The sequence below is a fragment of the Triticum urartu genome, chromosome 5A (assembly GCF_056163025.1).
Source record: "Triticum urartu cultivar PI428250 chromosome 5A, HENAU_Tu73, whole genome shotgun sequence".
Classification (NCBI taxonomy): Eukaryota; Viridiplantae; Streptophyta; class Magnoliopsida; order Poales; family Poaceae; genus Triticum; species Triticum urartu.
Window position 1 is genome coordinate 168784710 of NC_141877.1, and position 72089 is coordinate 168856798.

A 72089-nucleotide genomic window follows, 5' to 3' on the forward strand; every position below is an offset into this window, starting at 1 on the left:
ACTAGTATCAAATACTGAAGGGTTGCTATAAACACTAGTAAAGTACACATCAATAACATGTATATCAAATATACTTATGTTCACTTTGCCATCCTTCTTATCTGCCAATCACTTGGGGTAGTTCCGCTTCCAGTGACCAGTCCCTTTGCAGTAGAAGCACTTAGTCTCAGGCTTAGGATCAGACTTGGGCTTCTTCACTTGAGCAGCAACTTGCTTGCTGTTCTTTTTGAAGTTCCCCTTCTTCCCTCTGCCCTTTTCTTGAAACTAGTGATCTTGTCTACCATCAACACCTGATGTTTTTCTCGATTTCTACCTTCATCAATTTCCGCATTACGAAGAGCTTGGGAATCGTTTCCGTTATCCCTTGCATATCATAGTTCATCACGAAGTTCTACTAACTTGGTGATGGTGACTAGAGAATTCTGTCAATCACTATCTTATCTGGAAGATTAACTCCCACTTGATTCAAGCGATTGTAGTACTCAGACAATCTGGGCACATGCTCACTAGTTGAGCGATTCTCCTCCATCTTTTAGCTATAGAACTTGTTGGAGACTTCATATTTCTCAACTCGGGTATTTGCTTGAAATATTAACTTCAACTCCTGGAACATCTCATATGGTCCATGACGTTCAAAACGTCTTTGAAGTCCCGATTCTAAGCCATTAAGCATGGTGCACTAAACTATCAAGTAGTCATCATATTGAGCTAGCCAAACGTTCATAACGTCTGCATCTGCTCCTGCAATAGGCCTGTCACCTAGCGGTGCATCAAGGACATAATTCTTCTGTGCAGCAATGAGGATAAACCTCAGATCACGGACCCAATCCGTATCATTGCTACTAACATCTTTCAACACAATTTTCTCTAGGAACATATCAAAATAAACATAGGGAAGCAACAACGCGAGCTATTGATCTACAACATGATTTGCAAAATACTACTAGGACTAAGTTCATGATAAATTTAAGTTCAATTAATCATATTACTTAAGAACTCCCACTTAGACAGACATCCCTCTAATCCTCTAAGTGATCACGTGATCCAAATCAACTAAACCATGTCCGATCATCACGTGAGATGGAGTAGTTTCAATGGTGAACATCACTATGTTGATCATATCTACTATATGATTCACGCTCGACCTTTCGGTCTCCGTGTTCCGAGGCCATATCTGTATATGCTTGGCTCGTCAAGTATAACCTGAGTATTCCGCGTGTGCAACTGTTTTGCACCCGTTGTATTTGAACGTAGAGCCTATCACACCCGATCATCACGTGGTGTCTCAGCACGAAGAACTTTCACAACGGTGCATACTCAGGGAGAACACTTCTTGATAATTTAGTGAGAGATCATCTTATAATGCTACCGTCAATCAAAGCAAGATAAGATGCATAAAAGATAAACATCATATGCAATCAAAATATGTGACATGATATGGCCATCATCATCTTGCGCCTTTGATCTCCATCTCCAAAGTACTGTTATGATCTCTATCGTCACCGGCATGACACCATGATCTCCATCATCTTGATCTATATCAATGTGTCGTCACACGGTCGTCTCGCCAACTATTGCTCTTGCAACTATTGCTATCGCATAGCGATAAAGTAAAGCAATTATTTGGCGCTTGCATCTTATGCAATAAAGAGACAACCATAAGGCTTTTGCCAGTTGCCGATAACTTTAACAAAACATGATCATCTCATACAACAACTTATATCTCATCACGTTTTGACCATATCACATCACAACATGCCCTGCAAAAACAAGTTAGACGTCCTCTACTTTGTTGTTGCAAGTTTTACGTGGCTGCTACGGGCTTAAGCAAGAACCAATCTTACCTACGCATCAAAACCACAACGATAGTTTGTCAAGTTGGTGCTGTTTTAACCTTCGCAAGGACTAGGCGTAGCCACACTTGGTTCAACTAAAATTGGAGAAACTGTCACCCGCAAGCCACCTATGTGCAAAGCACGTCGTGAGAACCGGTCTCGCGTAAGCGTACGCGTAATGTCGGTCCAGGCCGCTTCATCCAACAATACCGCCGAACCAAAGTATGACATGCTGGTAAGCAGTATGACTTATATCGCCCACAACTCACTTGTGTTCTACTCGTGCATATAACATCAACACATAAAACCTAGGCTCTGATACCACTGTTGGGTTTCGTAGTAATTTCAAAAAAATTCCTATGCTCACGCAAGATCATGGTGATGTATAGCAACGAGAGGGGAGAGTGTGATCTACGTACCCTTGTAGACCGACAGCGGAAGCGTTGTGACAACGCGATTGATGTAGTCGTACGTCTTCACGATCTGACCGATCCAAGCACCGTTACTCCGGCACCTCCGAGTTATTGGCACACGTTCAGCTCGATGACGATCCCTGGGCTCCGATCCAGCAAAGCGTTGGGGAGGAGTTCCGTCAGCACGACGGCGTGGTGACGATTTTGATGTTCTACCGTCGCAGGGCTTCGCCTAAGCACCGCTACAATATGACCGAGGTGGAATATGGTGGAGGGGGGCACCGCACACGGCTAAGGAACGATCACGAAGATCAACTTGTGTGTCTATGGGGTGCCCCCTGCCCCCGTATATAAAGGAGTGGAGGAGGGGAGGGCCGGCCCTCTCTATGGCGCGCCCTAGGGGAGTCCTACTCCCACCGGGAGTAGGATTCCCCTTTTCCTAGTCCAACTAGGAGTCCTTCCATGTAGTAGGAGTAGGAAACAAGGAAGGGGTGCAGCCCCTCCCCCTAGTCCAATTCGGACTAGGCCTTGGGGGGTGCGCGGCCTGCCCTAGGCAGCCCCTCTCTCTTTCCCATATGGCCCAATAAGGCCCAATACTTCTCCCGGCGAATTCTCGTAACTCTCCGGTACTCCGAAAAATACCCGAATCACTTGGAACCTTTCCGAAGTCCGAATATAGTCGTCCAATATATCGATCTTTATGTCTTGACCATTTCGAGACTCCTCGTCATGTCCCCGATCTCATCCGGGACTCCGAACTCCTTCGGTACATCAAAACTCATAATATAACTGTCATCGAAACCTTAAGCGTGCGGACCCTACGGTTCGAGAACAATGTAGACATGACCGAGACACGTCTCCGGTCAATAACCAATAGCGGAACCTGGATGCCCATATTGGCTCCTACATATTCTATGAAGATCTTTATCGGTCAGACCGCATAACAACATACGTTGTTCCCTTTGTCATCGGTATGTTACTTGCCCGAGATTCGATCGTCGGTATCTCAATACCTAGTTCAATCTCGTTACCGACAAGTCTCTTTACTCATTCCGTAATACATCATCTCACAACTAACTCATTAGTTGCAATGCTTGCAAGGCTTAAGTGATGTGCATTACCGAGAGGGCCCAGAGATACCTCTCCGACAATCGGATTGACAAATCCTAATCTCGAAATACGCCAACCCAACATGTACCTTTGGAGACACCTGTAGAGCACCTTTATAATCACCCAGTAACGTTGTGACGTTTGGTAGCACATAAAGTGTTCCTCCGGCAAACGGGAGTTGCATAATCTCATAGTCATAGGAACATGTATAAGTCATGAAGAAAGCAATAGCAACATACTAAACGATCGGGTGCTAAGCTAATGGAATGGGTCATGTCAATCAGATCATTCACCTAATGATGTGATCCCGTTAATCAAATAATAACTCTTTGTCCATGGTTAGGAAACATAACCATCTTTGATTAACGAGCTAGTCAAGTAGAGGCATACTAGTGACACTCTGTTTGTCTATGTATTCACACATGTATTATGTTTCCGGTTAATACAATTCTAGCATGAATAATAAACATTTATCATGAAATAAGGAAATAAATAATAACTTTATTATTGCCTCTAGGGCATATTTCCTTCATATATATCCTCAGTCTTCCTGGGGCTGCCGGCGCTGCTATGGGCTCGCCTGCGTCATGTATGAAATATAATTTTTAGGTTTGATGCCACAATGGAAAGGGTATGACTCAGGTCTAACAAATTTTCATTACACAAACCTCTAATCTCAGCCCTGTTTAGTGTCCTATCCAGTCGCACACTTGGATCCACCGGCTCATCATCGCTGTCGCTACTCGACGAATCTGGATTTTCTTGTACTACCTTTTTTTCCTTTTGAATCCGCGTTGTATACGGGCGTGCTTTGTTCTGATTCGTCGACATAGGCTTCATCTCCAGACCTCTATAATGACGCAGTGTGAAATTGTTGGCTAGCTGCAATTAGCCCCTGAGCTGCTCGTAGCGCGTCCAGTTGCGCTTCTGTTGCACAGAAAACAATTGCTCTCAAGATATATTGATGTTTTCAACATATTCTTGTGCTAGACATGACCCACCCTTTTTTCATTGAATTCCTTCAATCAAGAAGTAAACAGGTCACCATTACCTGTATTTTGCAGGATGCCTCCAGGTTCTCCAACTACATCAATCCATCTATCCTCCCGTGGATCGAAGTGATCATATGGCCTCGTCTGCATGAACATGCTCATTGGTCAATATAATAACTACATGCACAATATTTCAGTTCATTCATTGGCTTGGGAATTAATCATAAAAGGTTGACATGCCCGGATTCAACGACGGTTTTCTCAAATGGCAGGCAGTCTACTTACAGTGAATATGGCCGGGTACTCTCTTGTCAGATATATGAGCCTCCTACATATTTTCCTTGTATAGACGCTGATGCGGGGACTGTGTGCGGCTCGACATTGTGTGGACCATAGTCCATCTAGTCAAAGAACCATGGCTGCAAATATATAACCCCAAACATTAAGCATGATTGAAACAACATTCAGTTGTGAAGCATATGTTTTTAATTTGCACAAAGAAATATTTTATTTTCACAGGAACTTACAATAAGGGCCAAATGGCTGCCACCAACAATAATTGTTCTCACACCGGCCTCCAAATCTTCTTGCATTTTCTTAGCTGCTGCCCTGATGATTTCGAAAGCCCACTCAGCTAGGTCGTACCCTCCTGTACCACCTTATTCTAGCACACATGCCAGTATCGACGTGTACGATTGTCTCGGCCCAACATATGTGTCGGCAGCCAATAGGGAGAAAGCCATCTCAAAGGCTCTTGTTTGACTGCCGTCAAGAATTGAGGACTCCATCCTTTTTATAGCTTCGTTGACAACATGTATGGTTAATCCCTCGTCTCTGGCGTGTGTCCTAGTCTCTATTCCAAGAGTGTCCCTGATTCTTCGTGCATAACTCTGCCTGGTTTTGGGTGATAACTTAGTCAAGTTGACCTGTTTTCCCCCAATTTTTCAGACCTAAGGTCCGAACTATGGATCTGGGAGTAAAATACCTAAACTGGCCATCAGGGAATGTGAACCTCATGTCTTGCCACCTAAACCTACTCAGTAGCAAAGCATAGAACCTCCTATCAGCGTCACCTGACCACGCTGTGGTTAACAAACTAGCCATGCCTGTCCTATGAACTACTGGGTAGTACGGGATTCCGAGCCTAAGGATATGATGGCAACTCCATGTACATTTAATCACCCTACCACGGAGGGTGTTTGTCTCGGATTGAAGCCCCGGTGCCACGAGTGGAAGATCATGAACACCAGGGTGCGGAGATCTGTCAACGAGGATCGGTGTTTTGCGAGATCTATGGTGACTAGTCCCCGCGCAGCTGCTGTCGGCCACCACGTGTTGTTTTCTCTTTCGAGTTGTACTTGGCCGCACTTCACCATCCTCCCAATCACCAACCCGCCATTTTTCAATACATTAGCGGTGATGACTATTTTTATATGTTGACCACTACTTGCACAGAACAGAGGAGCGTTATCAAAGAGGACCGAGCCAAATCGAATCTACTGTTCTGTTCTTTTTGTGATTAGCGTAGTCTTACCGAGGCATTGGATCTAGTGAGCTGCGTTCCCCCTCCTGCAGTAGTATCTAGGTCTAGCTGAGCCCCGTTTTCATCTCCTTCTTCCCACCGACGTCGGACAGACCTTGCTTTTTTGCAGTTTCCATGGGTGTCAATCTCCTCACATGGGAGATTCGTTTTCTTTGGTGGATCCGGTGGCTCCTTGACGCAGGACCTACACACGGCAACCATTGGAACGACTTAGGAAAAGCCACCAACCAGACTGAAGCTTTACAAGACGGAAAAAGGCAGACAAGAAAGCGAGCCCGGCGAGTGCGCTATCTTTTTCTGTCATCAGATCGAGGGAAACTCATCGTCGCAGTTGATTGAGCTGGCCGGAGAGACATAGCCGACGTATCTACACTTTGATACCAGATCTGGGAGGCCGTGAGCAGTGTTTCTGAGGGTAAGAGAATAGTTGGAGAGGATGAAATGAGCTAGTGCACTAGACTAGGGGGAGAAGAAGTACCAGCCCCTGCTCGGACGGTGTGCTACTTTTTTACTAAAAGAGGCAACAAGCTGTCTCACCCCGCGTGCCTATGTGTGTAGTCTTCTCACTATTTACTCCTCACTGGAACCAGCCGTGCAGGAAATTTATTCCTCGCATTCATTACACCAGTTTCGATCCATGGGCAGGCTAATTCCCCCCGTCTCCCTAAGTTGACCGACGCGACAATTTTTGCATTGCTTTGCAATGGCTGCATTCATTTTTCGTAAACGTTTGTAAAATGCAGCATACCGAAAATCTGCACTCGCATGGGAAAATACCATGTCACTGAGAGCAACTGTCCACTTTTTTTTGTTATTGAACAATGCTTTCACATGGCCCATCTGCTCCCTCATCAACTAACTGATCCTAACATATGTACAGAAAATGTCGGCCAGTGACCACTAACAGGCAAATGCGGCTTCCATATGCATCTCATGTTTTCCGCATATCAGGACACGCGCCAGATATCCGTCCGGTCAGAACAGTACTAATGTTCAAGCTGGTCCATGCCAACCATAAGGAATATTGGACAGAGGCCCGCGACAAGCGCGTACCACAACTGCATGCATGAGAGCGCCCACCGACCTCTGCATTTATTATGTGTTTACCTACTTTGACGCCATACGCCCCGTCATTTGGACACCACATGCACACTTAAGCTGAGTGCTTACCGGCCCGGGCAAATCGTCAGTTCATTATTTGAACCATCATCTGGAATGAAGTGTTTTTGCACCATCTATGTAAGATTTGCTTACAGCTGGCATAAAGAATAAAATAATGACAGAGTGGCAACAACACAGATTACCCAGTTATCAGACTCGAGAAAAACTAGATTATTATGTTTGGTGAGGACAGCAGTTCATACGGAGGGATGACACTACACATGGTTAGCCAGGAAACAGTTCAACATGAACTTATGCTGACCGAATGGTAAGTGTTCATCCAACTATAATAGCAGCTTAATTGATCGGTTGAGCTTGAAGCCCATGGCGCACTAGTCTTCTAAGCGTCGACGTTTAGCTGGCAAGCTTGTCACTTCATCTTCATCACCACCCAATCCAGTTGCGCGCGCCTCGGGTTCGTCAGCTCTGTTTTCCAAGCCGCTCTCACTAGAGATTCCTGCCGGATGCGCGGATTCATATGGATCGTACTCACCGAACCCTTCCTCCTCATCAACTTCATTTGTCTGATCCGCCACTTCTTGCTTCAGGTCTCCACGATGGCAGTCAGCTTGCTGGATCACCTCACCCTGGAAGATTTTAAGACGACACATTTTGAACTTTGTTGCTTTCAATGGAAACAAGCTTGCATCAAACAAACAGTCACAACAGGGTTTTTCCTCACCTGTCCCGAACAAGCATGTCTTCTCGCCGGCAGCACCGTTGTACTCCACGCGCTCGCCGCTGAATCCAGGCTTGCTGAAGTTGTCTGCGAGCATATAGATTGGATAGAGTGAGCACTGCCAGCTACAAATCTCATAACAAATTAGAAATAGAGTCATGGTTAAGGGCAAGTGGTCTTCACCTGATATTCTTTCATGATGATTTTCTCACGCCGATCAGAGCAGCAGGTTGTGCCGCTCGCCGTTGATTGCTCCCAAGACATCGCCATTGTGAAGCAGTCTGGACTTTCAAAAAAATTTGAACCTGTGGCAAAGGAGGGAAACTGAAGCAATGTAGCCGAGCAGGCACCCCAGTTGTATCTTATACTGCGTCTGTCTTGCCCCAGGCCTTCGTCTGCATTTACTCTCTCTACTTGATCCTTTTGAATTTTGAATAAAAATGGCGCACAAAAACCACCCCGTTTCGGGTGTTCCTGACTATGCGTGAGGTCCATGTGTCAGCAATACACACATCGATGAAACGCAACAGATAGGAACCCCACAAAAGTAAAACATAGAGCATGTAAATGATCCTCTTGTTTAGGAAAATGCACGTTCTAACAACCTCCCTGATGATCTAACAATAACATCACATATGCAGCTACTCTAATTCCATCCAGGGTGCATGGATTCCACATTAACCTCATCATAGTTCAGTGGCATAAAAACCTTTTGTCCACTCTCACGGTACAACAATAAACAGAGCAGTTTGATGCATGATTGATTTTAGGGATGCAACAGTGCCACATAGGAAACACACTGGAAAATACCCTGGTAATTTTTTTCACAATATACAGTAAAATAGAAAACTCATTGCTCAGCCAAACCAAGCGGCCGCTTGCAAGTGTTCTGCCAGTGTCCTTCGATCCTGCAATTCTTGCATTTTGCTGGTTTTCGTGGTTTCTTTGGTGTATCACCCCTTTCCGGGCACGTGGTCTTCTTATGACCTTCGCACCGACAGATGCTACAGAATCTGGTGCGCTTGCTTAAACCTTCGTACGTGGCTTTGTCCTGACTGTTCGTCGGCCTGCCAGCGCCTCTATGCTTGTTAGGTGCACCAAGCCCTTGAAGTTTGTTTATGCTAGCAGACTGGCCAGCACTCTGGCTATGCCCCGCGTCATGGTCAGCACTTGCAGTTGCTATTTCCTTACCCTTCCTTGCATCTGCCGTTACGGCTAGTTGGTCCTCGAAAGCCAAACCGTCCCTCACCTCTGCTAGTGGTGCCGAACTTAACATCAAAGCATCGAGACCAGCATTGACGTGGTCATAACATGCAGCGCTAGCATCCCCCATGTGCATGACTTCCATTGCCTCCAAATACAAAGTTGCATGCCTATATGTGAACGACAAGCTCAGTGAGTTGTCCTTATTGGACAAGGTGATCTGGCAGTACATCCCTGCCGTCTCTTATCCATCGTTTCAAAATATGATGCTTCAGGATCTCCTCCAGAGGCAAAATCTACATAACCTGCAAGACCATTCAGCGCCCCCCTCCGTTAGTTTGTGAATTGCATTATCATTTCAACCCAGATAGTTAAAGCTTCACAGTAACTCACTCTCAGGACATGGCAGCACAACATCCCAGTGTACTCAAACTGGCCACACTCGCAACTGAATATTGACTTGTCTTCGTTTATGGTCACCTCATATTCAACCTTGCTCCACTTTTCTCTTTTGGCTGCATTGTTGTGTGTTGTCTTGTATCTCTTCAGCCTCTCCACTTCACTTACATTATAGGTTGTTCCTTCAACAATTAGGCAACCAAATTCCTCAAACATATTCCTTGTGTATATTTTGCTTGCATGCCGCTCTATTGCAAGGTTGGTCCTCCTCACAACACCACCCTGTCATTGACATTACAGATAGAAAACACATATCGGTTTCAGGTCTCATTACCCATTAAAATAAACATAATGGAGATGTACAGGATGTACGTCTTTGTCAGACGGGCAAAAAAACCCAAACTTACAATCATGGTCCTCTTTTCCTCATAGCTCTCTTCACGCTCTCTGTCAAACTGCAACCTCATATACTGCCTAACGAGCACATGCATAGGGCTCATGGGGCATGTACATTTTCAGCATGTGGTTTGCGCTCTCACTTCTTTGAGTGCTTGTCATTTTTGCGCAGAACACACCTCTGAAGTACGGCTTCGCCCACTTCCTCCTCATTTCGTAAATTTGTGTCATGTAAGTGTGGCTACGGAGGTTGTATTTGTCCAGCAACATGGCCCATCCTGCTTCAAACTCGTCTTCAGTAAGCACGTGGTTCACAGCCTTGTGAAACTCTGCCTGAAAGTCGCTCTTCTTCGTGTACAGTGGACCCAGTGTATCCTTTGCTTTCTTCCGGACATGCCACTTGCACCATCGGTGTACTGTCTGAGGATGAGTATTCCTTATTGCCACCTCCATGGCCCTGCATTGATCCGCAATGGGAAATGAACTTTTTTTAGTGTCCACACATGATTAGTAATATATGAACTAGCATCACCATAGTATGTCATCTTTGGTACACATTTATCCATGTGATATTCCAACTGAAGCATACCTGTCAATATTGTCTTTGCAGCAGGCCCACCCATCAACCGTAGAAATTCTATGAACACCCACTTGAAGCTCTCTTCTTGTTCATCCTGCATCAACACTCCAGCAAGAATAATACTTTGGTAATGATTGTTAACTCCCACAAATAATCCAAATGGCATGTCACAGAGGTTTGTTCTGTACGTCGTGTCGAAGGTCACCACATCACCAAAGAATTTATACTACATACGACTGCTTCCGTTAGCCCACATGTCGTTCTTCACCTTCCTGGAATTGCCTGCCAGTACCACATAGGTGAAACCTAGGTCGGTGGAACGGATATCCGCAAACACTTCCAATGTTTTCCTCACATCATCGTCTGCTTGTTCACGACTAATCTTGCCGCATATGTTCCTGAGAGTCCTTTTTGTGAACGGTACCTTCTCCACTGACCCAAAGAAGCTCCCAATTATATTGTACACTTTCCCAAGGTTAACATTGTTCTCCCTAAGTTGCCTTATCAAATCCTTTGTGTACACATCAATATGTTTGTGCGAGGGCCAGTATACTTTCTCACCCATGGTAAGTGACATTGAGTGATTGTGGTTCTCACGGTGCTTCGTGATGTACCAGCTGTTGTCCGACGCACGCAACAGCCCGATCAGAGCCGGGCACTCGCATTTGCAAGAACGGTTGTTCTCAGCTAGGTTTCCCCTGCAGAACAAGTAGCAAACACATTGTACATCGGATCAGGAAACCAGCACAACCTCTGTGTTGAAAATACTTGCTTCTTGTATATGTGACAGGACTTACAGAGCAACCACAAACAATTTCCTGCATGCTCTTCGTTCTCTCCGCATTCAGACGGCTCTTCCCGTATCTAATCCCAAAACCAACCTCCCACGAATAAAGATTGTAGAAATCATATGCCTCGCCCAAGGAGTCGAAACTTAGTCCTAGTTCTGGGCGTATCACACTTTTGTCAGGTTGTTCTGCATATTTGCGCATAGAGAGCTCCAATGCGGACATGCGAGATGGGCATGGGGCTCGGTCCGGCGGCGCACTTCCTAGCCTTAACCTACAATTTTTCAAAAAATGCATACATGTTATTAAACCAATTCTGACCGAAGACCCCTTATCAGACTAACTAGTTTTTTTTTATCATTTTCACCCTCTCAGATGTGTGTTTTGTCCACTACCAGGAAATGAAGACCATAGAGTGCTGCAATCATATCTACATGAGCCAGTGTGCACACACAACTCATATAAATCTGAATAATTTTGCGTATTACCTTTTTGTCTAGCCGGGCGCCTCTAGATTTACCCTGTCAGTTGACTGTGCTGACCTTGTCAGCGAGGGAGGACGTCCATGGCGCCCATCGTCTTGTGCGCCATGGTTTCCACCTTGTACAACATACTCACCCATGGCAGACCCATCGCTTGGATCGCAAGCTTCCACACCCCCCCACCCCCATTCTGTATCAGTAAGCGTAGGGCGACCGGATTTGGCTGCTCGAGATTGTCAGCGAACTCCTCTCTGATGGGGAACCTGTGAAATCCGTCGTCGGCGGAGGCGGACAGAACCAATGCTTGTAAGCTCGGAGGCTCACATCGGGGGCTGTACTACATCTCGAAACTAGAATGCATGGATCTATTTGGGACTAACCTGTGGACCGCATCCAGCAGGAACTCCATGTCGTCGGTGTCCATCCCTTCGGTCTTCGGCGGCGTCGCACGCCCGGGTAGGCGCAGCTCTTGTGTCCGCTGTTTTCTCTCCTCTGGTCTGAAGCGGATGCGGCGGCGAGGGTTTCCAGAATGACCGAGGCCATCTGAGAACCGGGAAAAAGTTTTTTTTAATTCATCAACCGCACGGGTGGGAGATGGGGGTGGGGGGGGGGGAGGGGGGGCGTGTTGGATGTTGACCCACTTTCCAACAAACGGCTCAGTCGTTATTTTCTATTTTGGACCCATTACCTGATCTGTGGCCCAGCGAGCACATGTCACATTCTGGGTCACGGCCCACTGTTCTCCATCGTTCACGTCCGTCTAGCGCACCGCTTCGGGCCCACTTCTTCCTTGTTTCCTACGGTATTTCACCCTACCCCCAAATTAGCGCTGCGCGCGCCCAACAGGCCAGCTGGATTTTCGGCCAGCTGGATTTGTTCGCATCCCGAAACAGAATTGAATGAGCGAGATATCGGGTGCAGCTGAGCCTGAGCTCCAAAACGCCGCGTCCAGTTACATGATTTATCTTTAAACTGCAGCTCCTAGTGACGCAAGAATGCAGGGACTTTCTGGAATTTATTTAATCATTACCGCACAGGTATTTTCGCAGAGCAAAGTTTCACTTGTAGCATATTTTCTCCTGAAGGCCTCGAAGATCCACAGTTTCTAGTAGCATAGACAACTGAAATCCACAGGGCATATTAGATGTTACGTTATACACCAACACGCCATCCTGTACCGTAGCCTTCCACTGAAACCAAAAGAGAGAACAGAAGGACGGGAACCGCCGGGAATAAGATCATGAGCTTTATTCTTGCACTATTAAAGCTCTATTGCTACGACACCGATGCACGCAACATCTAAAATTATGAGAAAAAAAATCTTATTCTCTTTTTCTTGCCCTCTATCACTCTATGACTCCAATGTCAAATCTGATGGGAAGAACTTACTCTCCACTCCGCCGCACGAAGAGACAAGCAACTGAAATGCTTCATCTTTAGTTCTGCACCACAGCTATGCATGCTTCAAAGTATCAGATCCCATGCCCTCCATTATTCTGCTAATGGATCATTAATGATGCAGACAAAAATTATATGGGGAAGATGGATCAGGTCATGAGACACCGTACGCGCAAGGATGCCACAGACTGCACAATATCCCGCAGGCAGGCAAACACATATATCTCATGAGAGTGTGTGGCTCGAAATCAGCAAAGGAAGTCTCAACAGATGTATAATCTGCCTGACTCCATCTATCACTGGGGTCCACATGTCGGTTGCTTCTCATGCGTATCAAGGAGTTCAAAATAAGTTCATGGCAGACAAAATCCTTTGCAACCAGACAAGCAGAGATTTTAGCTCGGAAATTCTGTAATTGCTTTTCTTCAAGCTGTGTTCCCATCTCTTCTCCCTACTGGTACAACCAGCACCAGTAGGGCTGTCTCATGATTCTCCAAGTAGATACGGTACTGCCATAGGACAGTACTTGGCCAGATTTGACTTCAGATTCTAGGAGCATCAGTTCTCATGGTGTTTGGTCCAATGGTGTCCAATCAAGCTCAAACCTCTGCTCAAGTAGAAGCCAACGACTATGAATAAAATCGTTCATGATCCTCTGCAGGAGCTTGTCAAATCATTCATATCCTATCAGATGTGCAGTCCGTGTGACCCTGACCATGGTGGCAGAGTTCCAACTAGAAAACTCTAGCTATATATACCAGGGTTGGGGAGAAGAGAGGTACCAACCAAGAGGGAACTGCCATCGGTTGCTTGACCCCAAGGAGGAAAGAACAAACAGTAGCAGATTTTAGTGCCTCCCCAGCCTTTGTTGATGGGCCGCAGTGCAATTGCAAAATCGACTGGTCTTCTCCGGTAAGTAGCCTCTAGCATCCCTCTAAACCTGCAATACTGAAGCTTTCAATTTGGTAGATTCCAGAACGATGACATTCAAGCATTACTGTAGTCCAAAGATTGTTCATATCCTAGTGAAGAGAAACTTGAATTGCTAAATGCAACATCATTATGCTGATATGCTCCATAAAGTAACTGCTTGGATTGCCATATGCAGGGAAGTTAAGAACAGGCAAAGCTCTAACCTTACGAGCCAGGTGCAGCCAACAAAAGCAAGGTCAGCAGAGACAGCACTGTGGGTGCCACACCCAAGGACAGGGATCTACTACCCCAGGGGCTTTGAGTGGGTCATGGAGGATGTCCCAAGCAGCGCAGCAACGTTCCAGCAGACATACTGGCTCAGGAGCGGCGACGCAGACACAGCAAGCTCTCCCACGTCAACCGACGGCACAGCTGCCTTTGATAATCCATTTCTGTGAATGCATAAGAGGCCTCACACTGGAAGAATCACTGATAGCAGCAGTTCTACAAGCCACCACCATTGTTGCCAGGTCGATACATAATATGATAAACCAGCTGCTCAGGTTTCCAGCATGTAGGCACCGCATCCACCGAAAGATCAGTGTTAAACTCTGCATTAATCTTCGCTATTGCATTCTCATTTTCACTGATTTTACTTAAATAAAAGCCACAACTGATTGTAATATTGGGAACATTCTGAGCTAACAGTTTTAACTGTCAACCTTGGTGCAAAAATTATCCTACTAATTATAATCTTCAGAAAAAATAATACAGCCTTCAGTTTTGTTTCGCCTTGTAGGGAAGAAATTATGCAGGGGAGTCAAGAGTTCACAACAGAGCTCAATGTTTGTATGCATTTTCTGTTTCAGCTAGATTGTAATTAACCATATCCAGACATAATGCACTACACACACTAAGTGAACTGCAGGTACTTAACAAGAGTAACAATAAAAACTTGCAGGGTGCACCCAACCAAGAGAATGTTAATGGACAATTTTAGCCAAATATAAAGACCATTATCCGAAACGGAAAAGGTACCATGGATTATCCTCGTTATGTTGCTATGAAAACGTCCAAGTTCATCAAAACATCAAAATGCTTTGAAACAACTTTCCAGGTAGACAATTGACTACAATCAAGCGGACAATGGTAACATTGCCTGTGCCAATTGTATGATCGCAGCTATACTAGCCATAAGGACGAGACTTTTCAACAAGCTTTGGTGCTTCATCTCCTTCAGACTTTTTCTGAAACTCAATGCCCTGAAACTGGACCCTTGAAGATCGATATTGACAACCATAAGCATTTCCAAAGCCCCATCCTAAACCAAGACCAACTCCGCATCCCCCACCTATTCACAAAGAGGAAATTCAATTCAGTACCAATTTACTCTAGATGATGTATATAGTAACTGACAAGCTTCGTACCGATGCCCAAGCCGAATACGTTCAGAGGCATTCCTGTGGTAGAAAAGCAAATTAAAGCATGTTATTTTCTTACAATGAATGTACATAGTCAATAAGGAATAGTTACTGACGTACAATAGGACCATAACTCTTCAAAGAAAGTCTGTTCCGGTAAATTTATCCCCAGACATAAGCCAGTTACAAAACCCTCTATTAGCTGGGTGCGTGGGACTAGTCTATCTACCTGTATTGGCTATGGATCATATTCTTAATTCATATTAAAGTGTAATACTACTATAGAACTGAAGCTTGGATTTTTAGCACGAAATCAGAAGAAGAAAAAAACTAGTTAAATACAACTTTGTAATTGTTGATTTAATTTGTTAGACCAGTGTACAGATTGAATTAAATCTGTGGGCACAAACCTTTTGCATATAACCTTTTGGCTCCCTGGTTAATAGAATATTTTTGTTCCTTCTCATCTTATATTAGGTAGAACTAGGAATGCTGTTGAGGAACCATCCCTGTGATGTTTGGTTTAATAACTATCAACATTTGAAAGATTAGCTAGCAATGGGTGAAAGGCCTGGCTAGGGAGTGATGGGGTTTAAAATAGATGTACCAACAATAAAATCCATCTCAAGAACAATTAAAAAAAAATCGTCTACTCTACGCCTCTAGTTCAGGAGGCCGATGGATCTAACTTCGCTTATGTCTCACATTTCTATAATACTGAATGTTATGTCATAAGCATTTCCATAAGATGCTTCGGAAGCAGGCTTCATATAATATTGGACCAACTTAGATGTTGAGGAACAAGTTCTACAGTACAAAAACATGCTTACATGGAAACCGGCTTCATATAATTTTGAATGTTGAGGCATAAGCATTTCTGTGCGTATGACATATTATCATACAATTTTGGTACGATGGTTGAAATCCAACATCCATTTTATCACGTCTGTGAGCAGTGGAGATCCATCGTCTTAACAAGCTGGATCAGTTTCATCATACGCAAAGCTGTTCTGTTATTTCTTTGTGACTCCATATAACAATTAACTCCATATGGAGGCTTTTGGTAACCAATTCGCATGCATCTTACTGGTTATGAAGCGGGTAAACAGATTCCCATTTGTAGGGAGTGGGACTGCTAAACAGATATATAGGAGTACTAAACAGCGGAATCTATAAGCAAAAATCAGGACTAATTCTCCCGAATATGCTTGAACGAGAAGCGATTCCAAGTTCTCGCCCCTCCCTTAAAACTTGAGCGGTGTAAAAACCTCACAGACAATTTGCGGCGAAAGAAATGAATCATTCCGCACCTCCGAACCCCCATCCGACTCCGAATCCGCAGCCGACGCCGAAGCCTGCGCCGATTTCAACAGACAGAGACAAGATCAAGAAACCTAAAACGAAGCGAGAACCAAATCGCCGCAAGAATGCAAGATCCAATAATTTGAAGAATAAAGGTCAGCCGCTTACCGACCCCAATCCCAGGGCCGCTGAAGGTGGAGACGACCATGGATGGATGCCTTCCCGCTACGCTGGTGGTGCTCCGGGGTTGGATGGGACGATGAGCGAGCCGATGGGAAAGCGGCACTTCGGTGGTCTTGACCGACACGGTGACGTCAGCAATCAGTGGGCCGCGACTGGCCGGGCCAAGTTTTGGGCGGGCCCAAGGATCAGTCCGGTCGCTCTTTTTTTTAAGAAAGCATACCTTCATTACTTAACTGTGGTGAGGCAAATCGCCCACAACACATTCGCCCACATGGGCAGGTACATCGGACTCCCATTCCATAAAGTGGTTTGGTGCACAGTGGCGGCCAGACTTGGCGAGCTCATGAGCTACAGAATTACCACTACGCCTACATACTGAAATAGTAAATTTGAAGAACCATAGTTTCAGTTGGTATTTCATGTCCTCGATAACAGTCGCATAAGCCGAGGAGTCGACTTCCTCATATCCAACTCATCCACCAGAAGCTGTGAATCGGTCTCAAACTCCACCCGGACCATTCCCAGGTCTGCTGCGGTGTTTATGACATGTGACATGGCTACCACTTCAGTAGCGAAAGCATCGGAGATATGCTCCTGTCTTCTAGCGGGCATGCACCAGGCTGCCATCTGTTGTCCTGACCGCGACTCCCCATCCTGCATGCTGCTGCCCAGGTATAAAGAAGCCATCGGTATTAATTTTGTAGTACTCCTCAGCCGGGGGCGCCACTTGTCTGGATTAGGTTTGTCAGCCGACTTGCAGAAAATCTGGTGGTACTCCATTCCACTGCTTCATGTCCTTCGTGCCACTTCCGCGGGTGACAGAGGGATTTCTCCTTGTAGGATCGAAAGTAGGTCTAAGGGGGGGTGATTAGATTACTTGACCAAATAAAAATCTAGCCTTTTCCTAATTTTTAAGTCTTGACAGATTTTAGCAACTTAGCACAAGTCAAACAATCAACCTACACATGCAATTCTAAGAGTGTAGCAGCGGAAAGTAAAACATTGCATATGAAGGTAAAGGGAAGGGTTTGGAGAAGGCAAACACAATGTAGATACGGAGATTTTTGGCGTGGTTCCGATAGGTGGTGCTATCGTACGTCCACGTTGATGGAGACTTCAACCCACGAATGGTAACGGTTGCGCGAGTCCACGGAGGGCTCCATCCATGAAGGGTCCATGAAGAAGCAATCTTGTCTATCCCACCATGGCCATCGCTCACGAAGGACTTGCCTCACTCGGGTAGATCTTCACGAAGTAGGTGATCTCCTTGCCCTTACAAATTCCTTGGATCAACTCCACAATCTTGTCGGAGGCTCCTAAGTGACACCTAACCGATCTAGGAGACACCACTCTCCAAAAGGTACTAGATGGTGTGTTGATGATGAACCCCTTGCTCTTGTGTTTCAAATGATAGTCTCCCCAACATTCAACTCTCTCTCAAAGATTTGGCTATGACGGAAAGACGATTTGAGTGGAAAGCAACTTGGGAAAGGCTAGAGATCAAGATTCTTGTGGTTGGATTGGAATGTCTTGGAAAAAACACATGAGTAGGTAGTTCTCTCTTAGAAAATGAGTAGTGAAAGTGTAGGCACGTTCTGATGGCTCCTTCTTGAATAGAGAAGGGGGTGGAGGGGTACATATAGCCTCCACACACATTTGACCCAACTCGGTCAGACCGAATAGGAGAACTCGGTGCGACCGATTCAGTTCAAATGTGAACGTTAGGAATCTCGGTGGGACCGAGATGATCAACTCGGTGGGACCGATGTGCTAGGGTTAGGACAAAACCTCATCTCGATGTGACCGATTTGCATGAACTCAGTGAGACCGATTTCAGCAATGAGCAAACAGAGAGTTGGTCAGGCAAACTCGGTGGGACCAATCGCTCATTTTGGTAAGACCGAAATGTTATGAAGGGACACAGAGAGTTTGCATTGCGAACTCGATGGGACCGATCACTCATTCTGGTGAGACCGAAACGTTACGAAGGGAAACAGAGAGTTTGCATTGCCATCTCGGTGAGACCAAGATACCTATCGGTGAGATCGAATTGATTAGGGTTTCTGGCAGTGGCTATGTCAAAGAAACTCGGTGGCGCCAGATAGATCAAATCGGTGGGGCCGATTTTGACTTTAGGTTTTGGACATATTTGGATTTGAGAAAGTGTTTGAGGGTTTTGGAGCATATCACTAAGCATATTGAGCAAGTAGACCATTAAGCAACACCTCATCCCCTTTTAATAGTATTGGCTTTTCCTATGGACTCAATGTGATCTTGGATTATTAAAATAGAAATGAAGAGTCTTGAGCTTTTGCCAATCTTTGTCCTTAGCATTTTGAAGGGTCCACATCTCTAGTCCATGCCATGCCAATCATTGAACTTTCTAAAATATTTAACTTGAATGGATATTAGTTCAATGAGCTATATGTTGTTATGAATTACCAAAACCACCCGGGGATTAGTTGCACTTTCAATCTCTCCCTTTTTGCTAATTGATGACAGCATATAGAACAAAGCTTCGACAAATGATAATACGAGTGAAATAAATTGTCGCTTTGAGAAGTATGTGATAAACAAGAGCTTCCCCTAAATTGTGCATTATTTAAAATTTGCTTTTGAATGCAAATGCATAATCGATTAGGATCATGGGTCAACTCTTCGATGTCACATACATCTTAGTGGAGCGCTCAAAATGATAGAATATAAAGAACATGCACTCATCACCAAAGGAAACATGATTGATCATACACAAATATTAAGTTATCATCATTCAAGCGCGCATTAAAGCATAATATGATCAAACACATGATCATAAGAGTATCTCACACACAAGCATAGATAGTAGCAAGAAAATGATCAAACGACAAGTAGCAAGAGAAGCAACAAAAGGCAAAATGCTCTCTCTCTTGAAGCCTAATGATCTATACACTTCCTCCCATTTGGCAACAAGTTACCAAAAAGTTGAAAATGCATAGTGCTATGCGACACTCTAGGCACGATCTCCGAGAGCTCCGGTGTGCGAAGATGGCGTGGAGAGGACAACATCTGCAAACGCTTCCGAACATGTCTGAGGAGCTGGAGGAGTTACAACTGGAGGAATGACTGGGGCAATTGCTGTAGGTGCTGAAGTGGTAGTCCTCGTATCACTAACAACTAGCACAGCTACAGACCTTTATGCCCTTGGCACACGCTGAAAAGTGTTGGTGGTTGGTCTGTCACTCCTGTCCTCAATCTCTTCTTGTAGCTTCTCAACCGTGGTCTGAATCTCGGTGACCTTCACATCTTGATCATGAAGTTTAGTCTCAAAGATCCTTTCAAGGCTCTCTTGATTTCGAGTCAGGGTGGCTAGTCCTTTCTCTATTCTCACTGTTGCCTCAAGCAGATAACTGAGTTGATCTTGCTTGGTCTTGAGATTGACAACTGAAGCATCTGGCATTGTGGAAGTCTTTGCAACCTTTGCTTTCTCTCGCTTCTCCTGAGCCTCTACTGAAGTAGGATGTGATGCATCCATGACAACCACATTGTCCTCAAAGTCTGTCCTCAGGGGAAGATGATCTTTGTCTAGTAGACATGTCCATGGCCCCATCTTGGAGTTGATGAGCATCTCAATGTGGGGGGCATATCCACATGACCTTTTCTCGTCAGCAGCAATTCTATTCACAGTTTCAACGATCAAGCTCATCACCTTGAACTTTTCTGGCACATCAAACATGTGAAGCAGTTTGATTGAGTGACCACAGATCATCCTATGATCTCCTGACTTGGGCAGCAGAGTGACCTCAATATAGTGTTTATTGTGGTCAAACCTGACAGCAGATAGTAGATGGATACAAATTTGTGAGTCTCCAAGGCATCATCATGGATTTCCTTGTACATGTGAGCCATGGAGTTGTGTCCCTTCCTTGGCTTGGCATACACATCTGTGTCATCTTCACCTTCTTCAAGGGCATTGATCAACTTGGCCCACTCAGCAATTGATGATTGATACCTTGTGCCTTCATTCATCCAGACTATCTTGCCATCTGGATAGAAATGGGCAATTGAATAGAATTGCATGACCATTTCATCGTTCCATTTTGTCAGCTCTTGACCAACAAAAGTGTCAACTCCGTTCATTCTGAAACTCTCATGAACTTCTAGGAAGTAATCCTCATTGTCATCAATGAATTCCCAATCAACCCATATCATGTCACTGAAAATGGGCTTCTTGTCCAATAAGACTATCTCATAGCAGTCTTGTTGTTCCTTGGTGTGAAAGCGGTAGTCCACAGCATTCCTTCTCCTTGCAGCACATGGATCAGTCTGTCTCCACAATCTGAGACATGCATCCTTTCTCAACTTCATGTTCTCAGCCACTGGATGATTGTCGTCATGATCTGGAATCTTGAGTTTTATCTTTCTGAGCACTTGATGCTCTTCATCCTCTTGCACTTCAGGCACTGGGGCCTTGTTCTTCCCTGCAGCTAAAATGTTTCTGGTGGATCTCTTGGGTGCAGTTGGCTTTGAAGCTTGAGCTTGAGTTGAGGGCTGTCTTGGGCTTAAATGGAGCAGCCCCAGACTTGATAGCATCCCCCATGTGCTTATGAGATTTTGGCACTGGTTCTTCCTCCTCCTCATCATCTTCATCAGATTCTCTCATCATGGAAGGTTTTCCTATCACTCTGGCAATAGTCTTCTTGACCCTTTCCTTCCTTTTCTTTCCTCCAGCAGCCTCTTCCTCTCCAGGTTTCATAGTTTCTAGAGTGGAGGCTCTGGCTTTAGACATGGGCTTCCTCTGGGTAGGACCCTTCTTGTGCATACTAGGCTTCATGGCAGCAGCAGCATCTTGCTCTTTCTTGAGCACTTTCTTCTTTGAGGTTACTTCCTCACCAGCAACATAGTCCTCATCAATTACAGGATGGCTCTCTCCTCCCACCACCTCCTCCTACCACCACCACCACCCAACCATGGCACCTAAGGATCTAGCTCACCATGGATGGTCTTCTGCATTGGGACTTCTCCCCTGGCCTTGCAGTCGCGGCTCAGGTGCGTCGATGCTTTGGATCTACGGTTCATTTCTCCCCTTCTGGTGGTAGCAATGAATTCTTTCTAGTGGTTAGTTTTTCTTTGGCCTCTTTTACCCTTAATGAAGAATCTGTTGCACTGGCTCTGCAATGCTCCATTGGAGGTCTCCCTTCGGGTTTGCATGTTAAGCATTTGGATGGATGTCATTTTCGTTTCTCGGTGGCCTCTAACCGTGTTGGTCATTCCATCTATTGTCTCAAGGATTGAATCTAGCCGGACTTTGTCTGCCATTTTAGTCTTTATCAACCAGGGGTGCATTCTCATTTGCATAATCCTCTTTATTGGCATTTGGATCAGCCTAACCCTGAGATCAGCTCCAGGTCCCCTATTGCATGCAACTCATCACATCGTTTTACGTCTAAATTGGGTCCTGTGATTGAGGCTTCGTGTAACACCCACAATGCGGCTATATATCCCATGTGTCGGGGCATGACTTAGAGGCATAGCTGCATGGTAGACATGTCGCAATAGGGGTAATCTTTACACATCCCATGTACTGAATAAGAAAGGGATAAAGAGTTGGCTTACAATCGCCACTTCACACAATACATAAATAATCCATACATCATCCAAGGTACAAACAAAGGTCCGACTACGGAACCAAAATAAAGAAAGACAACCCCAAATGCTAGATCCCCGATCGTCCCAATTGGGCTCCTCTACTGATCATCCAGAAAAGAAACATAACAACGGTCCGAATCCTCGTCGAACTCCCACCTGAGTTCGGTAGCGTCCCCTGCACTGGCATCATCGACACCTGCATCTATTTGAAAGTATCTGCGAGTCACGTGGACTCAGCAATCTCACACCCGCGAGATCAAGACTATTTAAGCTTAAGGGTAGGAAAAGGGTAGTGAGGTGGAGCTGCAGCAAAGCACTAAGCATATATGGTAGCTAACTTACGCAAAAGAGAGCAAGAAGAGAAGCAAAGCACGGTCGAGAAGCTAAAAGTGATCAAGAAGTGATCCTGAAACTACTTACGTTCAAGCATAACACAAGACCGTGTTCTCTTCCCGGACTCCGCCGAAAAGAGACCATCATGGCTACACACGCGGTTGATTCTTTTAATTAAGTGTCAAGTTCTCTACAACCGGATATTAACAAATTCCCATCTGCCCATAACCGCGGGCACGACTTGCGAAAGTTCAAAACCTTGCAGGGGTGTTCCAACTTAGCCCATCACAAGCTCTCACGGTCAACGAAGGATATTCCTTCTCCCAAGAAGACCCGATCAAACTCGGAATCCCGGTTACAAGACATTTCGACAAAGGTAAAACAAGACCAGCAAAGCCGCACGAATGTGCCGACAAATCCCGATAGGAGCTGCACATATCTCGTTCTCAGGGCACACCAGATTGTCCAAGCTCCCGGTAGGCCAACCCAGAGTTTCCCCTGGTGGCCATCGGCGGCTGACAAGTTGGACCAATACTCAGAGGAGCACTGACCCGGGGGTTTAAAATAAAGATGACCCTTGAGTCTGCGGAACCAAAGGGAAAAGGCTTAGGTGGCAAATGGTAAAACCAAGGTTGGGCCTTGCTGGAGGAGTTTTATTCAAGGCGAACTATCAAGGGGTTCCCATAACACCCAACCGCGTAAGTAACGCAAAATCAAGGAACATAACACCGGTATGACGGAAACTAGGGAGGCAAGAGTGGAACAAAACACAAGGCATAAGGCCGAGCCTTCCACCCTTTACCAAGTATATAGGTGCATTAAAGTAAATAAAATATAATAATGATATCCCAACAATAACCATGTTCCAACAAGGAACAAACATCATCTTCACCTGTAACTAGCAATGCTATAAGAGGGGCTGAGCAAAGCGGTAACATAGACAAACAACGGTTTGCTAGGAAAGGTGGGTTAGAGGCTTGACATGGCAATATGGGAGGCATGATATAGCAAGTGGTAGGTAGCGTGGCATGGCAATAGAGCAAACAACAAGCAAGCAAAGATAGAAGTGATTTCGAGGGTATGGTCATCTTGCCTGCAAAGTTCTCAAAGTTGACGAAAGCTTGATCCTCGTTAGCGTACTCAACAGGTTCCTTGATCACATACTCGTCTCCCGGCTCTACCCAAAGCGAGAACACAAGCAAAGGAACAACAATCAACCATGGTGCAATGCACAACCAACATGACGCAAACATGGCATGATATGCGAGACATGATATGCAATGCATATGCGTGCTCCGGAAAGGAAAGAATGGTCAAGGCATCAACTTGACAAACCAAGTGTGCGCTGGAAAGATGAGATGATTTCAGTCGAAATCGATATAGAGATCACCGGAAATGGATGCACGGTTTGCAAATGGCAAGCAAAACAAGAATGTCACAATTATGCGATTAACAGCACAATGCCATCTAGAATGCAACAAGAAACTAAGCTACTGTACTCCAACATAGCAACAAAGCATATGGCAGTGATGTACTCAAGATGATTGACAAAACATGAACACTGAGCTACAGCTAAAACACACTAGAACAGGTTCAAACAAGCATGGCAAAAGTGCAAAAGATATCAGACACACTAGAACAGGTTCAAACAAGCATGGCAAAAGTGCAAAAGATATCAGCATCACAGACTTAGTGAAAATACTAACATGCCAGGAATAACATCAGGAAGCAATGTTTAGAGCAAGCAAGAAACATGCTACAGGAACATATTATAGCAAAACAAGGCATGGCATGAATCTACTAAATGCATATATCAAAAGTCCCTTACTGACCATGAGGCAAAAAGGAACAGAAGATATGATGGCACCCATGTAAACATAGCAAGTTTTATTAACAGTTTCAGACTTAGCAGAAAACAGAGCATGGCATAAACAGAATTATGAAGGCATCTTTGCGAGTTCAAATCACTCACCACAAGGCATTGCATGACAAGATAAGCATAGCATCAGCAATATTACATGTTCATGAAGCTAACAAAGGCAAGATCAAGTTCATAGCATGAATGGATCAATAGCAACAACCATGGCGAAATTGATTGACATGTAAGGAATCTGCCAGGAACATTTTTATAGCAAAAGTAGAGCAAGATTAAGATATGCTAGGGCCCTCCATAAATGCAAACATGGGCATGGATGGATAAAGCATAACCACATGTCCAAAACACCCTTACTGAAGATACTCAAAAAAAGCATGGAGCTCACTGTAGCATCATGTTTACATGGAATAAAAATAACAGCAGGCACAAGACTTAGCAAAATCCCAAGTCCCTGAAATCAGCAATATCACGAAGGCTACTTTGCATGCTTGTGCTAGTAATGTAACACCCTCGATGCGGCTATATGTCCCACGTGTCGAAGCACGACTTAGAGGCATAACCGCATTGAAAGCAATGTCGCAAGTGAGGTAATCTTCACACAACACATGTAATACATAAGGGAAAGAGATACATAGTTGGCTTACAATCGCCATTTCACACAATACATGAATAAAGCATTACATCATCCAGATACAATCAAGGTCCGACTACGGAACCAAAATAAAAGAAGACTACCCCAAAAGCTACACAGATCCCCGATCGACCCCAACTGGGCTCCACTACTGATCAACTGGAAACGGAATAACATAAAGGACAAGATCTTCAACGAGCTCCTCCTTGAGCTTGGTTGCGTCATCTGCACGGTTCAACGGCACCTGCAAGCTGGTTTTGGAAGTATCTGTGAGTCACGGGGACTCAGCAATCTCACACCCTTGCGATCAAGACTATTTAAGCTTATAGGTAAGGTAAAAGGTATGAGGTGGAGCTGCAGCAAGCGACTAGCATATATGGTGGCTAACATACGCAAATGAGAGCGAGAAGAGAAGGCAAAAGCACGGTCGAACAACTATGATCAAGAAGTTGTTGACACCTGATTTTGGCAAGATACAGATTGCAATGAAGATGGTCTCGAGTGAACGAGTTTTCAGCATAAAAATATTCACGTCACCGAGTGGAACCACTTTGATGTTTCAGTTATGTTCATTCGACTTTATCTTACGGACCGAAACTATACTCCGAGTGGCATAATTCAATGTTCCGAGTGGTTTTTTGGCTAATCACATCTTCAAGATGACCTCGGATGAAGGAGCACTCTTAAGGAGTTGTCTTCGTCTCGTCGAGGCAATCGATTTTGATATATAAATCATCTCAATCCGAGTTCATATGCAAAAGTTAGAGGCAATATACTGCAGACCGAACCTCAACGGAAATATGGCGCGAGGTGCCAGACACTTGTCTGATAGGTTGCGCGAGTAATTTGGCCATCAATACGACCTTGAATCGAAAAACCTTCAACACGGAAAAGTTTCGTCTCGTCGAGCCGATCGATTTTCATATATAATTCGTCTCAATCCAAGATCGTATGAGGCCTGGAGAGACAAATCAAGATCGGGCTATGTTTTCAGTCGGAAATCCGAGTGAAAAGTTTACCATCCGAGTGAAAGTTTACGGTCGAGTGAAAATTTCCCGGTCGAGTGAAAGTTTGCTGACCGGATGAACTTATTATTATCCAAGTGGAAATATAGTTACCCGAGTGAAAATATGATCATCCGAGTGAAATTGTCGTCCAGGTGAAAATATTCCGAGTGAAAAGATTACCATCGGGACGAAAACTTGCCGATTGAATAAGATGGTGCCTTCCGAGTGGAAATATAGTCATCCGAGTGGAAATATAGTCATCCGAGTGGAAATATAGTCATCCGAGTGAAAGATTGTCTTCCGAGTGAAAAAGGCCAATCGGACGATCCGAGTGAAAGTATCTAATATCCGAGTGGATGAGCTCAAATCCGAGTGAAATTGAACATGTGCTTGAAAGTTTATCAAAATGAACTTGGATGAAGAAGTGTTCAATACAGAAGTTGTGCGTATCATCAAGACGGTAAACTTTGATTTTGGAGTCATCATCATCAGAGATAATATATAGCCTACAAACTCACTACGAGACTCGGATAATCCAGTCTACTGCAAGACCGAGTCCGACTGGAAGATAAAGATGACCTCGAAAAGTATTCAAGATGGCCTTATTTGAAAAAGTGATCAACATGAGAGTTGTTCGTATCGTCGAGGCGCACAAATTTGATATTTGGGTCGTCTCGATCGGAGATCATATGCAAACCCGGCGGCCCGTGCAAGAAGGAAGACAGAGTTTGGGCCAGATTCAGACTGAATCCGGGTTGGAATAGAATTAGGACTCTAGAATGTGAATTGATGTATTTTTTCTTGTAAGGAAAGCCTAGATGAATCCTTTACTTGTACGGGAAGTCCAGCCGCCTCTTATATATGTTGGGGGTGACGGCCGATTGAACAACACACAATCGAACAAATCAATATACTACTTTTTCATCTACGTTTTATCTCTCCACCGTTTTTCTCTCTCGTTCTTTGCTGTTCTTCGTGTTTGAGAGCTGCGAATCCCGAGGCTGTAGGGGCGAGCGAATCGACCTAGGGCAGCCCATAGCCGCCGCACTCCCTGACGGGGTTCCTCCTGGGGGTGTGGGGTTTTCGGGTCTGCAAAAGCGCCCGTCGACTGTCTTGCGTATCGCGCTGTCAGTCGGGTCTCCTTCGACGTGAGCTGCGGTGCATCACCCCCCGCGTCGAGGGTACATGTGAAGTGTTCGTGTGTCAACACACTTTTTGGCGACTCCGCTGGGGACCGAAGATCAATCATCATTATCCACCATGTCCGATCTTCCCAAGCCATCTGAGGTAGACGCCGATAACATCATTAAGCCCAGTCTTGATGAGATATCGGCCGATCATCGTCAAGTCTATGAGGAGTACAAGAAGGCGCGTGAGGAGAAGGACCTGCAGGAGTTCCTTGCAAAATTCAAGAAAGATCGCCAAGGCAACATCACTCCGATTGAAGAAATCAAGTTCCCTCCTCTTCAAGCCGAGCAGGTTAAACCCTCTGTGAGTACTACTTTTTCTCCTGAGCAGTGGGCTGAGATTGAGAGTCGTATTGCTGATGGTAACAATCTAGTCTATCAAACTTTCATAGAAAATACTAATGCTCAGAAGAATATATCTCAATCGGCTAGTGGTAATGACGGTGTAGCTGCTAGTGTGCAAAACCCTAATCTGGCTTTACCTATTTCATCGGCGCCTTCCGTGCCGATGGCTTATTATCCTACCCAAACAAATCAGATTGTGGCTGCACCCATTAATCCTATTATGAGCATGCCAGGTTCGATGGCAACGCCGAACCAAACCCTACCTACAGCTACAACCACTCGACCACTACCAAATTATGGGTCGACATACATGCCACAATTCCTACCCACAACTAGCAACCCTACTCCTTCTATGCCACTGCCACAAGCTGCATCGTCCACTATGGATGATGGTCTAGCTAATCTTAGAGAGGAGATGGCTAAGATGCTTCGAGAAAATTTTGGAGTTGAGTTACCACGGAATCGGATTTACCAAAATCCATACCCCGAGTACTTTGATGCCATCCAGTGCCCTCCGGGATATAAAATTCCAGATTTTGTTAAATTTAATGGAGAAGGCACAAAAACCACATGGGAGCATGTTAGTCAATATTTAGCACAACTAGGTGAAGCAGGCTCACTAAATGAGTTGAACGTGCGTTTGTTTCCTTTATCTTTAACTGGTACTGCATTCTCATGGTTTTCTTCTTTACCACATGGTTCCATTCGGGGTTGGTCACAGCTAGAGCAGAAATTTCATGATCACTTTTATAGCGGCGACAATGAACTCAAGTTATCACATCTAACATCGGTTAAACAGAAGCATGATGAATCGGTCTCCGATTACGCCAAGAGATTCAGAGAAACAAAAAACCGGTGTTTTAGTTTGGTGATAACCGAGAGAGACTTGGCAGACCTAGTGCTGAGTGGTTTGAGAACTCCCATTAGAGAAAAGCTAGAAGGTTATGAGTTCTTAAATATCAACCAAGTCTTACAAAGGGCTTTGGCTCAGGAAAGCCGAAGCAAAGATCTCAAAGAAGTGCATAGATACAAAGCCGATCGTCCAAAGATGAATATGGTGGAATATGATAGTGATCACTTGGACCATGAGGGTGATGTTTTTGCTACTGAATTTGTTTGGCCATCTAAGGCCAAACCCTTTACTTGCAATGATCTGAAACCGATTCATAAGAATCGTGATGAAGAGATGAAGTTTACTTTTAACATTGCTAAGTGTGATAGAATATTTGATGCTTTGCCGCAGGCTAAGATTATTAGAATATCTCATACTTTACCGCCATTTGAAGAGCTAAAACGGCGTGCTTATTGCAAGTATCATAATTCTTTTTCTCATGCTACTAACGATTGCAATGTTTTTCGACGACAGATACAATCGGCCATTAATGACGGACGATTGAACTTTTCTGAGATGCAAGTTGATAAACAGCCTTTTCCAATGAATACCATGGATTTGGAAGGGAAGAAGCTACTCATTCGGCCGGAGGTAGCCGAATCTGCTAATAAAGCTAATGTCATTGTTGGTGAGCCCAGGAAAGACAAGGAGGACAACAAGGTCTTGGGGAGACAGGTTGTGCTTGGTAAGAAACCCGATGGCAAGGAAGTGATCAAAATCACTATCAAGAATCCTACACTCGGGGGGCAACTGCAAGTGCAAGAAATGCTCGTGTGAGATTTGTCAAGCCCAAGAGTCCAGAAATTGGCAAGTGGAAAAGGAATGAAGTTAAAATACAACGCAAGCGGATCAAGCCAACTTTTGATATGTTGCTGTCCAAGTACACCAACCAGTTGGCCGGTTCTAGCTTTAATTGGCCGACTCATCTGAAGCGACCAAGGTCACCATCAGCTGATATGTTCAGTTAGTATGTGAAACCGAGTGGACCGAGGGTGCCGTTTCCAGAAGAGCATACGCAATCTGTTTGGGATCGACTTAACTATTCATATAGAGGCCGACTGAACATCGGTAACTATCGGTCGGCTGGTCAAAACATGCGACCGGATGGAAATTATCCGAGTGTAAGAATGCACCCAGGTGGAAGCTATCCGAGTGAAAAGATGTGGCCGAGTAGATTCCATCCGACTGAATTCCATCCGAGTGATATTCATCCGAGTGGATTCCATCAGAGTAAAAAGGGGCGCCCGAGTGGAAATTTCATGCATCTGGAAAGTCGAAAAGAATGGCGTGTTAAATCACCAACTGTTGCAGCAATTGAGTCGGCAAAAGGCAAGGAGAAAATGGATGCCGACTCACTTATCTTGGGCACCGAAACATTCGCCATACGACAGCTGATTGTGCATAGCAATCCGACTGAGCCGATACTTGCTATCGCGCCAAAGCACTCGGCCAATGACCATGAGGCAAGCACCAGCCAGGTAAAAACGAGAGATCCTAAATACACTCAGCCAAAGTGGTGTCCTCCAGGGCTAACAAAGACACAAAAGAGGAAACTACAGAGATTAAGGAGTCAAGAGATGGCAGAAAAGGAGGCCGAGAAACAAAGGGATAAGTTGTTCAGTGACACTCGACCGATGGTTCCAGCAAAACAAGTGTGGAGGCCTAAACAAATGCAAGATACAATGGCTTCTACATCTATCACATCAACACCTACATCACCAAAGGAGGACGATGCAACAAATATCACATCGTCCGTGACACTTCTTACTTCTCCTTCACTTGGACAAATTTCAGAATCGGTGGATGCACTCGAAGAGGAGGCTGATATGTTGGACTATGAGTCTACGCCGGTTCATGAAGGTATGGATATCAATATGGTGTATTACTTACCTACTGAGTTTCGTGCTGTAGATGAAGAAGGGGAGGTGGCTCAGCTGGATTTTGTCCCTAAAAACGCGATATTCGAGAAGCCAAAAGAACCAGTAACGCATCTGAAACCATTATATCTTAGAGGGCATATCAATGGGTCGCCGCTCACTCGGATGCTTGTTGATGGTGGTGCTGTGGTAAATCTTATGCCCTATTCGGTTTTCAAGAAATTGGGTTTGCCTGATGAAGAATTGATCAAGACCAATATGGTGCTCAACGGATTTGAAGGCAAAGAAAAAACTGAAGCCAAAGGTGTGATGTATGTGGAGCTTACAGTCGGAAGCAAAACTTTGGCTACTGCATTCTTTGTCGCTGAGGTGCAAGGTAACTACAACGTCATACTAGGCCGTGATTGGGTTCATGCAAACCAGTGCGTGCCATCCACTATGCACCAGTTTTTGATTCAGTGGGTTGATGATGAAGTGGAAGTCATTCATGCGGATAACTTGGCCTGTGTTGCTTTGGCCGATGCATCGGTGGATTGGCAACATCCCAATGCTACTTGCTTGACGGGACGTGACTTATCAAAGTTTGATTTTCTCAGCGCGACCAAGAATGGTTTTGTGCCCGTCTCTTTAAAGCCGACTGAATGCAATCGGCTCCAAGGTATGATATGTTTAAATGGATTCTAGCTCCGAGTGGTTACAAAAACGTCTTGTGAAATATCGGTCCAGCGAGAACGGTATGTATGAGTCTATAGAGGAGTTGGATGACATGGATAAACTTGGACAAGGTTTTATGTCGGCCGATCCATTAGAAGAGGTAGATATTGGAGATGGTTCAGTCACTCGACCAACATTTATAAACAAAAATTTGAAAGCCGATTGTAAAGCTAAGTTAATCGAGCTATTGAAAGAATATGTTTGTTGATTTGCATGGGAATATCATGAGATGCCAGGGTTAAGCCGAGAGCTAGTGGAGCATCGGTTACCTATAAAGGCCGGTTTTAGACCATATAAACAGTCGGCCAGAAAGTTTAATCCGAAAACATATGACCGGATCAAGGAAGAGATCGGTCGACTGCTTGAAGCTAATTTCATTCGACCTTGCAGGTATGCCGAGTGGATTTCTAACATTGTCCCAGTGGAGAAGAAGGGATCCGGCAAGTTGAGGGTGTGCATTGACTTCAGAGATTTGAATAGGGCTACACCCAAAGATGAGTATCCCATGACAATAGCCGATATGCTTATTAATGATGCTTCTGGACATAAGGTTATTAGTTTTCTAGATGGTAATGCTGGATACAATCAAATTTTTATGGCCGAAGAGGACATGTACAAGACTTCTTTTCGATGCCATGGTTTCCTTGGTTTATTTGAGTGGACAGTGATGACATTCGGATTAAAAAATGCTGGCACCACATATCAAAGGGCTATGAATTTGATTTTTCATGATTTACTCGGTGTCATACTTGAAGTTTATATTGATGATATTGTTGTCAAATCGGATGCTTTTGAATCTCACTTGGCCGATTTGCGTTTAGCTTTTGAAAGAATGAAAAAGTATGGATTGAAGATGAATCCTTTGAAGTGTGCTTTCGGCGTGTCAGCTGGCAAGTTTTTGGGTTTCATTATTCATGAAGATGGCATAGAGATTGATCCCAAAAAGATAGAGGTCATACAGAAAGTGGAAGCTCCAACATGCAAGAGAGATATGCAAAAGTTCCTTGGCAAGGTCAATTATTTGAGAAGGTTCATAGCTAATCTATCAGGGAAAGTTGATGCATTTACTCCTATCCTTCGGTTGAAGAATGATGCTGATTTCACTTGGGGGGCAAAACAGCAAGAAGCATTTGATATGATCAAAAACTATTTGTGCACTCCTCCGGTGATGAAAGCACCCAAGCATAGAGAACCCTCCAGGCTTTACATTGCAGCAGAGGAAGGAGTTATTGGTTCTGTTTTGACTCAAGAAACCGAGGGAAAAGAGCACACTATTACATATTTGAGCAGGCGCTTATTGGACGCCGAGACAAGGTATACATTTATTGAAAAGTTATGTCTATGCTTATATTATGCTTGCACAAAACTGAGACATTATTTAGTGCCGAGTGCTTGTGTAGTAGCTTGTCAAACTGATGTCATTAAATACATGTTGCATAGGCCAATTCTTAGTGGTAGAATTGGCAAGTGGGCTTATGCTTTGATTGAATATGATTTGGCTTATGAATCTCTAAAATCCATGAAAGGCCAAATTGTTGCTAATTTCATTGTTGAATATCGGATTAATGACAAGAATGATGTTGATATGAACCTTGTTTCATTAGTACCATGGAGATTATACTTTGATGGTTCAGTTTGTAGCAATGGCCAAGGTGTTGGTATTGTTTATATATCTCCTCATGGTGCTGTTTTTGAAGCCTCATGCCGCTTAGAATATTTTTGCACAAACAATCAAGCCGAATATGAAGCATTGTTATTCGGCCTAGAGATGTTACTTGCTATAGGTGTGACACATATTGAGGCTTACGGTGACTCGTTACTAGTAGTGCAGCAAATATCTAAAGTCTTTCAGTGTTTGGACGAATCACTTAATGTTTATCTTGATAGATGTCTAGATATAATTTCTACTTTGGATTGTTTTAGCATTGCACATATATCTAGACATGACAATTGGAAAGCAAATGAGTTGGCACAGCAAGCATCTGGATATCATGTTGATCATGGCATGTTTCATATTTCTCAAAGTCTGATGTCTTGTCTTACCAGTATAGAAGAGGCCGAACCAGAACCCACTGATTTGGTCATTAACAAAAAATCTAGTGCAGATGACAATTCCGACTGGAGGAAGCCCATTGTTGCTTACTTGCGCAATCCGAGTGAAAGGGTGGACAGGGTTGTTCGGCGTATGGCTTTTAAATATATTATGAGGGATGATGACCTTTATCGCCGAACAGTTGATGATGTTCTTTTAAAGTGCTTGGATGAGGACCAAGCAAGAGTTGCTATGGGAGAGGTACATGAGGGCATTTGTGGTACTCACCAGTCGGCTCCCAAGATGAAATGGTTATTACGACGTGCTGGGTTTTATTGGCCGACCATGATTAATGATTGCTACAGATATTATAAAGGGTGCGAAGCTTGTCAAAAATTCGGTGATATTCAATTGGCTCCTGCTGCTATGTTGCATCCTATTATCAAGCCGTGGCCTTTCAGAGGATGGGGTTTAGACTTTATTGGGCAAATTCATCCATCTTCCTCAAAGGGGCATCGGTTCGTGTTGGTGGCAACTGATTATTTCACTAAATGGTCTGAAGCAGTACCTCTCAAGAACATGACACATACGGAAGTAATTCAATTCATAACCGAGCACATTATTCATAGATTCGGTATTCCTCAAATGTTAACTACAGATCAAGGTTCATCTTTTATGTCACGCCAAGTCAGAGAATTTGCCGAATCTTATAATATAAAGTTGCTCAATTCCTCTCCGTATTATGCCCAAGCTAATGGACAAGCCGAGTCTAGCAATAAAATTTTAATCAAACTCATCAAGAAGAAGATTGAGGATAATCCAAGGAAATGGCATTAGTTGTTCTCTGAAGCTTTATGGGCACATAGAATCTCAAGGCATGGTGCTACGAAAGTGACTCCATATGAGCTAGTATATGGTCAGGAGGCTGTTTTACCGGTGGAAGTAAATTTGAATGCTTTGAGAGTAGCCAAACAAAATGATTTATCGGCAATAGACTTCTATAACTTGATGATGGACAACATTGATGAGGTTGCTGATAAACGTTTGGCTGCTTTGAATGCCATAGAGAGAGATAAATTGAGGGTGGCAAAGGCTTACAATAAGAAAGTCAAGTTGAAGAATTTTCAAGTTGGTCATCTCGTTTGGAAAGTGATTCTGCCGATTGGTTCGAAAGATAGAAAATTCGGGAAGTGGTCTCCAAGTTGGGAAAGTCCTTTTAGAATTACAAGAGTTGTTTCCGGAAATTCATATTTGGTGGAATCAATACAAGGGGCATTCTTACCTCGAGCTCTCAATGGCAAATATTTGAAGAAGTACCACCCGAGTGTGTGGCAGGAAGCCTAAGTAGGCAATGGCCGATATGCGATTATCGCCCTTAGCACAAACATGGCCGATACATAATTATCGCCCTGAGAAAAATAAATGTCCGATGGAGTGTTGATATCGTCCTTAGAACAAACACTATGCATATTATTTTTCGGCGTGCAAGCTTAGCCGAAAAACAGGGGGGCATGTGTTGACACCTGATTTTGGCAAGATACAGATTGCAATGAAGATGGTCTCGAGTGAACGAGTTTTCAGCATAAAAATATTCACGTCACCGAGTGGAACCACTTTGATGTTTCGGTTATGTTCATTCGACTTTATCTTACGGACCGAAACTATACTCCGAGTGGCATAATTCAATGTTCCGAGTGGTTTTTTGGCCAATCACATCTTCAAGATGACCTCGGATGAAGGAGCACTCTTAAGGAATTGTCTTCACCTCGTCGAGGCAATCGATTTTGATATGTAAATCATCTCAATCCGAGTTCATATGCAAAAGTTAGAGGCAATATACTGCAGACCGAACCTCAACGGAAATATGGCGCGAGGTGCCAGACACTTGTCTGATAGGTTGCGCGAGTAATTCGGCCATCAAGACGGCCTTGAATCGAAAAACCTTCAACATGGAAAAGTTTCATCTCATCGAGCCGATCGATTTTCATATATAATTCATCTCAATTCGAGATCGTATGAGGCCTGGAGAGACAAATCAAGATCGGGCTATGTTTTTAGTCGGAAATCCGAGTGAAAAGTTTACCATCCGAGTGAAAGTTTACGGTCGAGTGAAAATTTCCCGGTCGAGTGAAAGTTTGCTGACCGGATGAACTTATTATTATCCAAGTGGAAATATAGTTACCCGAGTGAAAATATGATCATCCGAGTGAAATTGTCGTCCAGGTGAAAATATTCCGAGTGAAAAGATTACCATTGGGACGAAAACTTGCCGATTGAATAAGATGGTGCCTTCCGAGTGGAAATATAGTCATCCGAGTGGAAATATAGTCATCCGAGTGAAAGATTGTCTTCCGAGTGAAAAAGGCCAATCGGACGATCCGAGTGAAAGTATCTAATATCCGAGTGGATGAGCTCAAATCCGAGTGAAATTGAACATGTGCTCGAAAGTTTATCAAAATGAACTTGGATGAAGAAGTGTTCAATACAGAAGTTGTGCGTATCATCAAGACGGTAAACTTTGATTTTGGAGTCATCATCATCAGAGATAATATATAGCCTACAAACTCACTACGAGACTCGGATAATCCAGTCTACTGCAAGACCGAGTCCGACTGGAAGATAAAGAAGACCTCGAAAAATATTTAAGATGGCCTTATTTGAAAAAGTGATCAACATGAGAGTTGTTCGTATCGTTGAGGCGCACAAGTTTGATATTTGGGTCGTCTCGATCGGAGATCATATGCAAACCCGGCGGCCCGTGCAAGAAGGAAGACAGAGTTTGGGCCAGATTCAGACTGAATCCGGGTTGGAATAGAATTAGGACTCTAGAACGTGAATTGATGTATTTTTTTCTTGTAAGGAAAGCCTAGATGAATCCTTTACTTGTACAGGAAGTCCAGCCGCCTCTTATATATGTTGGGGGTGACGGCCGATTGAACAACACACAATCGAACAAATCAATATACTACGTTTTCATCTATGTTTTATCTCTCCACCGTTTTTCTCTCTCGTTCTTCGCTGTTCTTCGTGTTTGAGAGCTGCGAATCCCGAGGCTCTAGGGGCGAGCGAATCGACCTAGGGCAGCCCATAGCCGCCGCACTCCCTGACGGGGTCCCTCCCGGGGGTGTGGGGTTTTCGGGTCTGCAAAAGCGCCCGTCGACTGTCTTGCGTATCGCGCTGTCGGTCGGGTCTCCTTCGACGTGAGCTGCGGTGCATCACCCCCGGCGTTGAGGGTAGACGTGACGTGTTCGTGTGTCAACAGAAGTGATCCTAGAACAATGTACGTCAAGCATAACTCCAACACCGTGTTCACTTCCCGGACACCGCCGAGAAGAGACCATCACGGTTACACATGCGGTTGATGTATTTTAATTAAGGTCATCTTCAGGTTTTCTACAACTGGACATTAACAAATTCCCATCTGCCCATAACCGTGGGCATGACTTTCGAAAGTTCAAATCCCTACAGGGGTGTCCCAACTAGCCCATCACAAGCTCTCACGGTCAATGAAGGATATTCCTTCTAGCGGGAAGACCCGATCAGACTCGGAATCCCGGTTACAAGACATCCTCGACAATGGTAAAACAAGTCCAGCAAGACCACCCGCTGTGCCGACAAATCCCGATAGGAGCTGCACATATCTCGTTCTCAGGGCACACCGGATAAGCTAAGCGTACGGGAGCCAACGTAACCCAAGTTGCCAAGGGACGGCCCCGCACGGTGCTCTGGGGTGGACCAACACTTAGAGAAGCACTGGCCTGGGGGGAGTTAAAATAAAGATGACCCTTGGGCTGGCCGACCCAAGGGAAATAAAAGGGTAGGTGGTGAATGGTAAAACCAAGGTTGGGCCTTGCTGGAGGAGTTTTATTCAAGGCGAACTGTCAAGGGGTTCCCATTATAACCCAACCGCGTAAGGAACGCAAAATCTGGGAACATAACACCGATATGACGGAAACTAGGGCGGCAAGAGTGGAACAAAACACCAGGCATAAGGCCGAGTCTTCCACCCTTTACCAAGTATATAGATGCATTAATTAGATAATAGATATTGTGATATCCCAACAAGTAAACATGTTCCAACAAGGAACAACATCTCCATGTTTCAACAAGGAACAACCTTCAATCTTCACCTGCAACTAACAACGCTATAAGAGGGGCTGAGCAAAGCGGTAACATAGCCAAACAACGGTTTGCTAGGACAAGGTGGGTTAGAGGCTTGGTTTAACAATATGGGAGGCATGATAAGCAAGTGGTAGGTATCACAGCATAGGCATAGCAAAAGAGCGAGCATCTAGCAAGCAAAGATAGAAGTGATTTCGAGGGTATGGTCATCTTGCCTGAGATCCCGCAAGGAAGAAGAAAGAGTCCATGAAGAAGATAAACGGACGTAGTCGAACGGGTCTTCACAATCACGACGATACCGGAACCAACCCGAAGAAGCAACACCGGAAAGAAGCACACAACATAGTAAACAACCAACACATGAACATGGTATGATATGCGGGATGCGGTATGCGATGCATATGCATGATTTGGAAAGGAATGATTGAACCTGGCCTCAACTTGGAAAACCAAGAGTGCCACTAGAAAGGTGAGGTGATTTCGGTCGAAATCGATATAAAGATCACCGGAATCGGATGCACGGTTTGGAAATGGCAAGCAAAACAAATATGGCACCGGTCTGCGATAAACAGCAAGTAACCATCTAAATGCAACAAGATAAATATGCTACAACACTCAAACATGACAACAAAATACATGGCAGGTATTCACTCATGATGCTTGACAAAAGATGAACACTGAGCTACGGCTAATCCACTCAATAGCAAGCTCAAACAAGCATGGCAAAAGTGCAAATGATAACAGGTTTCAGACTTAGTGAAATTAACACAAGTCTGGAATTTATTATCAGGAAGCACACTTTAGAGCATGCAAACTACATGCTACAGGAACTTAACATGGCAAAGCAAGGCATGGAATGAAGCTACTCAAAGCACTTAACAAAAGTCCCTTAGTGACCTTGAGCCAAAAGGGATCAGAAAATACAATTGCAAGCATGTGAACATAGCAAAAACATAAACAGATTCAGACTTAGTGAAAAACTGGAACATGCAAATCAGTTAACGAGTAGGCATGTTTACAAGCTCGATGCACTCACTACAGAGCATGGCATGACAAACTAAGCATACACCCATCAAGAAGACATGGCATATAATCTAGACATGGCAAGAACAACAACATAGCATGCACGGATCAACAACAACAAGCTCAGCAAAATCGCTAAACAAGTTAACAATCTGCCAGGAACATTTTATGGCAAAAGTAGAGCTCGATTGACTCAAGCTAGGGTGCTCCATAAATGCAAAAAAGACATGGATGGATAGAGTACCACATTATTAACAAATCTTCCTTACTGATCATCCTCAAAAGAGGCACAGATCACTAGGAAACAACATAACATATGGCATAACAACAAAAACAGAACAAGGACTTAGTGAAATTCTAAGTCCCTGAAATCAGCATTACCGATTACGCTACTTTACATGCTTGTGCTAGTCACCACAAAGGTCACAAAAATACATGGCAAGCACCTCTGTAAAGATGGCATGTCATTTAACAAAACACATGTAGAGCTCAGGATCATAGCATGCACACATTAATCATGGCAAAAATGACAAATAGCTATTTGCTGAAACAGATCTGACATAAACATCACATAGCCCTCTTCCAACAACATTTCGGGCATCAAGATGAGCTCAAATGAAAATGATGCAATGAGATGAAATGATGTACTCGTCGAGGCGAACATTTTGATATGCTACACGCACGAATCGGAGCAACGGTTGATGAGTTATGATGCGATGAAAATGCCAGAAAAATACTGGGGGAAAAAGGACTTAGACAAATTTTACCCTCTCAGAATCAGATCTAGGGTTGACTTGCACGTGGTTCGAGGTTCACCGGAAATACGCAGCGGCGGCCGGAGTTCACCGGGTTTGACGCCGGAGTGGGGGAGGACGACGGAGGAGGCGGGCCTGGACCGGATCGGATCGAACCAGATCCGGCCGGTGAGGAGGCGGATCGGCAGCGGGGTGGCGCTGGCACCGGGCGGTGCGGTCGCCGGCGAATGATGGCGGCAGCCACTGAGTGCGTCGCCGGCGCGGGGCGCGGCGGCTCAGGCGGGCGCGGGCGGCTGCGCTGTCTCCCGAGGCGACGGGGCAGGCTAGGCGGTGGGGCGCGGTGGCCGGAGGGCGGCGGAGCAGTTTGCCGGCGCGGACGGTGGCGGAAGATCCAGTGAAGGCGGCGGGGTAGACGCGCGGCGGCGGCCGGCGGCGAGGCGCGAAGCGGCAGCGCAGATCCGGGTTCCCGTGGGCTCGGGCGGCGACGGCGGATGGGCCCTGCGGGCCGGCTGCGGGCTTCGTGGGCCTCGCACGGTGGAGACGGCGGCGGAGACGACGTGGCGAAGTGGGATTGGAGAAGGGAGGCAGCGGCGCTGACGTGGCACAATGCGATTGGCTGGAGTGAGGTGTCCGGCGGACATGTCCGGCGCGGGAAGGACATGTCCGGCGGCGCGAGGAGGAAGACGCTAGGGTTTGACCGCGAAATTTCAGGGAGAGCCACATATATATAGGTAGAGGGAGCTAGGAGAGTCCAAATGAGGTGCGGTTTTTGGCCACGCTGTAACGCCCTCGATGCGGCTATAGCTCCCACGTGTCGAGGCACGACTTAGAGGCATAACCGCATTGAAAGCAATGTCGCAAGTTAGGTAATCTTCACAACATCCCATGTAATATAGATAATAAAAGGGGAGATACATAGTTGGCTTACACTCGCCACGTTAATCAAAATACATAAATAGCATTACAACATTCAAACACTCATGGCCCGACTACGGCGCCAAAATAAAAGAACAACCCAACATGCGACACGGTCCCGATCGCCCCAACTGGGCACCATTACTGATCATCAGGGAAAGACACGTAGTATCGGCGTGAGTCCTCGTCGAACTCCCACTTGAGCTCAAGCGCGTCATCTGGAACGGAATCATTAGGCCCTGCATCTGGTTTGGAAGTAATCTGTGAGCCACAGGGACTCAACAATCTCGCACCCTCGCGATCAAGACTATTCAAGCTTATAGGTAGGGCAAGGAAAAATATGTGGAGCTGCAGCAAGCGACTAGCATATATGGTGGCTATCCTGTTCTCAAAAGAGAGCGAGAAGAGGAGGCAAAGTGCGAACGAGTAACTAGAGGGCATCCTGCGGCAAGCATTACTCCAACACTGTGTTCACTTCCCGGACTCCGCCGAGAAGAGGCCATCACGGTAACTCACACAGTTGATTCATTTTAATTAAGTTAAGGTTCAAGTTATCTACAACCGGACATTAACAAATTCCCATTTGCCCATAACCGCGGGCATGGCTTTTGAAAGTTCAAATCCCTGCAGGGGAGTCCCAACTTAGTCCATGACAAGCTCTCACGGTCAACGAAGGAATAGACCTCCTCCCGAGATATTCCGATCAGACTCGGTATCCCGGTTCTATAAGACACTTCGACAAGTTAAAACAAATCCAGCAACACCGCCCGAATGTGCCGACAAATCCCGATAGGAGCTGCACATATCTCGTTCTTAGGGCACACTCAGATGAGCGCTCAATACAACTAAAACCAAACCTCGAGTTTCCCCGAGGGGGCGCTGCACAGGACTCTAGTTCGGACCAACACTCAGAGGAGCACTGGCCCGGGGGGGGGGGGGGTTAAAATAAGATGACCCTCGGGCTCCGGAAACCCAAGGGAAAAAGAGGCTAGGTGGCAAATGGTAAAAACCAAGGTTGGGCATTGCTGGAAAAGCTTTAATCAAGACGAACTATCAAGGGGTTCCCATTATCACCCAACCGCGTAAGGAACGCAAAATCCGGGAACATAACACCGATATGAAGAAAACTAGGGCGGTAAGAGTGGAACAAAACACAAGGCGAGAGGCCGAGCCTTCCACCCTTTACCAAGTATATAGATGCATTAAGATAACTAGGCAAAATAATGATATCACAACAAGTAAATAATGTTCCAACAAGGAACAGTCTCCAATCTTCACCTGCAACTAGCAACGCTATAAGAGGGGCTGAGCAAAGCAGTAACATAGCCAATCAACGGTTTGATAGGACATGGTGGGTTAGAGGTTTGACATGGAAATTTTGGAGGCATGATAAGCAAGTGGTAGGCATCGTAGCATAGGCATAGCAAAAGAGCGAGCATCTAGCATAGCAAAGATAGTAGTGATTTCGAGGGTATGATCATCTTGCCTGCAAAGTTGTCAGAGTTGACTGGATCCTCGAAAGCAAACTCAACGGGCTCCTCGTCAGCGAACTCGTCTCCCGGCTCTACCCAAACAAGACAAACAAGCAACAAGGACACAATCAAACACGTGCAAACTCAAACAAAAAGATGCAAAGAGGGTATGCTATGCGGGATGCGATATGTGATGCATATGCAAGATTAGACAAGGAATGAATGAACCTGGACTCAACTTGGGAATCCAAGTGTGCCACTAGAAAGGTGAGATGAAATCACTTGAAAACGATATAAAGATCACCGGAATCGGAGTTACGGTTTGGAAATGGCAAGCAATTCAAATATGACCACGTTCTGCGATTTACAGCAAGTAGCCATCTAAATGCAACAAGATGAACATGCTACAGCACTCAAACATGACAACAAAATACATGGCAGGGATCCATTCACGATTCTTAACAAAAGAGGAACACTGAGCTACGACCAATTCATCCATTAACAGGTTCAAACAAGCATGGCAAAAATGCATTTGGTAAACAGATTTCAGACTTAGTGAAATTAACACTTGTCTGGAATTTCAGATCAGGTAGCACACTTTGGAGCACGAAAACTATATGCTACAGGAACTGAACATGGCAAAATAAAGCATGGCATAGAGCTACTAAAAGAGTTAACAAAAGTCCCTTAGTGACCTTGAGCCAAAAGGGCTCGGAAAATACAATTGCAAGCATGTGAACATGGCAAAAACATAAACAGATCACAGACTTAGTGAAAAACTGGAGCATGCAAAACAGATATCAAGTAGGCATGTTTACGAGCTCGATGCACTCACTACAGAGCAAGTCATGACAATCTAAGCATACACCCATCAAGAATGCACATTATACAAGCTAGACATGGCAAGAACAATAACATAGCATGCACAGATCAACTACAACATCCTCGGCAAAATCGCTAACAAGTAGACAATCTGCCCAGATTCATGAAATAGAAAAAGTAGAGCTCGATTGACTCAAGCTAGGGTGCTCCATAATTGCAAACAAAGACATGGATGGATGGAGCACTACAAGATTAACAAAACATCCTTACTGATCATCCTCAAAAGAGGGACGGATCACTAGGAAACAACATGAACATATGGCATAATGAGATAAACAGATCAAGGACTTTGTGGAAATGCTAAGTCCCTGAAATCAGTATTAACGAATGCACCACTTTGCAAGCTTGTTCTAGTCACCACACACATCACAAAAATACATGGGTTGCACCTCTGGATAGATGGAAAAACATAAACAAAACTCATGTAGAGCTCAGGGGCATAGCATGCACACAATAATCATGGCAAAAATGACAAATATCTAATTGGAGCAGCAGATCTGACAATTATCTCAAATAGCATTCTTCCAACAGCATTTCGGGCCTCAAGATGAACTCAAATTAAAATGATGCAATGAGATGAAATGATGTGCTCTCTGAGACGAACATGTTGATATGCTATATGCCCAAAACGGAGCTACGGATGCGGAGATACGGCACGATGAACATAGCAAAAATAGTTAGGGTTCCGGGGCAAAAGTCAACCGGATCTAGATTTGGGCACTGTAGTAGCACGAGTCTCGAGGTTCGCCGGAAATGGACGTCGCAGTGGCCGGACTTGCCGCGGTCGCCGGAGGGAGAAGACGCCGGATCCGGGCGGTGGAGTCGAGGGCGAGGCGGCGGTGACCGGTACCGGCTCGGGCGGCGAGCGGCGCGGCTCGGCCGGGGACGAGGAGGCGCGGTGGCACGGTCCGGCGGGTCGGCGTCGACGGCGGCGATGGCGGGCGGCGGCCAGAGCTTGAGGCTCGCCGGCGCGGGCGGGCGGCGCGAGGGGGCGGGCCGCGGGGGACGGCTCCGGGCTCCCGGGCCGCGCGGCGGCGGGAACAGGCGATGTGGGGCGAGGGCGGCGCGACCAACGAGAGGACGCCACGTTGCGGCGAGCGGCTAGCCGGACATGTCCGTCGGCGCGGATTGTGTCGGGCGCGCGAGGAGAGGGAGTGATCTAGGGTTTGCCCGAAAATTTCAGGGAGTGGCCTTTATATAGGCATATGAGGAGCTAGGAGAGTCCAAATGAGGTGCGGTTTTCGTTCACGCGATCGTGATCGAACGCTCTAGATGATGGAGAGGGTTTTGGTGGGTTTTGGGCCAAATTGGAGGGGTGTTGGGCTGCAACACACACGAGGCCTTTTCGGTCCCTCGGTTAACCGTTGGAGCATCAAACGAAGTCCAAATGGTACGAAACTTGATAGGCGGTCTACCGGTAGTAAACGAAGGCCGCTTGGCAAGTCTTGGTCCAATACGGAAATGTTTAATCCCCACACACGAACGAAAGGTAGAAATGACCACCGGAGGAGAACGAAGTGCTGGAATGCAAAACGGACAACGGGGAAAATGCTCGAATGCATGAGATGAACACGTATGCAAATGCAATGCACGTGATGACATGATATGCGATGCATGACAACGACAACAACACACGGAGACAAAAACCCGAACCCGAGAAAATAAAATAACTTAACGTCGGAAACGGCAAGAGTTGGATTACATATTGGGTAAATCACATCCGGGGTGTTACACACGCGATCGTGATCGAACGACCGAGATGATGGAGGAGGTTTAGGTGGGTTTTGGACCACTTTGGAAGGGTGTTGGGCTGCAACACACACGAGGCCTTTTCGGTCCCTCGGTTAACCGTTGGAGTATCAAACAAAGTCCAAATGGCACGAAACTTGACAGGCGGTCTACCGGTAGTAAACCAAGGCCGCATGACAAGTCTCGGTCCAATCCGAAAACGTTTAACGCCCACACACGAAAAGAGGTAGAAAGGGACACCGGGTGACATAGGAGTGCCGGATTGCAAAACGGACAACGGGGAAAATGCTCGGATGCATGAGACGAACATGTATGCAAAATGAAATGCACATGATGATATGATATGCAATGCATGACACGCAAGCAATGACAAAGCAACAACAACGAATAACTAGAGGACAACTGGCACATCGGTCTCGGGGCATCACAAGTAACCACATAGATCACAATAATACATGGCAAGCACCTCTGTATAGATGGCATGGCATAGTTCAAAACATATGTAGAGCTCATGCCCATATGAAGCACACATCAAATGTGACAAAAATGACAAAACATCATAATCTGATAAGTAGCAGCAGTAAACATTTTATAGCACTCTTGCATCAATTATTTGGGCATCAAGATGAACTCAAACAAGCATTCCACAATGGAATGAAATGAAGAGCGTCTCACAATGAACATTTTGATATCTCATATGCATGAAACGGAGCTACAGTCACGGAGATATGGCATGATGAACATAGGCATAAAATATGTGCAGGGGAAAATACTTAGACGAAAAGCAACCTCCCGAAATCTCAGATCTAGGGTTCTTCGAATGCACGTGAACCGAGGGCGAGGCGGCAGTGGGGAAGCTGTGGCGGCGACCGGATGAAGGACGGCGGCGTGCTCCGGCGTTGCCTCGGGGGTTTCTCACGACGGGGCCGGTGGAGGAAGGCGGCGGAGCTCCGACGACCGGCGACGCGCGGTCCGGCGAAGCAGCGAGGTGCGGTGGCGGCGGAGGTGGCGAAGAAGATGGCAGAGCAGAGGACGGTGAGGCGGCGGGCGGCGGCTGGCGCGCGCGGGCGCGTGCTCTCGGAACGGTCGGCGGTGGGGACGAGCCGCGGGAGCGGGCGGCGGCGTGCGGGCCCGACGAGGCCCGGTTCGGCCCCGGGGCGGGCCGAATTTGGGCCCCGGGCGGCGGCGGTGATGTGGGCGCGGATCGCCACATGTCAGCGTCGGAGTGGGCGAGCGGCAGCGGCGGACATGTCCGTCGGTGGAGGAGAAGTCGTTCGGCGGCGCGAGGGGGATTTCTAGGGTTTCAACCGCGAATTTGGAGGGGGAGATGCATTTATATAGGTAGAGGGAGTTTGGAGTGTCCAAATGGAGTGTAGTTTTCGCCCACACGATCGTGATCTGACGACGGAGGACATGGAAGTGGTTTGGTTGGGTTATTGGGCCGTTTTGGAGGGGTTTTGGGCTGCACACACACGAGGCCTTCGCGGTTACCCGATTACCCGTTGGAGTATCAAACGGACTCCAAATGGAATGAAATTTGACAGGTGGTCTACCGGTGGTGTACCAAGGCCGCTTGGCAAATCTCGGCCCATTCCTAGAACGTTTAACACCCGCTCACGAAAAGAGACAAAAGGGGTACGCCGGTGCATGTGGGAGTGTCGGATTCCGAAACAGACAACAGGGAAAATGCTCGGATGCATGAGACGAACACGTATGCAAATGCGATGCACATTGATGACATGATATGAAATGCATGACATGAACAAAATGCAACACAAAGACAAAACCCAACCACGAAAGGAATCTCTTAACTTAAAGCTGAAAAAGGCAAGAGTTGGAGTTACACATATGGCAAGTTACATCCGGGGTGTTGCAACACTCCACCACTACGAAAGGATCTCGTTCCGAGATCTAGGACTGAAAGAACTCCGAATATTCAGAACGGAGGTGGTCCTCGCGTTCCTAGGTGGCTTCTCGGTCGGAATGGTGTGACCACTTTACTTTCAGGAATTTGATAGACTTGTTGCGAGTCTTGCGCTCGGTTTCTTCAAGAATAGCAATGGGGTGCTAATTATAAGACAAATCTTCTTGAAGATCAAGATCTTCGAAGTTGATGGTGCGCTCAGGAGTCTTGAAGCACTTGTGAAGCTATGACATGTGAAACACATCGTGCACATTTGCGAAGTTGGATGAAAGCTCAAGTTGATAGGAGAGGTCGCCTCTTTTGCCAATGATCTTGAAAGGACCCACGTATCTAGGGGCAAGCTTCCCTTTGATACCTAAGCGACGAGTGCCTTTCATTGGAGAGACGCGGAGGTAGACATGGTCTTTGATCTTGAAAGCCAAGTCACGGTGCTTGCTATCATAGTAACTCTTCTGGCGCGATTGCGCGGCTTTAGGATTTTCGCGGATGACTTTACACATTTCTCCAACTTCTATGATTAAGTCATTGCCAAGAAGTTGGCGTTCACCAGTCTCTGACCAATTAAGAGGAGTATGACACTTTCTGCCATAGAGAATCTCGAATGGGGCCTTGCCCGAACTCGCTTGGAAACTGTTGTTGTAGGAGAACTCGGCATATGGAAGACAACCTTTCCACTTCATACCGAAGGAAATGACACAAGCCCTGAGCATATCTTTAAGGATTTGATTGACTCGCTCGACTTGGCCACTAGTTTGAGGATGGAAGGCTGTGCTGAAGCGAATGTTGGTGCCCATGGCCTTCTGAAAGGAGTCCCGGAACTTAGAAGTGAAGATGCTTCCACGATCTGAAGATATCAATTGCGGAATGCCGTGCAAAGAGACAATCCTGGAGGTGTATAGCTCTGCCAGCTGAGCTGCTGTGATAGATTCTTTGATTGGCAGGAAATGAGCCACTTTAGTAAGCTTGTCGATGACAACGAAGATAGCATCATTTCCACGCTTGGACTTGGGAAATCCAGTCACGAAGTCCATCTCAATATGGTCAAACTTCCATTCTGGAATAGCAAGAGGTTGGAGGAGACCAGCTGGCAGTTGGTCTTCTGCTTTCACTCTTCTGCAGACATCACATTCATTCACGAATTGAGCAATTTCTCGCTTCATTCGAGTCCACCAATACGACTGCTTGAGGTCATGGTACATCTTCGTATTACCAGGATGAATGGATAGAAGGTAATTGTGCGCCTCATTCACAATGACTTTCCATAGATCACCTTTAGGAACCACAATTCGATCCTCAAAGAAAAGAGTGTCTTTGTCATCAATGCGATAGCACTTGTACTTGGGTTGGCTCTTGGCAATCCCATTTTTCACCTTCTTCACCATGGCATCAAGAAGTTGTGCCTCACGAATTTGATCTTCCAAAGTAGGGGATACTTGGATATTGGCAAGAAAGCCTTGAGGAACAACTTGGAGATTCAGTTTGCGGAAAGCTTCACAAAGGTCCTGTTGGAAGGGCTTGAGAATTAAGCTGTTGCAGTAAGCCTTCCTGCTCAAAGCATCTGCAATGACATTGGCCTTTCCTGGAGTATATTCAATAGTCGGATTGTATTCTTGAATCATTTCGACCCAACGAGTCTGCCTGAGGTTGAGGTTGGGTTGAGTGAAGATGTACTTGAGGCTCTTATGATCTGTGAAGATGTCGACTTTCCTTCCCAACAAGAGATGTCTCCACGTTAATAATGCATGGACAACTGTCGCCAACTTGAGGTCATGAGTGGGGTAGTTCCTTTTGTTGGGATTCAACCAGCGAGAGGTATAAGCCACAACTTTCTTCTCTTGCATTAACACAACACCGAGACCTTGCAGGGAGGCATCACACAAAACTTCAAAAGGCTTGGATTCATCAGGAGGAATCAAGATAGGAGCTGTGACTAACTTCTCTTTGAGAGTGTTGAAAGCGACGTCACACTCAGGCGTCCAGACATACTTGACATGCTTCTGGAGGAGGTTGGAAAGAGTCTTTGTAATCTTAGAGAAATTCTCAACGAATCTTCAACAATAGCTTGCAAGCCCAAGAAAACTGTGGAGCTGCTTAACATTCTGAGGAGGCTCCCAATTCACAATTGCAGACACCTTCTCAGGATTAACAACAATGCCCTTGGCGGAGATGATATGACCAAGGTAGAGAACTTCATCAAGCCAGAACTCATACTTGGAAAACTTCGCATAGAATTGATGCTCTCTGAGTTTGTCGAGTACCAATCTCAAATGCTTGGCATGATCCTCCTTATTCTTGTAAAAGACCAAAATATCATCAAGATACACTAAGACGAAATCATTTGTGTAAGGGCTGAAGATGAAGTTCATCATGCGAGAGAATGTTGGAGGAACATTGACAAGGCCGAAAGACATGATAGTATATTCATAAGAACCATAGCTTGTTCTGAACGCTATCTTGGGAATATCTTGCTCACGAATGCGAATATGATGATAACCCATACGGAGGTCGAGCTTGGAGAATACTTGAGCACCGTTAAGTTGCTCGAAAAGCTCATTGATGTTGGGAAGTGGATACTTGTTCTTTATTGTCTTCTTGTTCAATGGACGGTAGTCGACGTAGAGTCGTTCCATTTCATCTTTCTTCTTGACAAAAAGAACACCACAACCCCATGGAGATGAACTCGGTCTGATCAGACCCAAGCGCTCTTGTTCATCGAGTTGTTTCTTCAACTCATTCAACTCTTCTGGTCCAAGCTTATAAGGATGCTTGCAAACAGGTTCCGTGCCAGGCTCAAGATCGATAACGAATTCAACTGGCCGGTGAGGAGGCATTCCTGGAAGCTCTTCTGGAAAGACGTATTGATATTCACAAACGACTGGAATCTAAGAGATGGAATTCAACTCGCCCTTCCCATTGAGAGAAAACAGGCGAATAGTATCATCACGAGCGGCATAGATGATCACATCCTCAGAAGAGTGTGTCAATTGAATTTTCCTGGCAGCACAATCAAGCTGAGCCTTGTTCTTAGAAAGCCAGTCCATGCCGAGAATTAGATCAATATCCGAGTCACCAAGAACAATAGGAGAAGATAGAAATTTATAGTCACCCATCTTGATGGAAACATCCGGAACCATGGAGTTAGCGTTCATTCATTTACCCGGAGAGACAACTGATAACGGTCTAGGCAAAACTTGGAAAGCCAACTCATGCTTAGATGCAAATGGTCTTTAGATGAAACTAAGCGATGCACTAGTGTCAAAAAGAACTTTTGTAGGAAAATCATTAACATGAAGATTACCCATGATCACTTCTGAAGAGTCCTCTGCCTGAGCTGTGTTCATCATGTTGACCTTTGCAAACTTGGAATTATGCTTGACCACTGCATTGCTGGCAGATCTCACAGGAGGAGGAGGCGGAAGGCGCCTTTGGTTGAAGCATTTGTTTGCATAGTGCCCTTTCTGCTGACACTTGTTGCAAGTAACCTTTGAGAGTGGACGATGATAAGGAGCACTTGACGTTGGAGTATGAGACTGACCTTTGTTCTGATAGTCTGGATTGGGTGGGTGGGAAGATCCATTGCCACCTTTAATCTTTTGCTGATAAGGCTGACGGAACGGAGGAGGAGGAGGCAACCAGAACTTTTGTTGCTTAGCTGCCACTTGAGTTGAAGAAGAAGATTGAACTGCATCCCTGACTCTCTTCTTAGATGCCTCACACTTGAGCTGAGCAACTTCTTGCTTTAGTGCCATGTTGTAGAATTCATCATACTTAGTCGGCTCAAGAAGCACGAGAGCTAATTGTAGATCTTCTCTGAGGCCACCTCTGAATTGATAAATCATGCTCTTTTCATCAGGGACGTCTTGTTTAGCGAAGCGAGCGAGTTTCTGAAACTGGATATTGTATTGATACGCAGACATGCTGCCTTGCTTGAGATTGCGGAACTCCTCACGCTTACTGTCAGCAACACTTTGTGGAATGTGATGAGCTTTGAAGTCTCGGCGGAAATCATCCCAGGTAATCACACGACCCCCTCTGGAATCTCTGTATCGTTGATACCACTTAGCAGCTTGGTCTTTGAGTTGAAACAAAGCAAACTTGACAAAGTCCTCAGGCCTGACATTGCTACACTCAAAATGTTTGCAGATATCCACGAGCCAGTCGTCGGCGTTTGTGGCCTCAACATAGTTGCTGAAGGACTTCGGCTGGTTTGCGAGGAACTGGTTGAGGGTAGCAAACTGAGGATGATTGTTGCCTTGGCCTTGATTCCCTTAGTTGCCTTGCCCTTGGTTGCGCTCTTGCAAGAGTTGCAAAAGCATCTGAGTGTTGGCGTTGGTGGCTGCCATGACAGCTTGCCATGCTTCCGGAGGTGGAGGTGGTGGCGGAGGTTCCGGATTCTGACGCGTTGGAGGAGCCATCCTGAAGAGGTTGACATCCGTTAGCATCTTGAAAGACATATATTCAAGCTGAATGAACGGATCGAAATTGCAACATATAGCCTTAACATTCGAACAAGAATGAACGAATGAATTTCAAAGTAAATCATCACACTTCCGTTAAGTTGAGAAGCCACTTAGATAAAGGTAGATGAATAAAGCAACAAGGTACGGATATGAACAAATAAGTGGTAAGGATTACCCAATCACAAACCAAATATCTACGGGAAGAAATACTAGAGCTACCTGAATTCCCACCTATGAAACTCCCGAAACTTTCTGGTTATGCAATCAGGTGTTGGGGATATAGGGGAAGCATAATATCTCACCCAAAACCAGCAAATCCTACATCCAGCTGTATCCATCCTTCAATACATAACCAAGAAACCTTCGGAAATCATTTACCTCAACCTTTGAAAATCATCCGTTATACGAGTTATGGCAATACTCCCGAACCCCCGTTCCAGTACTGGGTGGCGTCGAGGTTATCTCACCAACAACTGCATAAAAGAGATTTTCGATGTCGGCGAACTCAGGTATTCCAGAACTGCAACGATAAAATTGTGACGACAACACCTCGGAGCTCAACTCCCCGGGACACTGCCACAACCCCTAAATGTCAGGAGGAACCAAGAACAATGTTCTCGTCACAAAACCATCGGAACGATTCCAAGATACCCGCGTGATCCTAAATTTTTTTTCGTGAAATTTGAGAAGAGAAGAGTCAAAACTCTACATCAGGAGGTCTCACCAGAGCGACGAAGGGACTGAGGAGTAAAAAGAATCCTACTCTCTGATATATATAATCCTAAGACTCAAAACATTTTGTTCTAGACTCAACAACGTCAGTGATTCGATCAAGCAAGGGGCTCCTAAGTCGGGGAAGGCTCTGATTACCAACTTGTAACACCCACAATGCGGCTATATCTCCCACGTGTCGGGGCACAACTTAGAGACATAGCCGCATGGTAGGCATGTCGCAAGAGGGGTAATCTTTACACATCCCATGTACTGAATAAGAAAGGGATAAAGAGTCGGCTTACAATCGCCACTTCACACAATACATAAATAATCCATACATCATCCAAGGTACAAACAAAGGTCTGACTACGAAACCAAAATAAAGAAAGACAACCCCAAATGCTAGATCCCCGATCTTCCCAACTGGGCTCCTTTACTGATCATCCGGAAAAGAAACATAGTAACGGCCCAAATCCTCGTCGAACTCCCACTTGAGTTTGGTAGCGTCCCCTGCACTGGCATCATCGGCACCTGCATCAGTTTGGAAGTGTCTGTGAGTCACGGGGACTCATCAATCTCACACCCACGAGATCAAGACTATTTAAGCTTAAGGGTAGGAAAAGGGTAGTGAGGTGGAGCTGCAGCAAAGCACTAAGCATATATGGTAGCTAACTTATGCAAAAGAGAGCGAGAAGAGAAGCAAAGCACGGTCGAGAAGCTAAAAATGATCAAGAAGTGATCCTGAAACTACTTACGTTCAAGCATAACACAAGACTGTGTTCTCTTCCCGGACTCCGCCAAAAAGAGACCATCACGGCTACACACGCGGTTGATTCATTTTAATTAAGTTAAGTGTAAAGTTCTCCACAACCGGATATTAACAAATTCCCATCTTGCCATAACCGCGGGCACATCTTTCGAAAGTTCAAAACCCTGCAGGGGTGTCCCAACTTAGCCCATCACAAGCTCTCACGGTCAACGAAGGATATTCCTTCTCCCAAGAAGACTCGATCAGACTCGGAATCCCGGTTACAAGAAATTTCGACAAAGGTAAAACAAGACCAGCAAAGCCGCCAGAATGTGCCAACAAATCCCGATAGGATCTGCACATATCTCGTTCTCAGGGCACACCAGATTGTCCAAGCTTCCGGTAGGCCAACCCAGAGTTGCCCCTGGTGGCCACCGACGGCTGACAAGTTGGACCAACACTCAAAGGAGCACTGGCCCAGGGGTTTAAAGTAAAGATGACCCTTGAGTCCGCGGAACCCAAGGGAAAAGTCTTAGGTGGCAAATGGTAAAACCAAGGTTGGTGCTTGCTGGAGGAATTTTATTCAAGGCAAACTGTCAAGGGGTTCCCATAACACCCAACCGCGTAAGAAACGCAAAATCAAGGAACATAACACCGGTATGACGGAAACTAGGGAGGCAAGAGTGGAACAAAACACCAGACATAAGGCCGAGCCTTCCACCCTTTACCAAGTATATATGTGCATTAAAGTAAATAAAAGATAATAATGATATGCCAACAATAACCATGTTCCAACAAGGAACAAACATCATCTTCACCTGCAACTAGCAACGCCATAAGAGGGGCTGAGCAAAGCGGTAACATAGACAAACAACGGTTTGCTAGGAAAGGTGGGTTAGAGGCTTGACATGGCAATATGGGAGGCATGATATAGCAAGTGGTAGGTAGCGCGGCATGGCAATAGAGCGAACAACTAGCAAGCAAAGATAGAAGTGATTTTGAGGGTATGGTCATCTTACCTGGAAAGTTCTCAGAGTTGACGAAAGCTTGATCCTCGTTAGCATACTCAAAAGGTTCCTCGATCACGTACTCGTCTCCCGGCTCTATCCAAAGCAAGATCACAAGCAAATGAACAACAATCAACCACGGTGCAATGCACAACCAACATGATGCAAACATGGCATGATATGCGAGACATGATATGCAATGCATATGTGTGCTCCGAAAAGGAAAGAATGATCAAGGAATCAACTTGACAAACCAAGTGTGCCGCTAGAAAGATGAGATGATTTCGGTCGAAATAGATATAGATATCACTGAAAACGGATGCACTATTTGCAAATGGCAAGCAAAATAAGAATGGCACAATTCTATGATTAATAGCACAATGCCATCTAGAATGCAACAAGAAACTAAGCTACTGCACTCCAACATAGCAACAAAGCATATGGCAGTGATGTACTGAAGATTCTTGACAAAACATGAACACTGAGCTACGGCTAAAACACACTATCAAACAAGCATGGCAAAAGTGCAAAAGATATCAGCATCACAGACTTAGTGAATATACTAACATGCCAGGAATAACATCAGGAAGCAATGTTTAGAGCAAGCAAGAAACATGCTACAGGAACATATCATAGCAAAACAAGGCATGTCATGAATCTACTAAATGCATAGATCAAAAGTCCCTTACTGACCATGAGCCAAAAAGGCACAGAAGATATGATGGCACCCATGTAAACATAGAAAGTTTTATTAACAGTTTCAGACTTAGCAGAAAACAGAGCATGGCATAAACAGAATTTTGAAGGCATCTTTGCGAGCTCAAATCACTCACCACAAGGCATTGCATGACAAGATAAGCATAGCATCAACAAGATTACTTGTTCATGAAGCTAACCATGGCAAGATCAAGTTCATAGCATGCATGGATCAATAGCAACAACCATGGCAAAATTGATTAACATGTAAGGAATCTGCCAGGAACATTTTTATAGCAAAAGTAGAGCAAGATTAAGACATGCTAGGGCACTCCATAAATGCAAACAAGGGCATGTATTGATAAATCATAACCACATGTCCAAAACACCCTTACTGAAGATACTCAAAAACAAGCATGGATCTCACTGTAGCATCATGTTTACATGGCATAAAAATAATAGCAGGCACAAGACTTAGCAAAATCCTTAGTCCCTGAAATCAGCAATATCACGAAGGCTACTTTGCATGCTTGTTCTAGTCACTACATAGATCACAAAAATACATGGCAAGCACCTCTGTATAGATGGCATGGCATAGTTCAAAACACATGTAGAGCTCATGCCCATATGAAGCACACATCAAATGTGACAAAAATGACAAAACATCATAATCTGATAAGTAGCAGCAGTAAACATTTTATAGCACTCTTGCATCAATGATTTGGGCATCAATATGAACTCAAACAAGCATTCCACAATGGAATGAAATGAAGAGCATCTCACAATCAACACTTTGATATCTCATATGTATGAAACGGAGCTACGGTCATGGAGATATGGCATGATGAACATAGTCATAAAATATGTGCAGGGGAAAAGACTTGGATGAAAAGCAACCTCCCGAAATCTCAGATCTAGGGTTCTTCGAATGCACGCGAACCGAGGGCGAGGTGGCGACGGGGAAGCTGCGGCAGCGACCGGATGAAGGATGGCGGCGTGCTCCGGCGTTGCCTCGGGGGTTTCTCACGGCGTGGCCGGTGGAGGAAGGCGGCGGAGCTCCGACGACCGGCGACGCGCGGTCCCGTGAAGCAGCGAGGTGCGGTGGCGGTGGAGGCGGCGACGAAGACGGCAGAGCATCGGACGGCGAGGCGGCGGGCGGCGGCCGGCGCGCGCGGGCGCGGGTACGTGCTCCGGGAGGCGGCGGCGCGTGCTTCGGGAGCGGTCGGCGGCGGGGACAAGCCGCGGGAGCGGGCGACAGCGTGCGGGCCCGGTTCAGCCCCGGTGCGGGCCGGATCTGGGCCCCGGGCGGCGGCGGCGATGTGTGCGCGGATCACCATGTGTGAGCATCGGAGTTGGCGAGCGGTGGCGGCGGACATGTCCGTTGGTGAAGGAGAAGGTGTCCGGCGGCGCGAGGGGGATTTCTAGGGTTTCAACCGCGAATTTGGAGGGGGAGATGCATTTATATAGGTAGAGGGAGTTTGGAGTGTCCAAATGGAGTGTAGTTTTCGCCCACACGATCGTGATCCGACAACGGAGGACATGGAAGTGGTTTGGATGGGTTATTGGGCCGTTTTGGAGGGGTGTTGGGCTGCAACACACACAGGCCTTCGCGGTTACCCGGTTAACCGTTGGAGTATCAAACGAACTCCAAATGGAATGAAATTTGACAGGCGGTCTACCGGTGGTGTACCAAGGCCACTTGGCAAATCTCGGCACATTTCGAGAACTTTTAACACTCGCTCACGAAAAGAGACAAAAGAGGTATGCCGGTGCACGTGGGAGTGTCGGGTTGCGAAACGGTCAACAGGGAAAATGCTCGGATGCATGAGACGAACACGTAAGCAAATGCGATGCACACTGATGACATGATATGAAATGCATGACATGAAAAAAATGCAAAACAAAGACAAAACCCAACCACGAAGGGAATCTCATAACCTAAAGCCTAAAAAGGCAAGAGTTGGAGTTACAAATATGGCAAGTTACATCCGGGGTGTTACACTTCGTCTCTGGATGCTCTTACGAAAGCTGGTTTTTCAATTGAGGCTAATGGTGTGGACAGTCATTTGAGCTCGCCACCGGCGTCTTTCCGACAGTCTCCGCTCAGCCGACATGATCTTCTTTGTAAGGAAAATGCAATGAATAGTAATGAGACTTTATTGGCTAATTCCTTGGTATTCAAAAACATTAATGTGGATTTGTCTGGTCGGTCAACCGATAATGTTGCTGTCAATCATCGGAGATTTGCGGGTCATAATTTCCAAACTGAGTCTTGGCACCAAATCCCTGGATTTATTTTGCGTCATATTCTGGATCAGTACCGAATGGGGGTCTCGGTGGAAAAAATTAGCTTCGGTCCCACCCCCGGATTTCATCTACAATGAATTGGTCATATGCAGTAATTGCAATGGTATTGATCATCGTGCAGCTAATTGCCCGGGTTTGTACTGTCAGGTTTGTACCCATAGACCTTGTCTGTGTACGACTAATAGCCCTGATTCTAGCCCACACACTTTAACAATTCAAGCCTGCCATATTTGTGCTTCTACGGCCCACGTCTTCTTTGAATGCCCCGCTAAATCTCGTTGTGGGGCTTGTGGGCTCCTGGGCCATTTAAAACATCAATGTGGAGCCCCTGGGACTCGATACCTATTTTGGCAACCTAAAATACATGCACAAAATACTGGCCGATCAGTAATTGATCCATTTCCTATGGTCAAAGATACTCTTGCTGGGGTTCATGGAAAGTATCGTCGGAAGGATAATGACCGCGTCTTGTCTGGGATTCATTTGCAGAAAATAAATGTTACTTCCTTTCAACATCCACCTGCCACCCAGCGTCGCTCAACCCTGAGATATTCATCCTATGGTCTCGATGGCCACTTGGTGGACGCCTGCCATAAGCTGCTGCACAAGCATCGAGGGGTCTGGGTACCTGAAAGTGCAACTATCCCTGGGTGGTTTTGGTAATTCCTAACAACATATATCTCATTGAGCTAACATTATTCCAAGATTAATATTTCAGGAAAAGCTCAATGAATGGCATGGCATGGATGAGGAAAGTGGACCCCTCAAAATACTAAGGACAAAAAGATTGGCTCAAGCTCAAAGCTCAAGAGTCTACATTTTATATTTTAGTGATCCAAGATCACATTGAGTCTATAGGAAAAGCCAATACTATCAAGGAGGGATGAGGTGTTGCTTGATGAGGTTCTTGCTTCATAGTGCTTAGTGATATGCTCCAAAACCCTCAACTACCTTCCCACATCCACATATGACCTAAACCAAAAGTCAAACTCGGCCCCACCGATTCTTTCTATCCGGTGCCACCGAGTTCAGATGTCATAGCCACTGCCACAAACCCTAGGAAAATCGGTCTCACCGATAGGGATCTCGGTCCCACCGAGATGGGGTTGTAATCTCTCTGTTTCCCTTCATAACGTTTCGGTCCTACCGAGATGAGCGATCGGTCCCACCGAGAATGCAATTTAAACTCTCTATTTCCCTTGTGTAACATTTCGGTCCCACCGAAATGAGCAAATCGGTCCCACCGAGTTTACCTGACCAACTCTCTGGTTAGCTTATTACCAAAATCAGTCCCACCGAGTTTGTGTAATCAGTCACACCGAGATTACGTTATGCCCTAACCCTAACCATATCGGTCCTACCGAGTTGCATCTCAGTCCCACCGAAAATCCTAACGGTCACTAGGTTTGCTGAATCGGTTTGACCGAGTTTCTCAATTCGGTCTCACCGAGATTGGTAAATTGTGTGTAACGGTTAGTTTTTGCGTGGAGGCTATATATACCCTTCCACCCACTCTTCATTCGTGGAGAGAGCCATCGGAACATACCTACACTTCCAATACACATTTTCTGAGAGAGAACCACCTACTCATGTGTTGAGGCCAAGATATTCCATTCCCACCATATGAATCTTGATCTCTAGCCTTCCTCAAGTTGCTTTCCACTCAAATCTTCTTTCCACCAAATCCATATCCTGTGAGAGAGAGTTGAGTGTTGGGGAGACTATCATTTGAAGCACAAGAGCAAGGAGTTCATCATCAACACACCATTTGTTACTTCTTGGAGAGTGGTGTCTCCTAGATTGGCTAGGTGTCACTTGGGAGCCTCCGACAAGATTGTGGAGTTAAACCAAGGAGTTTGTAAGGGCAAGGAGATCGCCTACTTCATGAAGATCTACCACTAGTGAGGCAAGTCCTTCGTGGGTGATGGCCATGATGGTATAGACAAGGTTGCTTCTTCCTGGACCCTTCGTGGGTGGAGCCCTCTGTGGACTCGCGCAACCGTTACCCGTCGTGGGTTGAAGTCTCCATCAACGTGGATGTACGATAGCACCACCTATCGGAACCACGACAAAAACATCCGTGTCTCCAATTGCGTTTGAATTCTCCAAACCCTTCCCTTTACATTCTTGGAAGTTGCATGCTTTACTTTCTGCTGCTCATAGACTCTTTGCATGCTTGCTTGAATTGTGTTAAGATTGCTTAACTTGTGCTAAGATAGCTAAAATCTGCCAAAGACTAAAATTGGGAAAATGATAGATTTTTTAATTGGTCAAGTAGTCTAATCACCCCCCTCTAGACATACTTTCGATCCTACAAGTGGTATCAGAGCTTTGGTCTCCATTTGCTTTGATTTCCATAGCTTTTGGTGGTCATAGCCTTGGTTTCACAACCTAGGAGAGTATGGCGTCTAGCGAGGGTAATTATCACCGTAGAGGTCCTTACTTTGATGTTACTAGTTTTGCTAGTTGGAAGCATAAGATGAAAATGCATATTCTTGGACATAACCCCGCCGTTTGGGCTATTGTGTGTATTGGCTTGTAAGGTGAATTCTTTTATGGGAGAGAAACAAATCGTGAGGCCACCGCGGAAGAGTTGAAAATGCTGCAATACAACGCTCAAGCTTGTGATATCCTCTTCAACGGATTGTGCCCCGAAGAATTCAACAAAATCAGCCGTCTTGAGAATGCAAAGGAAATTTGGGATACTTTGATTGACATGCATGAAGGTACCGACTTCGTCAAGGAATCCAAGTTGGATGTGCTTCAAAGTCAACTTGACAAGTTCAAAATGAAGGATGGTGAAGGTGTCACTGAAATGTACTCTAGGCTTGCTCTTATCACAAATGAGATTGCCAGCTTAGGAAGTAAAGAGATGACCGACATATTCATCATCAAGAAGATCCTAAGAGCCTTGGATGGAAAATATGATACCGTGTGCACATTGATTCAAATGATGCCCAATTACAAAGATCTCAAGCCAACGGAAGTCATTGGAAGAATTGTTGCTCATGAGATGTCACTCAAGGATAAGGAGGAACTTCACAACAAATCAAGTGGTGCTTACAAAGCCTCATGTGAAGCCCCCACATCAAGTGAGAAACAAACCTTCAATGAAGAATTGAGCTTAATGGTGAAGAACTTCAACAAATTCTACAAGAGTGGAAGCAAAGAGAGAAGCTCCAAGTCAAGGTCCTACAATGACAAAAGATCTTCTAGTCGAGAGCGAAACTGTTACAATTGTGGAAGACCCAGACACTATTCCAATGAGTGTACGGCACCCCACAGAAGAAGAGAAGATTATCCAAAAACAAGAAGTAGAAGAGAAGAATGACCACCTAGAGAAAGAAGGAGTAGAGATGATCGTTATGAACGAAGACCCTCACGGAGAAACGAGGATTCAGAAAGAAAGGACAAGTCATCAAGGAGCTACACAAAACGAAGACATCAAGCTCATGTTGGTGAATGGGTATCCGGCTCCGACTCCGACAATCACTCCTAGAGAAGCTATCACTCCGACTACGAATACACTCAAGATGAAGGTGTTGCCGGTCTAGCACTTGTGTCAACCAACTCCTACGACATATTTGATTCACCAAACGAAGGAATTGGAAGATGCTTCATGGCCAAAGGTCCAAAGGTATCACACCCCGAGTATGTTGATTTCAATAGTGATGAAGATGACTTGTTAGGTGATGATGATTTACTTGTTGACAACTCTAGTGATGAATACTATGATGAAACGTCAATTAATCATGCTAATCAAGATGAAACGAATGACAATGATAAGGAGAAGATTGAGCCTCTAACTAAAGAACTAAACACTCTTAAGTTAGCTCATGAAACTATCTTAGGAGATCATCGAGAACTTTTAAGGACTCATGAGAAATTACGTTTTGGAAAGCTCAACCTTGAGCAAGAGCATGAGTTCTTAAAGGCAATCAATGATGATCTTCGCAAGAAAAGTTCTTCTTACATTGCCAAGCGTTTACTCTTATCCACTTACATGCCTCAAGTCAAGTCTAGTAACAAGAACAAGAAAGATTCTTCCTCTAGTAGTAACAATAATCATGCTAAATCCAATGTTGTTGCTTCTAGTAGTTCTCTTGATTCCACTAATGATTCTCTTAGCCAAGTTACACTTGAGCAAGAAAATAGCTTATTGAAGGGAATTATAGAGAAAGGTGTTTACAAGAGCCTTGCCGGGAGTAAGCAATTCGAGGAAATTGTACGCAAGCAAGGAAGGCATCGAAAGAACCAAGGTGTTGGTTTTGAACGAAAGTTCAATTCCAATGGAGTTGAGTGGGAAGAAGATCAATACCGCAAGACGAAGTTTGTTCCTCAACAAGAGAAGTATGATCCTACTTCTTTCAAAGGGACACAAGCTCAAGATGATCTTCCACCACAAGACCACAAGCAAAAAGGCAAGGACAAGCTTCAAGAGGAAATTGATGCATTTGAAGAAGCTCCTAAGGCCTTGGTCAAGTGGGTTCCCAATACTACGTCAAGTTCCACTTCATCAAGTACAACTACAACTCCGAGGATTCCCATCAAGATGGTGTGGATCCTGAAGAAGAAGAACTAAAGAGTTCTTGAGGGTGACTCCGCCAACATACTTCACTCTTATCATTTTGGCAAGAACAAGTGCAATCAACTTCCACATCTTGCACTAGTTCAAGGAGTCACAAACCCTCTTGACGGTAAGACAAGGGACAAGGTAACCTAAAGCTTTCATAGACATCATCTTGTGTGTGCATCACTCTATGTCTATGGATATCCTTGTTTGTTCCTTGTGGGACTAACCTATGTAGGTATTGAAAGTGCAACTCACTCCAAAGGATGGATCCAAATGATCTACATCAACATTGAGCATCCACACCTTCAACATCTACATGAAGTCATCATCGACAAAACCCAAGGTTAGTTCATCCCTCTTAGGGGGGATCTCACATCTAGGGGGAGCTTTACTCTAAGAATTGAGCTAAAGCAACTCTAATGGTGTGAAAACAACAACGCTTTATGTAAAAGTGGTAACCCCACTTGTGCTTAAACGATGAGTATGACCTATGATCAAATGTTCTCATTTGACTCCTAAGTCAATATACTCATATATAGATGACCTAGTCATCGCCAATTGCTTGATAGATGCTAGAATTGGTTGTGCATGCTTTGCCACATATTTCAATTGCCATTTTATTGTGTGAGCATGTTGGTTGGATAATTTACTCATTCAAGGACATCCACTTGTTGTTTTGATTGATTGGTTTCTTTTTCTCTTGCCAAGTGGATGGACAAGAATGCCTAAGAACCTTCTCTAGCTATCTATTCTTTTCTCGTCTCAAACTCTATTCATGCTACATCACAAAATTTGATCAAGTCAGATTCAAACCACTCTGTGTGAGGAGCACTCAGAGTCCCCGATTCGTCATAGACTTAAACTTCCAAAACTTCTTTGTGCGTTTCGGTCTGACCGATTCACCTATTTCGGTCATACCGAGATCACTAAGTCGATCTAGGTTTTCAATCTTGGTGCAACTGATTTGAACTTTTCAGCCACATCGAGTTGCAGTAACTGCTTGCAGTTATGCATCTCGGTGCCACCGAGTTGTTCCACTCGGTCACACCGACAGGGTCGGGCTATATATACCCACGGGCAAAATTTTGGAAATTTTCTCCGAACTCTTTCACCCGCGCTTAGCCCGCTCTGCCTCCAGGGTCTCTAGATCGTCCTCCTCGTCGCCAGTTGCCTCCTGCCACTGGTCTCCGCCACCGTCAACGGGAATCATCCCCGCCGTTGCCGCTGTAGCGAGTTCATTGCCGAACTAGGGTATGAACTTGATCACTGTGCTATCCTTATCTGATTCCTAGCACATTGCGTTCGCCATGAATCTTGCCACAATTGAAACTATCTTATCCAGTCAAAAACACTCTGTAGATTAGAGATGATTTGAAAATTTAGGGTTAGGTTTCCGCCGAAACCACCTCGGACCAACCGAGTTGTGGAACTCGGTACCACCGATTCGGCTCAGGCCATTGCACATGTGATTCTCGGTCTGACCGAGAATTGCAACTCGGTGTGACCGAGTTCAGGACTTTGTGAAACCCTAGCAGTCTTGGTGCCATCGAACTGTGACTCGGTCTGACCGAGTTCACTAGTTTAGGTTCCAACAGCTGCTTTGGTATCACCGAGTTTACAAATCGGTTGATCCAAAATGCTTTCTGAGGAAAACTAAAACTAAGTTTTTGATTCATTATTTTGCAAAAACCTCTATATTTTGTGATGCTCATCCACTCTATCTCATCTATATCTACTCACAGGGTCAGTTGTCAGAGATTGCAATATGTCTGATCAAAGTGACAGCCAGAACAGGGAAGAGGAGCAGGTTCACATGAGTGAGGGCACTAGTCCCTCTAGCAGCTCAGATGATGGAAGCAGGAGCACACCCAGCAACTTGCCAAAAGCTGCCACCAGGGCCAAAAAGAAGAAAACTTCAGAATCCGAGGATGAAGACTATGTGGCTGTTGAGGATGAGGCCACTTCCAAGAAGAAGATGCTCAAGAAGGAGTATGGCACAGCTGCTGCCACTAAGCCTGGTATGAAGACCAAAGTACCTGCAAAGAGAATTCCCATGTCTAAAGACAGAGCCTCTACTCAAGTACCTTTGGAATCTGAACCCAAAGAGGCTACTGCAGAAGGCAAGAAGAGGAAAGAGAGGGTCAAGAAGACCATGGCCAGAGTAATTGGAAAGCCATCTATGATGAGAGACTCTGAAGAGGAAGAGGAAGAAGATGCTGCACCAGCACCTAAGGCACAGAAACTTATGGGAAATGCCATAAGATCATGGGCTGCTTCATCTAAGCCCAAAGAAGCTCCCAAGCCAGCTGCTCCAAAACCCAAAACTGCACCAAAGAGGAGTACCAAGAACATTCCGGCTGCTGAGAAAAACAAGGCCCTAGTGCCTGAAACTGCTGCTGAAGAAGAAGATGATGAGACACATGTTTTGAGGAATTTAAAACCAAAAATTCCAGATCACAATGATGCTCATCCTGTAGCAGAAAACATGAAGATCAGGAAGGACTTAGGATTGAGGCTATGGAGAGAGTCAGATCCATATGCCACCAGGAGGAGAACTGCTGTGGACTACAGGTTCCATACCAAAGAATAGCATGATTTCTATGAGATAGTGTTGCTTGACAAGAAACCAATAGTATGTGACATGAGATGGGTCAACTGGGAGTACATCAAGGAGAATGAAGAACACTATCCAGGAGTATATGATAGTTTCAAGGCTTGTGGAGTTGATGAGTTTCTGGCTCAGAAGCTCACAAAGTGGAATGATGAGCTTATCATGCAATTCTACTCCACAGCTCACTTCTACGTAGATGGCAAGATAGTCTGGATGTCTGAAGGCACTAGATACCAGTCAACAGTAGCAAAATGGGCTCAATTGATCAATGCTCCTGAGGAGAATGAAGATGACTAGGATGTCTATGCCAAGAAGAAGAAGGATCACAACTCCATGCCTAGCATGTACAATGAGATTCCTGATGCAGATCTTGAGACGCACCAATTTGGATCAGTGAAACACCTGCTGTCAAGACTGCCTACTATCAATTGGATCCTCAGGCACACTCTTCTGCCCAAGTCTAGTGATCACAGAATGATCAGAGGCCACTCCATCAATCTGCTACATATATTTGATGTGCCACAAAAGTTCAAGGTCATGAGTCTTATAGTTGAAACTATCAAGAGGACAGCTGCTGACCAAAAGAGAAGCTGTGGGTATGCCCCATAGATCCAGGAGTTGATTAACTCCAAGATGGGCACTGGCACATACTTGTTGGACAAGGAGCACATGCCTATTTATCCAGACTTTGAGGACAACCAAGTGGTTATGAATGAGGATGAACCATCTTCTGTGCAAGCTCAAGCAAAGAGGGAGAAGGCAAAGGCTGAGAAAGCTACAAAGATGCCAACCATGGAAGAGGCATCTCAGTATCTTCTAAAGAGCAAGCAAGATCAGCTTGGCTACTTGATTGCATCCACTCTAAGGATTGAGAAAGGGCTGGCCACCCTGACTAAAAACCAGGAGAGCTTGGAAAGGATCATGGAGCAGAAGTTCTATGACATGGATGTGAAGGTAACTGAGATCCAGTCTGTTGTGGAGCAACTTCAGGATGATATGCAGGAGAGGAAGGGAAAGACAACCACTGAGGCATTTGCTAGAGTGCCTAGAGCTCAGAGGTCAACTGCAGTGCCAGTAACAGACACCAGAGCCACTTTATCTGCACCAGCTACAACTTCAGTGCCACCAGCTCCAGCACCTACTCCAACAGCTCCATCTACATCGACTGAAGCCTTCGTTCTTGGAGTTCTCTGGACACCACCACCTGAAGACCAAGCCTGAGAGACGATTTAGTGCTATGCATTTTCTATGAACTTTTTGGTAACTTGTTGCCAAAGGGGGAGGAAAATGTATAGATCATAGGCTTCGAGAGAGAGCGTTGATTTTTTATTCTCTCTTGCTTTGGTGGTTGAACTTTATTTGCTTGATTGAGATACTTTCTGTCTGTGTGATACTTGGATGATCATGTGTGTTTGATCATATGCTACATTAATACTTGTTGGATGACATTATCATTTTATCCCTATATGATCATTCACTTTGCTTGGTGATGAGTGCATGTATTTAATTATTATCATTTTGAGCGCTCCACCAAGATGTGTGTGACATGGAAGAGTAACCCATGAGCCTAACTCTCTGTGCATTTGCAGTCCAAAGCAAATCATAAACTATGCACAAATTTAGGGGGAGCTCTTGCTTTTCACATACTTCTCAAAGCGACAATGTTTTTCACTCTTATTATCATTTGTCGAAGCTTTGATCTATATGTTGTCATCAATTACCAAAAAGGGGGAGATTGAAAGTGCAACTATCCCTGGGTGGTTTTGGTAATTCCTAACAACATATATCTCATTGAGCTAACATTATTCCAAGATTAATATTTCAGGAAAAGCTCAATGAATGGCATGGCATGGATGAGGAAAGTGGACCCCTCAAAATACTAAGGACAAAAAGATTGGCTCAAGCTCAAAGCTCAAGACTCTACATTTTATATTTTAGTGATCCAAGATCACATTGAGTCTATAGGAAAAGCCAATACTATCAAGGAGGGATGAGGTGTTGCTTGATGAGGTTCTTGCTTCATAGTGCTTAGTGATATGCTCCAAAACCCTCAACTACCTTCCCACATCCACATATGACCTAAACCAAAAGTCAAACTCGGCCCCACCGATTCTTTCTATCCGGTGCCACCGAGTTCAGATGTCATAGCCACTGCCACAAACCCTAGGCAAATCGGTCTCACCCATAGGGATCTCGGTCCCACCGATTTGGGTTGTAATCTCTCTATTTCCCTTCGTAACGTTTTGGTCCTACCGAGATGAGCGATCGGTCCCACCGAGATTGCAATGTAAACTCTCTGTTTCCCTTGTGTAACATTTCGGTCCCACCGAAATGAGCAAATCGGTCCCACCGAGTTTACCTGACCAACTCTCTGGTTAGCTTATTACCAAAATCAGTCCCACCGAGTTTGTGTAATCGGTCACACCGAGATTACGTTATGCCCTAACCCTAACCATATCGGTCCGAGTTGCATCTCAGTCCCATCGAAAATCCTAACGGTCACTAGGTTTGCTGAATCGGTTTGACCAAGTTTCTCAATTCAGTCTCACCGAGATTGGTAAATTGTGTGTAACGGTTAGTTTTTGTGTGGAGGATATATATACCCCTCCACCCACTCTTCATTCGTGGAGAGAGCCATCAGAACATACCTACAATTCCAATACACATTTTCTGAGAGAGAACCACCTACTCATGTGTTGAGGCCAAGATATTCCATTCCCACCATATGAATCTTGATCTCTAGCCTTCCCCAAGTTGCTTTCCAGTCAAATCTTCTTTCCACCAAATCCATATCCTGTGAGAGAGAGTTGAGTGTTGGGAAGACTATCATTTGAAGCACAAGAGCAAGGAGTTCATCATCAACACACCATTTGTTACTTCTTGGAGAGTGGTGTCTCCTAGATTGGCTAGGTGTCACTTGGGAGCCTCCGACAAGATTGTGGAGTTGAACCAAGGAGTTTGTAAGGGCAAGGAGATCGCCTACTTCATGAATATCTATTGCTAGTGAGGCAAGTCCTTCGTGGGCGATGGCCATGATGGGATAGACAAGGTTGCTTCTTCGTGGACCCTTCGTGGGTGGAGCCCTCCGTGGACTCGGGCAACCGTTACCCTTCGTGGGTTGAAGTCTCCATCAACGTGGATGTACGATAGCACCACCTATCGGAACCACGACAAAAACATCCGTGTCTCCAATTGCGTTTGAATTCTCCAAACCCTTCCCTTTACATTCTTGCAAGTTGCATGCTTTACTTTCTGCTGCTCATAGACTCTTTGCATGCTTGCTTGAATTGTGTTAAGATTGCTTGACTTGCACTAAGATAGCTAAAATCTGCCAAAGACTAAAATTGGGAAAAGGGTAGATTTTTAATTGGTCAAGTAGTCTAATCACCCCCCCTCTAGACACTTTCGATCCTACAGTACCCAAATCTCTACCCAAGGCGGATGATACGCATTCTTCCTTGCATTCTGTGCACGTCTCTGCTCTTGCTCCTCCCACCACTCCAATGGCGAACTATCCCATCAACGTCGTCCCCTACCTTCTGCCAGGCATGACCATCGAGCTTGGTCCGGCTGACCACCGGGTGCGCGCGGACATGGTCGTCGACCCAGTTCCTCCTCTGCGCCATGACTTCTTGGCCATTGCCGAGGCCAACCGATTCATCCCCTTCCATTAGAAGGCTGATCTACGCAACATCATTGAAGGTTTGCTCCATGAATCACATTACTTCCCTTCTGAAGTGACAGATCATCCGCTAGGCATTGGTTTGTTTGGATTTGCTTCTTCTGTCATCCAGGATACGGGTGTGGGTACCACCTTTGAGCTTGATGAAAATGAAGTTGAGGAGCACACTGTTATTTCATTTGTCCCTCATGATGCTGCCCTCAACATGCGCCTGACTACTTTTGGTCCGGAGGTGTGGATTCTGTATGTGGGCTTTCCTTATGATTATCAGACACAACATTACATGCACAAGTCTGTAGATTCCTTTGGCGCTTTGGTTGATTGGAACAACCCTAGAGGGGATAGGAGGCTGGTGCTTGTTAAAGTCAGAGTGATTCATATGCGCTTAGTGCCCAAGAGTCTAGTTGTTTGTCAGTTAGGAGGGGCGCGACAATGCTGGACTGTTGCAGTCACTATGCTACGAAGCAACGACTGGAACGCCCACCTACCTGAAGTTCCACCAGCTGGAGAGGATCCACCTCCTCCTGATGGTATTCCTCATTCGCTGCATGGGGAAGGTCTGAATGTTGAGCAGCTCTACCAGCAGCAACTTCATAACTAGATGGCTCAGAATGTAGTGGCAGATGCTGCGGCCAATGAAGAAGAAAATGTGGTGGTTGATGAAGGAAATGACATTGAAATACATCCTGAGTGGGGAGTGTGGCCTCCTCCACCACCACAAGCTCTAGCTGTACTCTACAACTTCCAGCAATGGTTGACTGGTGAGGGACTGTGAGTTGATCATGGCATTGTGCCACCACAGAATCTGAATGACAGCCCTGGGGTGGCCTGGAATGATTCAATTTCAGTGCCTTCTAGTTCTGACTCAAGTGCAACTCTCTCTGACTCATACGTGCTGGTGCCTGTTAATCTCATGAACCAATTCTGGCCACAGAAAGCTGCTAGTGCTCCTCTAGTCAACAGTGAGATCTCTGCTATGGTCAGCCCTGAGAACAACCCACTAGTACACCTGCCTAGCTCTGAATCTGCTATTCTGCCAAACAATGTTCTGGAATTGTCTCTGAATATCTCTGCTGCTGGCCTGCACTTAGATCTGTCTGCCCAAGGGGATTTCATACCTGCTATGCTCATAAGGGACTGCATTCCCATGTTCATGTTAAATACTTATCTTACTGCTGCCATTAGGCCCATTGTGGCTTATTTTGGACCATGGAGAGATCACTATGGCTTTCAACAGGATTCAGTCACTTTTAAAGTTACAGTCTCTGAAAATGCTGGCCTTCTGATGGTAGTTTCTGCCTCCAAAACCATTAAACATGCTTCTTCCTCTGCTGTTACTATTGAAGATCTCTCCGAGGCAGCCAATTGGGAGCTTTCTCAACCTCCCGCTGACAGTGAGGGATTGCCTGATCTTGTTCAGAATTCTGAAGGGGCTCTGTCTGAATCCAATGATATGTAGCTAAATGTTTCAGTGGACTCTGTGCTACCCCTTGCCCTGCCTCCTCCATTAGTCCCTGACTTTGCTGGTTCCTCCACAATCCTCACATGCAAAGGCAAGTCAGTGGTGCCTGAATGTGCTATTGCTCTGCATAGGAGTGCACACACCAATAAATATGATGGCTTCAAGGTTCATCAAGTTTCTGACAGCAAAGCGAAAACCTCTAAGGTTAAACCCAGGACTGTTCCGACTGCTCTCACAATCAGAGAGGTGAAGGATGAGCAGACTCCACCACCTACACCTGTCCAGGTCATCCAACAGATTGGCACGGTGCTGTGCGCGATCCCAACAGAAGAACTCTCTAACGATGCTCTACTGGCTCCACAGGAGGAGGAGCCTTCAGCCTCGACCTAAATTCTCATCTGCAGATCTTTTATTTTATTTCCTCAATGCATCTTTTGGTGAACTGGAATGTCTTATGTTGGAATGTACATGGGTTAAACTCCAGGGACAAACAGTTAGTGTTATCCAATGTGATTACTTCTAGTGGTTGTGCGGTGGTGTGCTTACAAGAAACCAAGAAATCCTCGTTTGGTTTGTCCTTTATTAAGTCTTGCTGCCCCCGCCGCTTTGATCAATTTTCTTTTGTACCTTCTCATGGGGCATCGGGGGAATTGTAATCATTTGGAATAGCACTATTTTCTCTGCTGATGTGCTTTTAACTGAAGATTTTGCACTGGTCACGCGCTTCAAATCAACCCAGTCGGCACAAAGTTGGACGTTGGTTAATATATATGGGCCTTGTCAAGGCGAGCAGAGGGAACAATTCATTCACTGGTTGTGCTCTCTTGATATTCCTTCAAATGAAGATTGGCTTTTTGTGGGTGATTTTAACTTTATATGTGCACCAGACAATCGTAATAAACCTAGAGGAAGTATTAATGATATGAATACATTTAATGACTTCATTCATTCGGAGCCTAATTGAATTACCTATCAAGGGGCGTTCTTTCACTTGGAGCAATATGCAGCTTGATCCTCTACTAGAAAAATTGGATTAGTTTTTCACAAGTACAAATTGGACTACTTCCTACCCCAAAACCTTGGTCAAACCCCTTGGTAAGCCCGTCTTAGATCATATTCCCTGTGTGGTTACTACTGAAACAAATATCCCAAAATCCAAGTTATTCCACTTTGAATCCTTCTAGATCCAACATCCGGGCTTCATGCAAATTGTTGAGACTTCTTGGGCCAAACCTGTGCACTCCACAAACACTGCCACTATTCTGTGCCATAAACTCAAAACCCTAAGACGCGATCTTAAACATTGGAGCAAAGGCATATCTAAACTTTCGGTGGCCATTGAGAATTCAAACAAAAGCACTTTGTGAGATTGATGGGCTAGAAAATAAGGGGGCTTTGTCTGTACCTGAAGCCAATTTTCGTCGAATCCTCAAGGCACACATTCTAGGACTACTAAGATATCGGCAAGCTTATTGGAAAAAGCGTTGTACCATTAGATGGGTTCAGTTTGGGGACGAGCCATCAAAATTTTTCCAAGCCTTGGCTTCAAAAAGGTACATGAGGAATAATATTGCTTCCTTAACAACTTCAGATGCCACACTGGTGGAGGATCATGTAGGCAAAGAATCTATAATTTTCCAAACATTTAAAGAACGGATGGGATCATCATGACCTTGCAATATGAAATTTAATCTAGCTAGAATAATCAAGAAATGTGATGGCCTCGATGACCTGACCGTTCCTTTTACTCATTAGGAGATAGACAAAGTTGTTAGAGAAATGCCCGCAGAAAGAGCCCCTGGTCCAGATGACTTTAATGGACTATTCTTAAAACGCTGCTGGCCAATCATCAAGGAGGATTTTTATAACTTGTGCAATCAATTCCACAATGGGGAGCTCAATTTGGAAAGTATTAATGATGGGTTCATCATGCTCATCCCTAAAGTCGGCTCTCCAGAATCTATCAACGACTATAGACCGATCATGCTGCTAAACTGCTGCCTCAAAGTCGCCACAAAAATTCTGGCCAATAGGCTTCAAAAAATCATCCTCAAAATCGTGCACATGAACCAATATGGCTTTCTCAAAGGACGGACTAGACAAGATTGTCTTGCATGGGCTTATGAATACATATATCAGTGCCAATCATCCAAAAAAGAAATCATGCTTCTCAAATTGGATTCTGCCAAAGCATTTGATACGATCGAGCATGAGGCAATGATTGAAATTATGAAAAGCATGGGTTTTAATGACAAATGGTTGGGCTGGATTCGGTGCATTTTCTCATGAGGCAAGTCATCAGTCCTACTTAATGGCACTCCTGGACGTCAATTCCACTGTAAATGTGGTGTCAGACAAGGGGACCCCTCTCCCCCCTTATATTTGTTTTGGCGGCTGACCTTCTCCAAGCAGCCATCAACGAAGCTTTTGCTCGCAACCTGGTCCAACTACCGTTCCCATCCTCACATCAAAAACATTACCCCGTGATTCAATATGCTGACAACACCATTTTGGTACTGCTTGCATGTACCCAACAAGCTACAGTTATCAGGGACATTTTGAATGACTATGCAACAGCCATTGGGTTGAAAATAAACTTCCATAAATCAACTCTAATCCCGCTAATCTGTGACCCATCAAAGACTCAGGAAATAGCCAATATTTTTGGATGCATCATTGGCAAGCTACCTTTTACCTATTTGGGTCTTCCCTTGGAACTACCCGCCCAACTGTCCTTGAGCTCATGCCGCTGGTCTGCTCCGTAGAAAGAAGATTAATGGCTACTCTTAATATGATCTCTTATGGTGGAAAACTCTCCCTGCTCAACTCAGTAATTACCTCTTTGATCATATTTGCTCTATGTACACTCAGATTGCCAACCAAGATCATCGAGCTTCTGGACAAGATTAGAAGGAAATGCTTGTGGACCAAAAAAACTGAACAAGGAGATAAATGTAATTCTCTAGCCTCCTGGAACATAGTATGTCAACCTAAGGAATGTGGAGGAGTAGGTGTGATCGACCTCAGAATACAAGGGGATGCACTCTTGCTCAAATACCTACACAAATTTTCTAATGGCTGGGACGTGCCCTGGGTTCAGCTTATTTGGGAAACATATTACACAAGCCGCATACCACATGCTTCGGATACGTGTGGCTCATTTTGGTGGTGTGACGTTGCAAAGTTAATGCCCAGATACAGGGGGATCTCCAAAGTCCAAGTGGAAAAGGGCAGGAATGTACTTTTCTGGAAAGACTTATCGGCCGACAACATTATTGCTGACAAATATCCATGAGCTCTCTCTTACACCATCAATGAAGACATCTCAGTCAGGGATTTCTTGTCCATCACGTCACTCCGAGAGGCGTTCCACCTCCCACTCTTGGAACAAGCACATGATGAAGTTCGCCAACTTCAATCTAACATGGCCACGACTGTTTTATCCGATGAGCAAGACATTTGGTTATATGCATGGGGCTCAGCACAATTCACTGCACACAAATACTACACATTATACTTCAGAGATATTTTGGCACATGAAGCTTTTTTATGGATCTGGAAATCAAGATCCATAATGAAAATTGAAGTCTTCAGTTGGTTGCTACTATCAGACCGCCTCAACACTAGGAATATGCTTAAATGACGACATTACAATATTGGAGACGATCACA

At 45.2% G+C, this 72089-nt stretch overlaps 4 protein-coding genes and 1 pseudogene across 4 annotated transcripts; 1 reads left to right on the forward strand and 4 right to left on the reverse strand.

The window, feature by feature from the left end:
• Positions 1 to 7386: 7386 nt before the first annotated feature.
• LOC147970694 (uncharacterized) lies at positions 7387 to 9081 on the reverse strand. The gene is made up of 3 exons (XM_087523569.1): positions 8766 to 9081; positions 7737 to 7820; positions 7387 to 7679 (listed from the first exon to the last, which is right to left on the reverse strand). Exons 1-3 carry the CDS (start codon positions 9079 to 9081, stop codon positions 7387 to 7389), a joined length of 693 nt encoding a protein of 230 aa, XP_087379695.1.
• Positions 8746 to 10411, reverse strand: LOC125555872 (protein FAR1-RELATED SEQUENCE 5-like; annotated as a pseudogene).
• Positions 10412 to 10505: 94 nt separating this feature from the next.
• On the reverse strand, positions 10506 to 12005 carry LOC147970695 (putative protein FAR1-RELATED SEQUENCE 10). The gene is made up of 3 exons (XM_087523570.1): positions 11962 to 12005; positions 11100 to 11373; positions 10506 to 10993 (listed from the first exon to the last, which is right to left on the reverse strand). The coding sequence occupies exons 1-3, from the start codon at positions 12003 to 12005 to the stop codon at positions 10538 to 10540; spliced, it is 774 nt and encodes a 257-aa protein (XP_087379696.1). The 3' UTR covers positions 10506 to 10537.
• Positions 12006 to 13762: 1757 nt separating this feature from the next.
• On the forward strand, positions 13763 to 14349 carry LOC147970696 (uncharacterized). The gene is made up of 2 exons (XM_087525742.1): positions 13763 to 13891; positions 14088 to 14349. The coding sequence occupies exons 1-2, from the start codon at positions 13851 to 13853 to the stop codon at positions 14347 to 14349; spliced, it is 303 nt and encodes a 100-aa protein (XP_087381868.1). The 5' UTR covers positions 13763 to 13850.
• Positions 14350 to 14869: 520 nt separating this feature from the next.
• LOC125508542 (glycine-rich protein) lies at positions 14870 to 16981 on the reverse strand. The gene is made up of 4 exons (XM_048673273.2): positions 16783 to 16981; positions 16623 to 16667; positions 15319 to 15351; positions 14870 to 15242 (listed from the first exon to the last, which is right to left on the reverse strand). The coding sequence occupies exons 1-4, from the start codon at positions 16820 to 16822 to the stop codon at positions 15079 to 15081; spliced, it is 282 nt and encodes a 93-aa protein (XP_048529230.1). The 5' UTR covers positions 16823 to 16981; the 3' UTR covers positions 14870 to 15078.
• Between the last annotated feature and the right edge of the window lie 55108 nt (positions 16982 to 72089).

Coding starts and splice junctions, on each gene's coding strand:
- LOC147970694 (XM_087523569.1), bottom strand. CDS start 9,081: ATGGAAGTCATGCACATGGGGGATGCTAGCGCTGCATGTTATGACCAC. Junction 7,821..8,765: donor GGACAAAGCCACGTACGAAG/GTTTAAGCAAGC, acceptor ATATGCTCGCAG/ACAACTTCAGCAAGCCTGGA. Junction 7,680..7,736: donor GACATGCTTGTTCGGGACAG/GTGAGGAAAAAC, acceptor TTCCATTGAAAG/CAACAAAGTTCAAAATGTGT.
- LOC147970695 (XM_087523570.1), bottom strand. CDS start 12,005: ATGGACACCGACGACATGGAGTTCCTGCTGGATGCGGTCCACAG. Junction 11,374..11,961: donor CTGCTGGATGCGGTCCACAG/GTTAGTCCCAAA, acceptor GAAAAATTGTAG/GTTAAGGCTAGGAAGTGCGC. Junction 10,994..11,099: donor GTGGTTGCTCTGTAAGTCCT/GTCACATATACA, acceptor AACCTAGCTGAG/AACAACCGTTCTTGCAAATG.
- LOC147970696 (XM_087525742.1), top strand. CDS start 13,851: ATGGGCCGCAGTGCAATTGCAAAATCGACTGGTCTTCTCCG. Junction 13,892..14,087: donor AAATCGACTGGTCTTCTCCG/GTAAGTAGCCTC, acceptor TGCCATATGCAG/GGAAGTTAAGAACAGGCAAA.
- LOC125508542 (XM_048673273.2), bottom strand. CDS start 16,822: ATGGTCGTCTCCACCTTCAGCGGCCCTGGGATTGGGGTCG. Junction 16,668..16,782: donor CGGCCCTGGGATTGGGGTCG/GTAAGCGGCTGA, acceptor AAATCGGCGCAG/GCTTCGGCGTCGGCTGCGGA. Junction 15,352..16,622: donor AGTCGGATGGGGGTTCGGAG/GTGCGGAATGAT, acceptor TTTCTACCACAG/GAATGCCTCTGAACGTATTC.